This window comes from Panicum virgatum, chromosome 7N (assembly GCF_016808335.1).
Source record: "Panicum virgatum strain AP13 chromosome 7N, P.virgatum_v5, whole genome shotgun sequence".
Classification (NCBI taxonomy): domain Eukaryota; kingdom Viridiplantae; phylum Streptophyta; class Magnoliopsida; order Poales; family Poaceae; genus Panicum; species Panicum virgatum.
This window is the reverse complement of record NC_053151.1, coordinates 41289497-41341256: the sequence shown is the minus strand read 5'-3', so window position 1 is coordinate 41341256 and position 51760 is coordinate 41289497. Positions and strand designations below refer to the sequence as shown.

Below are 51760 nucleotides of genomic sequence, written 5' to 3'. Positions count from 1 at the left end.
GAGTGGTTCTCGGTAGAGGGGTTGTAAGATATTTATGGACAGTTATATCGGGGCGATCTTTAAGGGTCTATAGCCACACGATTGCTCATGGATGAAACTCATGAACCTAAAAATATATTTTCTGAGTTTATGGACCTAAGTGACACAAATTATAAGTTTATGGACCTAAAAATGTACTTTTCATAGTTTATGAATCTAAGTGACACGAATTACAAGTTGATGAATCTAAAATGCACTTTTAGAGTTTGTGGACCTAAATGTCACACCCTTACAAATTGGTGGACCTCTGGTGCATTTTACTTTTTAAAAAAAGATCGAGTCAGATTCTAAAAAAAAGTGTTACGTCAATTAAACCAAAATACGCATCTCGCAAACTTTGTTCGCTTGTCGGCCAACCAGCCAGCAGTGTTTCTCTCTCATCAAATCAGCATCAGCAACCAACCACCAATATTTTTCTCTTATAACAAAACAACTAGGGGTGTAAATGGGTGACCCTTAGGTGTACCTCTAACCCTTTTAGTTCAAAATTTTGTACTAGTTTTCCAAATTGAGATATGATTTTAGAAAATTAGTATAAAATTTTAAACTAGAGAGGATTAGAGAGGCACATAATATAATGATTAACACCCGCTAAAAACAACAACACCAGCTACACAGAGCTTTCCGCAGCGCATTAACCTTCGGGCTGCAGATATGGCGACTGGTGCCCAGTCATTTTCCCCTCCTGTTGTAAAGTTATTTAGAATACCGCTGTTGTCAAATTCGCTTCCACAAGTTCCACTACAGTCAAGCAGATTATTGTAAATAATGAATCTACCGCAGGAACAATACATTATAAGCTAATGAGGATAATACTGTACCAAATTTTTCCGTGTATAGAAGGTGCTCTCATGGGCAACGCCTCAAATGCAACTCCATCCTGTTTAGCTCATCAGCATGGCACGTATCAACGTTTCTTTGCTGTAATTCAGCCCTGAAAATCTGGGATGAACTTGTTTAAAACGAGAATGCATGAAGAATGTGAAATAGTAGATGGTCCGGGTAATCACAGTCGTATTAAAACATATCAAGAACGGAGTCTGAGGGGGCGTTTAGTTCCCAAAAATTTTCACCTCAAAATTTATGTCTCTCTTTAGACACATGCATGGAGCACTAAATATAATTAAATAATAAAGCTAATTACACAGTTTGGATGTACACGACGAGACGAATCTTTTGAGTCTAATTAGTGCATGATTAGTCATAAGTGCTACAGTAACCCACATGTGCTAATGATGCGGTCAAAGGCCTCAAAAGATTCGTCTCGCGATTTCTAAGTGAGTTCTAAAATTAGTTTTTTAATTAATGTCCGAAAAGCTCTCCCAACATCTGGTCAAATTATTGACGTGACACAAAAACTTTTTGTCTGGGAACTAAACGGCCCCTGAATGGATCACCAGACTGATCACGGACTGCACAACGAGACGGAATCAAAGAAGCGCGCACAAGAGGTACATCGTAAGAGCATCGCAAATAAACACATACAACCATCCAATGCACCAACTCAAGCATTGACTGTGACTAAAGGACAACAGAGAACATTAACGGCAAACCAACAGGTAGTCACCCAATCGGTCGATAAAACAAGCAAAACAACTGTTTACACATGCGGATGAGGCTGGCAACAGTATCCAGCTCTTTCCCTGCTAATAGTTAAACGGGTACTCCAGCATGTCATAGCCCTAGGGCACCTTCCGTCTACAAATTCTCCTTACAGCATATAACATCAAAAGGAACAGCGGCATAGGAAGCTAGGTACAAAAGAAGCAAACGCCCTATTGCATAGCTGCTGTTCCCCATCCTAATATTTACTCCTCATCTTCATCCTGCAAGGAACAAATTAAGCAGATGTTAGCAACAATAGGCAAATACCATCAGAACTATGACACATGGATTTTATATACCTCGTTGCCATCCTGCTCATCATCATCCTCAACCTCAGACTTAGACTTGTCAGAACCTTCCGCTTCCTCTCCCTCCCCACCATCAGTCTTGGCCTTCTTGGAGCTATTGCTCTCCTGATAAAAATAAAGCAACACATCATCATTAAAATAGAAGGATAAAATGCAGGAAGTACAACATCAATTTCATGGAATTCGAGACAACAGTAATATGGTAAGTGCCTATCATTGGATGTCTAAATTACTCAACCAGCAGAAGCAACTAAGCAAGCATTCCTATTCATACACCAGCAGAGATTTTCTCACTTCTAGAAAACATTTTAAGTAGGCAGCTTCCAATGTAATTGAAAGATGACTTTCAACAAGGCTGGATAATTTCGAATTAAAATCTGAAGAACATCCAAATAGGAAATTTTGAGGTTCAAACCAAAGATTCCAGAAAAGGAACAAGTTGCAAGATTGGGTTTCCAACAAGACGATTTTCTGCTGTGATAGTGTTAGGCGGGAAGGGGAGAAGCTAGGTTTAAGCGGTCAGCATCAGGTTACCATGCCATTAGAGTCGATTCAAAGTGAAGCAGCTCTGAAGCGCAGAGAATGGCTATGACAATCCAGACACATGTATTACAAGTTTGAGACGAGTCCAAATGGAAAGGAAGGGTAACGTGACAGGGTGGAACTAGTATAAAGCACGTGTCATCATGGGAGGATACGGTGAGGGTAACTGCCCACAAGAAAACCAACTGATGCACATTGATTAGTTCCAATGCTATAGGAACTTAAATCCAGGTGCAGCAGCACTTAATGGAGCGCGCAGTCAAGGCTATAAAACTCCTGTGATGGATTTGCAAGATTGGGAGGTGACAACCCAAATGGTAAGGAAGGGAAAAGTGACCTAGAATTGTAGCATATCGCAATTGACAGGGTGGAAAGTAGCATAGAACACGTGCATGACTTGTTGCTTCATCCAACAACTCAAATTCCATCATGGGAGGTTACAATGGTGTAGGAGGGTAACCGCTGACAAGAAACCGACAACGCACATTAATTACGTCCCATGTTATTGGAGCCGAAACCAGGTGCAGCAGCACTGACTAGACTTGCCAGATTGGGCGGTGAGAACCTAAATGGGATGGAGGGGAAGTGACTGTAAACCATAACATATGACGATGGACAAGGTGGCAAAAAAACAGACATCATTCGTGTAGTCCTTGATTCATCTAAGATTCCAGGAGAGAATGATGTGGAAGGTTAACCGCTCACAAGATAAATGACAGATACCCCTTAATTAGTTACCATGCCAGTGGAGCCAAATCAAGGTGCATCAGCAATAAATAGAGTGTGCAGTCATGGCTATAAACCCCCAGTGACAGAGTGATAGCCTAAAGGGAATCAACGCGCAATAGCACTGAGTAGAGCGCTCAGTCATTGCTATAAACCTCCAGTGACAGAGTGAGGGCCAAAAAGGAAAGTGGCTCCAAAGAGTCCTAACGTATCACGATGCGCATAGTCAAGCAGCAGAGGGCAAGTGCACGAGATACCAAAGTGGCTACAGTGATACTACTCATATTCCGTCATGAAATCTAACAGTACAGGAGGTATCCACTCGCAAAATACCAGATAACAAAAACGTAGTAATATTACCTTTTTCTTGTTTGCGGGCTTGCTTGCCTTGTCTTCCTGCTGCTTCTTGCCCCCGCCATACTTCGCCTTCTCCTACACAAGTAAACATTAAACAGTTAGCACGAGAATTATTTGTCTTTCCTTTTACTGAACAGAGACACACTAACTAATATCAGAAACTATATAAGCATTGCAAGCATTCGTATACCTCATCGGACATAGAGCGCCACTTCTCCCCAGCCGCCTTGGAAACCTGCAAGCAAAGCCACCAACCAGCACAGACACATATGAGTCCCCGAAGCGAAACCCTAGCAACGAACTACACGACTAGGGTTAGAAGAAGCAGCTGACCTCCTTTACGCCCTTGAGCTCAGGGTGCTTCTCCAGGTACTGCGGCCTGAACTCAGCCCTACAAACACCACCAAGCACAAAAACCCTGAAGTAGCGCGTAGATCTGGAGACGCGGGAGGATAAGGGAGAAAGGGTAGGGCTTACAGAAACGCGAAGAAGGGGGTGAGCCCGCGCTTGGGACCGCCGGCCTTCTTGCGCTTGGCGCCGGTGGCCTTGAACCTGCATCGACGCAACAAACCACACGCGCCGTGACGCGCAGGAATCAGCCTCTACCCGCTGCAAGCCACATACGAATCGCGCACGGGGCGAGAGAGAGAGAGAGGGAGCAGGAGGTAAGAGAACTTACGAGGTGTCGGTGCCAGCCTTGGCCTTCATGGCGGCGCGCAGTTAAGGTTTGCGGAGGGCTAGGGCGCCGGTGACGGTGAGGATGGGGTTGTGGGAGCGGGGAGGAAGAAGGCTTGGTCTGGTTGGGGAAATGCGGCGATGATGATGTGAGAGGAGAGGAGGTGACTGCGTGAGAACTGAGAATGGATGGGGACTTGGGCTCTGTTGGGGAAAGTGGATCACGAGGCCCCGGTACGGCCCACTTTTGCTGCCTGCACTCTCTGTCGGCCCAGCTGCATCGTGTTCGTGTCCCAGAAACACCAAACGCACCCAAAGAAAATCCATCCTCGTTGAGTTGAGTCGTGATGATCCATGTTTTTTTAAACTGAAATTTATTCCGGTCCGTCATAAAACGCTAGCAGGTTACCGCACACTGACAATTGGTTAATAAAAATAGTTAGGCTAATTTCTAGATTCTATCATTCTAACAATTTATTAAGTAGGCTTCACAGAAATTGAGCAGCACTAGGTGAATCTGTCGTGTGACAGGAACATTTTGGTTCTCGCCGTTTGGTGCCGGCCAGAAAAACTATAAAACCATAAAATGCTGACTTCCAATTAATTGTTGCCACGGCTTCCAAGGAAAAAAAGACTTAACCGTCCTCTATCACGGATTGTAACAGTCACTCAGATACAGTATATAAACAAATCAGTACGGTGACATTGTAATTTAGCAAATTTCGGAGCCAGCAAAGAATCGATGTCCTTCAGAACTATACAATGGCAGGGGGCCATAGCAAATGCACAGCTCAGTTCTTGTTGCATTCGTATAAACATCGCTATACATTTGGACAAAAAGGGCCATCAATAGGAGCCACCTTATACCTATGATCTTGTAGGCCTAGCTATACTCTTAAACAAGCAATAGCAAAAGAATAATCAACCAATCACTCTTTGCCGTTATTCTGAAGTTCCTCTCAACTCATGTTCTGCCTTCTCCATCTGAAACTGAATGATATTCTCCTTCCACGAGCTGTTCTCCAAATACCTCTCGAAAAATGTTATCTCACCATCCAATTTTGCTGCTAGCGCCACCATGCTTCTTGTTCCATATCGTGCCTGAAACCAAGCAGAAAAATGGATAGTCTGTTTCCTAAAAGAATTACAAAAAGACACCTACATAGCTATTCAAATACCGAATGTCATTCGTATTACCTGTCCTTTTGCAGTGTCAATGAAAATAGAGCTTAACTTGTACTCCCATTCAGGTTCAACGCCGGTATCAGGCACCATAGATCTATCAGGCTTGGTTGTATCCATCATCAACTCTTCTACCATTTGTTTTAAAGAGGCTTCCAAATCATCTTTTGTTTCCAGATATTTTTTGAAACTCTGTCCTAAACACAATGCCTGCAAGGTGGGAAATGAATTCTACAAGTATGTCCAAGAATTGTTTGCCTTTGAATTATTGGAAGAAATTTAGTCTGAAACTTACTTAGAAGAGCGAGAAAGAATGGTATCCTTACGTTAACAGCTAATAATAGTAAGGAGCAGAAGAAAGGGTATTCATTAGAGTGAAATTGTGAATTTTTTGTATTAGCTCATCTCTTCTTTTCGTAGCACAAATGAGATGAACACAATGAAACTAGCATAAGTCAGTAGACAGTACTTATGAACTCTACGGTTACTAAACCAACTTAGGAAATAAACCTCTGCAAATAAATTGACCAAACTATTTACTCAATCAGCTTCAGAGAAAGCGAAAGTAACACACATAGACCAATCACTCGGCTGCAATAGATATTTCAGGTAGCACAGGGTAGAATAAACTTGCCATATGCAAAAGTCAAAACAGCAAATAGGACATAACAGCATAATTAACTAGCAATATCTCATATATTCTTGTAATTGTAAATTAAGCAGATAATCATGCACTTGTAACATCACAAAATAGCTTATAGGACTTTGTTGATAAAATAACCAAACAATTAACAAAGGGAATTCTAGAAGGAAACAATTGAATGGCAAAAACAAACCCAGCCAGCTAGCATGTCACAGGAAATTGCAAGATAAATGAGCATCCTGTGTTTCACTGCAACACACAAAATTAAGGGGCAGTTTCCATAATAAACTGATGGGGGATCAAGAGACTTGTAGCTATTGAGATTACAACCGCACCCGGACAAGCATGACGGCAATAGCTTGTGCACAGAAGAATCTCATCTCTCAAATGTTTTATAACTTCAAAAAAATAATCACATTCCTAATCATAATATCTGCAGAGAATGAATGTACGTCTTACCTTTGGCCAAGGGGAATCAATTGCACCATTTGAAAGCACATGAAGTCCAGGAGCAACTGTTTGAATGACAGGATCACCTCCAGGTCTATTAGAGATGTAAACCATGGTTCCGGAGTTCACATCAGCCAATATAAGGTTAAAACCATTGTACTGATCTGCTTCCTTTGCAATTTCTGTTGCGTACTCCAGTGGGCTGTGGCTGCTCTACATACAACATAAAGCAACTATGACGCAAGGATTCACAAATATTAAATAGGGAGAGGGGGGATGTAAGCTGAATAAATAAGGTTTACACATAGAAGGCAGCACAAAGGGGCTAATTCTAGAAATCATTTTACAAAATCGAGACTAGTTTGTTTGAGTACCAAAAACGAATGCTGAAACTTAACTGCAAACCAATTAACATTCAAGATAGAGACAGACATGCCTCTACATTTTTCTTTTGCAGATGATCTTATCTACACAGATTGACACCATGGTCGCCTACCGGCGCATAGCATCTTAGGAAGAGTTCATTCCCTTGCAGAATATGCAGAGCATGTCTCACGGTAATCTATCTTAATCCTCCATCATCATGCTATCATTTGAAATAGAAAATAATCACAAAGGTTGTGTTTAGTTGGCAAAAAATTTTGCCTTAAGTGTCACATTACACGTTTGACCGGATGTCGGAAGGGATTTTCGAACACTAATTAAAAAATAATTTCATAACTCACCTGGAAACCGCGAGACGAATCTTTTGAGACCAATTAATCAGTCATTAGTAAAAGTGAGTTACTGCACTTATGGCTAATCATGTACTAATTAGCCTCAAAAGATTTGTTTCGTCATATACATCCAAACTATGCAATTAGTTTTTTGTTTCAACTACATTTAATACTCAATCCATGTGTCCAAAGGGTGGCCCAAAAATTTTGGCAAAAAATTTTGGGGACTAAACATGCCCTTGACAAGGTCGAACCTGGAGAAACCTGACGGGGAGCTGTCCTCTGGTCTTGGCGCCGATGATCGAGTCGGGCTCCCGCACGTTGGTAAGAAAGGCGAGCTTCCCGTCCCTCGTGCACCCCATCCACGTGCCCCCGCCGAGCTCGTCCCTGCCTCCGAGGATCTCCTTGCTGTCCTCCCCCGCCGCCCACCACTGCGCCGGCTGCGTCGGCCTGCGCCAGTTTGCAGGTACGTAGGCTTAGAGAGATAGATGCATCGGACATAAGAAGCGGCGGTAGAGCTGGACGGGGCGGAGCGAAGCGGGGCGCGCACCTGGAGAGATACTCGTCGCGGTTGAAGAGCAAGAGTAGGCGATGCGCCGGGTGGCACTCCCACGCCCACGCCGCGATGCACATGGCTGAGATTGACTAGGGCTCAGGGCGGTGGCAAGGAGGGCCGAGACGGATCAGTAGCTCGCCGGAGCTGCTGTCGCCCGGTGGAGGTGGTTAGGCTCGATCAGGCCCACCACTCACCAGGGCCGACGGGCGGAGACACCGAGCTGGCTTATTTGCATAAACCCCCCTGCAAACGTGCGTATGTACGTAGCAGCACTAATCCCTTCAACTTTTTTTAATGCCTCTCATCTTGCTACAGCTGTAATATCTGTTCATACACACGGATGTCTACTCCACACACGCACACCACACACACTATTCATGTACAAACAGCCCTACAACTACACACAGATCTAACACCGTGTCCTTCTTGAGATCACCAGAATTCTCTGACTCTGTAGGCGACGGGTGCGTCGCATTTCTTTTGTGGCTCTACGCGAAAGAGATAGATATCTAAAATTATTTAGAGAACTACTTCCGGATGGAAAAACCCTGCCCGAGCCGGCGCTCCAACCCGGGGCGGTGGGCGCTGCAGCCAGCCGCCCCACCAACCGAGCTTTGGATGGATGCTATTAAGGGCCCCTTTGAGAGGGCTCTGGACGGGCGGCTCCAGCTCCGTGCTACAGTGCCGTGGCACTGTGCTGCACTGTAGCACGGAGCCGAAACGCACCGGCTTTGCCTGAGGAACCGGTGAAGCTGCTGAAGCTAGGTTTCACTAGCTCCTCCGTCTTCGCGCTACAGTGATCTACAGTGATGAAGCCGGAGCCGGGGAGAGCCCTCCCAAAGAGGCCCCATCAGCTTTGGATGGACCTTGCACTCCAAATCATTGGCTCGAATTTTAGCGGGCTGTCGTAATCGTACTCTAGCAAGTGCACGGCTTAGATTGTGTCCGGCAGACTTGCACCCACCGCCGGTGCACCTCCACGCTCCAGCTAGCTCTCCCATGGCAGCACGAGACCGTGGGCCCGGCAAGGCCAAAACCGCCGCTGGCGCTGCTCGGTCTCGCCGGCCTGAGCATCGCAGCTGTACAAAAGCCTCTGGGAGACACCTAGTACCGGTTTTTGAATTGGGGAAGGATGGATTGTGCTACGTCGGTCTGGCTTGTGGCTCGGCGGGCCAGCTGGGAAGAGAGGCGTAGGCGTTATCCTGGCTGGAGCTAGGAGGTCTGAGGGCGTAGTGTAGTTTGCAGGCCGTTGCTTAATTATATGTTGGCCTTCTTTAGTTGCATAAGTAAAATTTTTGAAATGGAATCTTTACACATTTGAAATATTAAATATAAATTAATTATAAAATTAATTACAGAACTTGTCTGTAAACTACAGAGACGAATCTAATGAGTCTAATTAATCCATCATTAGAGTATGTGTACTGTAACAATTTAGTGTCTAATCATATCCTAATTAGGTTCATTAAATTCGTCTCGCAATTTACAAGTAAACTATGCAATTTATTTTTTATTTTGTCTAGATTTAATACTTCATGCATGTAAGATTCTCTTTTGATATGATAGATTTGAAATTTTGAATTTTGCATCTAAGGGTGTATTTAGTTCACTTTGCATTTTGCGTTTTTGCAATGGAATCTTCAATATTTGAAGTATTAAATGTAGATTAATCACAAAACTAATATCTTGTCTGTAAACAATGAGGCGAATCTAATGAGCCTAACTAGAGGATCATCAGAGCATGTTACTATAGCATTACTGTAGCAATTAAGTGTCTAATCATGCCATAATTAGCCTCATTAGATTCGTCTCGCGATTTACAGTCCATTTATGTAATGCAATTTATTTTTTGACTACATTTAGTACACCATGCAAGCGATTTACAAAAATTTTACGTTTTGCCTTTTGGGATTTAAACACGGCCTAAACAAGGGCGTTGTGTGTGCGCAGCAATGGGCTACAGCTCTGTGTTGACCGTCGAGATGGCGAGCTGGATGCCGAGTGTTGATTTGGACATAGAGCCCGGATCGTCGCCCACGCGCGCAGAGTGTTCGACAAAATGCCTTGGTGCGTGGTCAGCGGTAGTTCAAGGCTAAAAAGAGCACAAAATTTATTCAAGAAGGTGTCAGATTTGATTATTGGGGGTCATAATGATCCCGTATTACAAATGGAGGCCCTGCCATGGAACACAAGCAGTTCATAAAGGTACAAATCATAGATGTCTGGAAGTGCATACAAATCATCTTCTATTGTTAGGAGATGAGCAAATAGTTGCCCTCTTGTCAATTTGGTTTTTTTTTGTTGTCTTTTTGGCTTTGAACGGGTAGTTTGCTTTTCTGAATTTAACCAAGTTGTATGTTTTCAGGGTCTCAATGAAATAGTTTCCAAATGCAATGCTTTTGCTATTGATGATTGCAGTGAAGCAATACATATGAAAACTCCTATGGCCATCAAGGAAAGTAAGCTTGATTCAAGTTTTCAAGGAAATCTAACAAGTTACCTTTGGTAAGTTCACCCCATACAAACGTCTTTCTAGATTTATAGTATGAGCTACTTTTTCCTGCTGTACAAATCACAGTACTACAAGCATAGGTGTGCTGTTCATTTTCTGGTGTTCTCTGCCAGTACCGTATTAGCTAAAATAGAACACCTAGAATGATGCTCCGCGTTCTTGAGTGTCTCACTCTCCTGTTAGCTTGTAAAGAACTTCACATCTCTGACAATGCTACGTGAGGTATTTAACAGTTTTAGTCACATTCAACACAAAGCACTTGATTTCCATATCATGAATGGAATTAGGGTGGTTGCCATTTTTCATTTGAAAACACCAGCTGGCATAGCGGCATGTGATTTTCCAGAATTTATTGTAGAGCAAGAGCTATGGGTACAAACAGGGTACATTAGGGCCCAAAAATCAGACAAAATCCCACGAGGGGGAAAAGGAATCCTACTCTCCATTATGATTCGATCTACTGCTAAACTTTCTGCTCCTACTAGGCACCAGGTGCAGACTTCCTCCTAGATTTATTCCAGAAGCGTCGGTGTCAAGGATTTCTTGTGCTGAAAAGCCCATGGCCATGCATTGCACTCTTTTCATAACGAGGAGACTAGGATCAAAAGGAAAGGATCGCATCGTAAGGCAGTAAGATGTACCCACCGTCGTTTCCGTGTGTTGTCACCACTCCTGTAGCAACTAACAACTCATGGCTGCCCATTGTTCCATTAACACATGTTCACCACTCCACGACATCCCTGATGCTATGTCTATACAAAAAGCAAAATCTAACTCTAACCATGGCATCCGAACAGGGCCATTGTAGGGAGAGGTGAAGTGCCGCCTCAAGGGTAGCTCGACATAGTGGGCAATTTTTTGGGGTCAGCCATCCACGAGGTGCCAGTCTGTCAGACATCCAGAGGCATTTCTGAATGGGCAATCACGCAAAAAATTTCCATTTTGGTGAGGCCCAACTTTTCCAAACCAACGGTTCCATTGCACCTAGAGAATTGTGCTAGGGCGGTTCCAAATTTCAGTCTTCAACTCGCATACATGAGAGCATATAAAATGAAGGTGCTTAGAATAATGCTTAGATAAGAAAACCTATTTTCGCCATGTCATATGCACTAGGTGCTTATATGGTGGATAAGATGTTGTCAAGGTAGTTAAGCCTGTTTGAAGCATTTGCATTGGGATGATTAACTTAGATGCTTAATGATACAGTAGCATTATCTTTTTCTTAAGCACTCAATGCCTAAGCACCCTGCACTGTACATGCCCTGTTTCTCCTGTGTGTCTGTCGCTGGTGCTTATGATCCAACTACTCAAACACTAGGAATTTACTGTGACTCCTGGACAAGAGAACTTTGCAAGTGCGAATCTTGTAGTTCTATTCTTCTCTCCAGACCAGTGTAACTTATTGCTCTTGCTGTGTTCCATCATGGCAGCTGTTGTATTGCTTCGCTGATCACTTTCCCCTGAGATTGTAAATACACAATGCTCCCGGTTATCATGCTAAATGCTCACTTGTTACATATATTTTGTACTAGGCATCATGCAAACTTGAAGAAGCCGCAAAAGGGCCTCAGGCTCGTCCCGTTCCATCTATACCTTTTTGTTTGCGGTCTTTCGACGGGGTTGCGTCACTGCCGCAAGACTGCCCAGGCTGCCTGGCTGCAAGTTTGCTACTACTGCTCATCGCCCCCAGCAAAGACATGCAGAAGCTGTGAAGCAAGAGGACAAAGCCGATCCACCTCTCGCTCATCACGCCGTTTGGCCTCTCACCATGCCAGGCTTCGAGAGTCCAGTGGCCGGTGAGTGACATTTCATTTGTACTCTCTCCTCGGGCTCTCTTTCCCCACTACACAGATGACATGCGCATTGTCATGCTTGTGCAGGTGTACACCTCCAGGTTTTATGAAGAAATACGCCTCCAGGTTTTCGCGTGAGACTGAGCATGCATTCGTCCAGGCAGGCAGAAGAAAACAGGAGGCCCTCGAGTGGAGATTGGATTGTCTGGGAGTGAACAGTGAAAGTGGGCTCGAGAAGAACAAAGTAAGTAATAAAAAATGACTCTTTAGAGCGACTCCAAGAGATTCTCTATATTTTTCTTCATAGTTAGAAATAAAAATGTTAACTGAAAAATACCCTCAAACAGTTTCTCTAAATGGTTATCCAAATATAGCCATCCTCCATTTCACATTTCTTGCTAGCCAAAAATAGATAACGAATATAGCTTTTTAGATTGTACACAAAATATAGAAAATCTGTTGGAGAGTAAAAGCATATAAAAAGCGATGTTTATGGAGAAAGCTCTCCAAATGTTAATTTAGAGAATGAAATTTATAAAGACTCTTGGAGATGTTTTTATTGTCTTTTCTCTCTGATGATCTTGATCTACGAGGACCCTCTCCCTCTCTCTTTTATCTTAAACATCCATGAAAACCGCTGAGTTTGTTGCCGTGCCATCGTGGCAAATGGGAATGCGCCGAGATAACCCGGAAAAGGCACCAGAGCGCTGCGTGACCGCGTGAGTACTGCACGCCTATGAGTCTGCGGGGTTTGTTCTGACGTGCTCACGGTCGCGGCTGCTTGGCTGCTCGGCGCCTCGGCGGTGTGGCTGCGTGACCTGCAGGATCGATACACATCCTGCAGATGTGCTGCACATTTGTCGAGGGGGCACGACACCAGTTCATTGCCGTGTCGCAGGATTTGCATTTCGCAAGCCTCCAAATGCCAACTGGTGTGGAGGCATTACTGTTCCACGTCAAGCCCACCTCCCAATTTGTCCTTCCTCTCCCCGCCGGCCCTCAGAAACAACCCGACGCGATCGAATTCTGCCTCCTCCGCTCGCCGCCGCCGAACGCAATTGCAAGGCGGCGGCGTCCCCTTCCTTCCATTTTTGACAGCAGTAGCAATTAGCGATTCCTCAGTCAATCTCTCTCCAGTCTCCATCCTGCCCCCACGGGGCCCTCTCCCCATGGACATGGACGCCGCCGTCTCCACCCTCACCGCGCTCTCCGTCTTCGCCAGCACCGTCGAACACGGTCGGCGCCCGCCTCCGCCACCGCTCTTTCGATCCTTTCCCTCCCGGCGCACTGACTGACGCGTTTTTTTTCCCCTTTCCCTCTCCCCGCAGCTTCCTTCAGGAGCGTGCACGGGTACAGGGTGGTCGGGAGGAAAGATGGGAAGTGGTTGCGGTGGGTGGAGCGGCAGTTCGTCCTCTCCCTCTCCGTCCCGCCGTGCCGCGAGGTCGCCGTCCCCGCCGCCTCGCCGCGGATACTGCTGGCGGGGTGGCACGGCTGGCCGTTGTTCCGCGAGGGGCAGACCGTGGGTACCTGGCGTTGCATTGTGGCATTCGATTCTGTCGCCGCCGTCGCTCCGTCCTCCCCGCCGCCGCCCGTGCTCTCCCCCTTAGTGTATGGATTATCATATCACATGAGCTCGAAACTGATGGCCAAAAGCTTCGATTTTTTGGGTTTCCAAACCGGTTTTGTTTTCGAAGTTGAACTGATGATTGATTCTGAAATCCTCGATACCTTTTCCTTTCAGGAATCCACAGCTGGAGTGTCTACCCAATCTGTACAGAGATTTGCAAAAGGTATTTCGGTTTCAGAAGGTGGAAAAGGTTCCACTGATGGTTCGCCGTAATGCAAAAGAGCAACCAATTCGTGAGCAGGAGAAAACTTCTGATGAAGCTGATTCATCGGGGTCTGAATCTGATGGGGATCCTCAATCTGATAAAGGTGATTGTTTATATTCCTTTATTTGGAAATTTGTTTGTAACCAGTCCTAAATTTATCTAGAAAAAACGCTATCTAACTGTTGACAGTTTTCTTGGCAAATTCTGTCAGATTTGCAATATTCTAGCATCATGATAAAAATGATCCAGCAGTGAAATAGAATGTTCGAAGTAGGCGATATAAAAATCTGTCGTATTTACAATGCTCCAGTCTAAAAAAATGTTCAAGCTGTGAAATAAAATGTTCCAAGTAGGCAATATAAAATGTTCCAATCATTTACCTTTTCTATCGTTAGTGATGAATCCAAACTGTTGAAATTTAATCCGATGGTTAGAAAGGTGGCAGATTTTACTCATGGAACCTATCCGCAGATAAATAGATAGCCCCCTTTCTTTACTGTGTCAGACCCTGCACCCCACATCAGATTCTAAAGCCTTTGTGATTTCAAGCCGTGTGTTTATGACAATCGTCAGATTTCAAGTCAATTTTGTCAAATTCCAAGCCATATTTGGCATATATTAGACTCTGACAGTTCTGTTGTATTCCAATTCATATTTGGTGTATGCAATTTCTCTTTGCCATATTGGGCACTCGCACCAAGTCCACTGAAATGCTACTGATCAATTCATATTTGGTGTATGCAATTTCTCTTTCTAGCAACTGCAGTTTGTGCCAGTGTTTAATTTTTTTAAATGCTACTGATCAATTCACACATTCCTTTTGGGGTTACTTTTGTTCCTAGCATTTTCTTTTTTGAGGGAAACTTTTTGCTAACTTTGAATTTCCCACGTAGAATTAACAAAAATGAAGCATCTTGCATGTATTGATCTAGAATAGTTTGGATTACTAGCTGTGACAAATGGCATGATCAGTCAATGGATTTTCTGTTTATTGACCTGACTAGATTAGCAATTGCTAAAACAGCCACCCTGTGTTGTATAACTTGATAGTTTGGGGGAAGAGGTAGGTGGTGGGTTGACACTCACGGCCACTGGAGACTTGCCAGGTTAGCTGTCCTTCAGAGGAATTTAGCATTGTTGTTAGTTTGAAAGTGGTTTCAGTTTTTTTAGTCCGATGTATCCTCCTGATACGGACAGGAAAAAATCCTGACATGTAGAGGAGATTCAGGATTCCTAGTTGATTCATTTTATTTGATTGGCCTAACATTACAGTTAATTAACGAAGCATTGAATCGATAAAAAGGTCACCTTAATTGTAAATGTGCCCTCCCAAGTGGTATGGCAGTGAGTGGCAACACCTGTCAGTGAGAAAAAAACAATTTAGCTGGCTACATATACTAGTTGGAATCTATGTAAAGAGCAGAACAGCCAGGGTTTTTTTTATAAGCAAGAATTTAACCTGGTTAGGGGATCTTTTGTACAAGAATTTTCCTTCTCATTGAAAGTTGGTGCGCCTGTCAATTTGCTCAAAAACAAGAAAATGGACAAAGAGTTTTCTGGATGATTAAGAAGGACATCAATTTGTTGCAGCCTACGTTACCCCGATACTCCAGAGGAGGTGCGAATTACGTATCCGATACGTATCGGATACCGATACGCGGCGGATACGCGACGGATACGTATCGGAGAAGTATCCGTAAAAAAATAAATGAAACATAAATCGGATACTTATTTGGGTACGTATCGGATACTCTATTGAACGTATCGCAGAGAGAGAGCAGAGGATCTGCTTCCGATCGACCGATCCAGAGAAAGGGAAGGTTATATGGGCTGTTTGGTGGTCTCTTGGGCTGAGCTTTCTTAGTTTCTTCTTCTTTTCTTTATATTTTCCTTTTCCTACCATTAAAATGCATTAATATTTATTTATAAAAAAATACTAAAACGTATCCGCGTATCGGGTTTTTTTGGGAAAATGACGTATCCCCGTATCCGTATCGGCCCGATACCGATACGCGTATCCGTATCCGTGCTTGCAGCTAACTGTGGCTCCGTGATAGATAGGCAACTTTGGCTGGTTGCTTGACGTAGTATTGTACTAAATTCAGTTTTTCATGGTTCCTCTTTATTTAGAGTTAGAGCGCCCCACCTAGCCAACCCGACCATAAAACTCAGGTGTTATAGTGGGAGGGGTGAGAGCCTTTATCCTTGGTCCAACATTCCCCCTACGGCGTGCGAGCCCGGCGTAGCCCGCAGCAGGTTCTAGTGCCCGGCGTAGCCCGCAGCAGGTCTCAGCACACGAGAGACGCAGGGGAAATCGCGCAGCGGAAATGCGTGGCCGGGAGGGATCGAACCCAGGACCTCGGCTCTGGTACCAAGTTGGAGTATATTGAGTCCATGTGTGTAGAGGCCCATCTAGAGGCCCATGTATTGGATCTATATATACCCACCCATCTAGGGTTGGAGGAATAGAGCAATTATTCCCGTCATTATGGTATCACTAGCCTAGGTTAGGGTTTCACGCCTCCTCTGTTTCCAGCCTCCTCTGTTTCCAGCCGCCGTCGCCCCTGGTGCCCGCCGCCGCTGGCCATGGCTGGCTGGCCGCCGGCGCCGCCGGCCCCCTTCTTTCCCCCCTCCTCCTTCCCTCCCCTCCCTACCTCCCCCTCTGCTCCCACTCGCGCGGATCTGGGCGCCCCGCCCGGTTTCCCTGCAGCCGCCGCCGCCATGGACTCTGGATGCGCCGCCGTCGCCCCTGCGGTGGTCCTAGCCGCCGATCTCGGGCCGGACGCGGCTGCACCCGCCGCTGCAGGGGCCGGGGACGTCGCCCCCCTTGCTCCAGGCGCGCGCCCTGGCGCGGGTCCTCTGCAGCAGACCCTGGAGCCGCCTCCCGTGGTGTAGCAGCCCGTGGAGGCCGCCATGGCCGCCGCAGGTGCCGATCTGGCCGCCCTGCGGGCCGCAGCACAAATGCTGCAGGCCGCGGGCGCCGATCCGGCGGTCCTGCGGGCCGCAGCCCAGCTACTACACGCCGCGGGGGCTGCTCCTGAGGACGCGGCCGCCGGTCCCGCCATTGCTGCTGCCCACCACGCCTCCATCGCCGCAGGTAAGCAGCCCGTCGTCGACGCCGCGTCCGACACTGCGTGGACCGGGCTCGGGATGCCGCCCGCGGATGCGCCGCTCTCCGCCATCGCCATCCGCGGGCAGCCGGCCGACGCTGCACTCGCCGCGGCCCTCCTCGCCGCCAAGTCGGAGGCTTCGGCGGCTCAGGAGCGGGTCCGCGCAGCGTCCCTCGCCTGGGAGCGTGAGCGCGCCACGGCCGACGCCCTCGCTCTCCGGGTCGCCGAGGCGGAGCGCTTCCTCCGCGTCTCTTCCGGCCGGCCCGTCGACCCCGAGCCCGGCGCCTCTTCCTCACACCAGGCCCCGATCGCTGGAGCTGGAGCTCGGTACGACCCGACTGACCCCATGGTCGCCCAGCTCCACCTCCAGGCGGCCGGCGTCCAGAACATCAGGGCTCTGGTATCCGTCCTCCTCGACCCCGCGTCCTCCTCCTACAGCCGCTGGCGTGACCAGGTCCTCCTCACCCTTCGCCGCTACGCCCTCGACGACCACGTCCTCGTCGACTCGCCGATCGAGACGCGGGACGTGACGTGGCTGCGCCTCGACAGCGTCGCCCTGTCCTGGATCTTCGGGACCATCTCCCTGGATCTTCAGGACCTCGTCAGGACACACGGCGGCACCGCGCGGCAGGTCTGGGTGGCGCTCGAGGGGCAGTTCCTCGGCAACGCCGAGTACCGCGCCCTCCAGCTCGACGCCACCTTCCGCACCTTCGTGCAGGGGGACCTCTCCGTTGGTGAGTACTGCCGGCGGATGAAGAGCATGGCCGATGTTCTTCACGACCTCGGGGATCCAGTGTCCGATCGGGTCTTGGTGCTCAATGTCCTACGGGGACTGAGCAGCACCTACGACCACCTGAAGGGCTGGATCGCCCGCCAGAGGCCCTTCCCCACCTTCCTGCAGGTCCGGGACGACCTCGCCCTCGAGGAGATCACCAGGGGTCTCGCGCCCGGATCGTCCTCGCCTACCCCCGCCGCGCTCGTTGCTGCTCCACCGGCCTCCTCCACTGTTCCTGCCACCTCCCTCCTTGGTGCTACTCCCGCCGGACAGACCGGAGGAGGGGGGCCGTGGACGTCGCCGGCGATGGGGTGGTGGTGGTGGCACTAGTGGCCCTGCTTCTGGGAACACCGGTACCGGTGGGGCCGTCGGGGCGGCGCGCCGACACCGGCTCCCGCTCCCGGCCCTGCCGCTGGAGGTACGCCCTGGCCATCCTTCAGCAACCCATGGTCAGGGCGCATCTCGATGTGGTCATTCCAGGGTCCGGGAGGGGGGCCTCGTCCTCAGCTCCAGCCGGCGGCCATGTTCACTGGCGCTGCTCCACTCTTCGCGCCTTCCTAGACCCCGCCCGCTCAGCCCAGCCAGCAGCCGACCTGGCCTGGGGGGTGGGACCAGGCCGCTCTGGCGCAGTCCTTCAGCACCATGGGACTGACGCCGCCGACCAGCACCGAGTGGATCGCCGACTCGGGCGCCTCGTTCCACACCACTCCCAATGCTAGTATCCTCTCTTCTGTCTGACCCCCACACCCCTCTTGTCCTTCTTCTATCATGATTGGTGATGGGTCTTGCCTTCCTGTCACCGCCGTGGGTTCTGCTCCTCGACTTCCTACTATTCTTGTTGCTCCTCAAATAGTTCACAACCTTCTTTCTATTCGCCAGTTTACTGCTGACAACTCATGTTCTATCGAATTTGACTCCTCTGGTCTTACTGTGAAGGATTCAGCTTCCCGGCGTCCGCTCCTCCGATGTGACAGCCCGGGGCCCCTTTACACTCTTCGGCTTCCTGCTTCCGCTGCCTCACCTTCGGCTTCTTCGTCTTCTGCTTTTGCCGTGACGCCTTCTTCCACCACCTGCCACCGCCGGCTTGGTCACCCCGGCCGCGACGTTTTGGCTCAGCTCCGCCGTAGTACCAATGTTCCATGTACTAGGGCTCCTGCTGAGCCCCTCTGTCATGCGTGCCAGTTAGGTCGTCATGTTAGACTTCCGTTTTCTGTTTCTTCTTCGCATGCTGCGCATGCATTTGATCTCATTCACTGTGACCTGTGGACATCTCCTGTACTCAGCATGTCTGGCTATAGATATTATCTGGTCATTGTTGATGATTTCTCTCATTACTCTTGGACTTTCCCTTTGCGCGCCAAGTCTGAGACCTTCCCCACCCTCCTCCACTTCTTTGCCTGGGTGTCCACTCAGTTCGGCCTCACCGTTAAGGCCGTCCAGTGTGACAACGGGCGGGAGTTCGATAACTCAACCTCCCGGTCTTTCTTCCTGTCTCGAGGTGTTCAGCCGCGTATGTCTTGTCCGTATACCTCTCCTCAGAACGGCAAGGCTGAGCGGATGATTCGCACGACGAACGACGTCGTGCGCACCCTTCTGATCCAGGCTTCTCTTCCCTCGCGCTTCTGGGCTGAGAGCCTCCACACCGCCACCTACCTGCTCAACCGCCTTCCGTCCACTGCTTCTCCTGCTCCCACACCACATCACGCTCTTTTCGGTACCCCTCCTCGCTACGACCACCTTCGGGTCTTCGGGTGTGCGTGTTACCCTAACACCTCCGCCACCGCTTCTCACAAGCTGGCGCCCCGCTCGACTTGTTGTGTGTTTCTTGGGTACTCCCCTGACCACAAGGGGTACCGATGCTTTGACCTCACCTCTCGCCGCATTCTAATCTCCCGACACGTCGTCTTCGACGAGTCGGATTTCCCCTACTCCACTTCTTCCACATCTTCTCCTGATCCCGAGCTGGCGTCCCTATTTCCGACTGACCCGGTGGTCCAGCCACCGTTACCTGTCTGTCCTTTTCCTGCAGGTTTTCTCGGCGCACCGGCACCACTTCCGGTGATCCCTGCTGCGCCGAGCGCGGCCCCGGTGCCCACAGTCGCGCCATGCGCGGCCCCCGGACCTCCGGTCGTGCCGCGCACGGACCCGGTGTCTTCTGCTGCGCCTCGCGCGGCCCCGGTGCCTTCCCTTGCACCTGAGCGGTACGCTCAGCTGGTGCAGGTGTACCGGCGTCGTCCGGCGCCGAACCCGGCGCTGCAGCGGTACGCTGAGCCGGTGCAGGTGTACCGGCGCCGTTCCGCGTCAACACCGGCGCCGCCTCCTGCTCCGGAGGCTCCTGCGACGCCGACACCGGAGCCGTCGCCGCCGCCGCCTCCTCCGGCTCCCTCTCGAGCAGAGCTGGAGGTGTACCACCTGCCGGTCATCTATCGGGATCCTCGACATATACATCCCATGGTGACTCGGCGGATGGCGTCCCAGACCGCGACTCTCTCCGCCACCGAGGGAGAGCCGCGGGTCTCTCCGGTACCCTCCTCTGTCCGCGACACCTTGGCGGATCCTCACAGGCGTCGCGCGATGGAAGAGGAGTACGCGGCTCTTCTTGCCAACCAGATGTGGGACCTCGTGCCGTGTCCGTCTGGTTGCAATGTGGTGACTGGCAAATGGATCTGGACGCATAAGCGTCGTGCTGACGGCACACTGGAGCGCTACAAGGCTCGCTGGGTTCTCTGGGGGTTCACTCAGCGGCCTGGTGTGGATTATGATGAGACTTTCAGCCCGGTCGTGAAGCCCGCTACGCTGCGCACGGTCCTCTCACTTGCGCCCTCGCGCACTTGGCCTGTGCACCAGCTGGACGTGAAGAATGCATTTCTTCACGGCACCTTGTCAGAGACTGTTATCTGCTCTTAGCCAGCGGGATTTGTGGACTCGAGTCGTCCGGATATGGTCTGCCGGCTCAACAAGTCTCTCTATGGACTGAAGCATGCTCCACGGGCTTGGTACTCTCGGTTCGCCACGTTCTTGCTGACACTGGGGTTCACCGAGGCCAAGTCTGACACGTCTCTCTTCATCTACGGCCGTGGGGATGAGACGACATATCTGCTGCTATATGTCGATGACATTGTGCTCACAGCTTCCAGTCAGCAGTTGCTTCAGAGTGTCATCTCCTTTCTGCAGCAGGAGTTCACTATGAAGGATCTTGGTCAGCTCCACCACTTCTTGGGCGTCACTGTTGAGCCTCGCCCGTCTGGTCTCCTTCTGCACCAGCGGCAGTACGCCCTCGATATTCTGGAGCGGGCTGGGATGACTGATTGCAAGCCCTGCTCTACTCCAGTCAACACTCAGGCGAAGCTGTCTGCTGATCTGGGTGATCCGGTGGCTGACCCTACAGCCTACCGGAGTCTGGCCGGCGTTTTGCAGTACCTCACCTTCACCAGGCCGGACCTCACCTACGCTGTTCAGCAGGTTTGTCTCCACATGCATGATCCCCGGAAGTCACACCTTGCTGCGCTGAAGCGTCTCCTCCGGTACGTCCGTGGCACTGTGGACCTCGGCCTGTTACTTCACCGCTCGTCCTCTGCTGAGCTGGTGGTCTACACTGACGCTGACTGGGCTGGCTGCCCAGACACTCGTCGCTCCACCTCTGGCTACGCCGTCTTCCTGGGCGGCAACCTGGTCTCTTGGTCGTCCAAGCGGCAGCCGGTTGTCTCCCGCTCCAGTGCCGAGGTGGAGTACCGGGCTGTCGCTAACGGCGTGGCGGAGGCGTCCTGGCTACGACAGCTCTTGGCGGAGCTCCACAGCCCGCTCGCCAAGAGCACGCTCGTCTACTGCGACAACGTCGGCGCCGTGTATCTCTCCACCAACCCCGTCCAGCATCAGCGGACGAAGCACGTGGAGATCGACCTACACTTCGTGCGCGACAGAGCCGCCATCGGCGATGTTCGGGTACTCCATGTCCCGACTACCTCCCAGTTTGCTGACATCTTCACGAAGGGGCTGCCCTCGTCGACCTTCTCGGAGTTTCGATCCAGCCTCAACGTAGCCGGTGGCTAGTTGTGGCTGCGGGGGGGGGGGGGGGGTATTAGCCCTTTTGTGCTCTACTTGTACTCTCATCTTGTCCAGTCTTGAACACCGCTCGTCGGTTGTTCAGACTGCGGGGGGGTGTTAGTTTTCTTGTTGTCCAGTTTTGAACACCGCTGCGCCGGTAGTTCAGACTGCGGGGGGGGGGGGGGGGGGGTGTTGGAGTATATTGAGCTCATGTGTGTAGAGGCCCATGTATTGGATCTATATATACCCACCCATCTAGAGTTGGAGGAATAGAGCAATTATTCCCGTCATTATTTAGTTCTCCTTGTTGCATCTCCTCATCGTAACAACCTGTAATTACTCTTGTCCATCTTAACTGAGGAGGCAATGCACCTGTTCCTAGAAAATGGTTGTCTGCGACCATCGCTTTATGGTAGACATACATCTTGATGGAGAGAATAATGGCTTGTATTCCTCCAAACCCTAGAAGGGTGGGATATATAAATCCTATACATGAGCCTCTAGATGGGCCTTTATACATGGGCTCACATATACACCAACACATCTGTTTTGCAGCCTTCTCTTCATTTAAACCAAATAAAAAGAGTGCAAAGAGAACTCTATACCTATGTATGTAGCAGGATATCATACCACTGTGTCTCCAATTTGATTTAAGATGGCATTGTTGTAATAGAAGTTAAGGCTAAGGCTTTACATTAAGTCAACTGAAATTTTTTTCTGTCCCCAAGATTAGTTAGTTGTGGCACTTGCTTCTGTTGTTTTTATGTACTACTCATGGGTTCATCAAATCTGAATAATAGTAGTTGAAAAAGGAACTGTGGAATGGTTTCCTGTGGTTGTTCACAGAAGTTTGTGCTTTTTGTTCTTTTTTTTTTGGGACAAAACGTGGTTTACCTGAACTTATATTGAAAGCCCAGTCTTATTGATATTACCTGTTTGTTTTCCATAATTAGTTAATTACTTCTTACTTCTCTGCTGGTATCTAAAACTATAGGAACAAAATCATAATCTCAAGAAGTATACCGTTGTAAAGTGTCATGTTTGGGTTACTTCATGTCTTTTCATCTCATGTACCCTCTTTTCATACTTGAATGTTTAATAGTATCAATATGATGCATGCAGAACTTGCGCCATCAGTTCAGAAGCAGCCCAGAGCCAACCGGAAGCATATAGATAACATTACTTTGGCTGAGATAGCGCAGTACTTCCATCTTCCAATCAGAGAAGCGTCAAAGACTCTCAAAATTGGAGTAAGCATACTGAAGAGAAAATGCCGGAAATATGGGATACCTCGCTGGCCACACCGCAAAATCAAGTCTCTGGAGTCCCTCATTAGCGATCTTGAGGTAAATATGACAGAGCTCTCTATTTCTCTTCACTTGTGAATTTGCCAGTGAATGCCTGTCACCATTGTGATGCGCAAACTTGTTGACGCCTGCATAACTCATAGTCTTTCACTCGTGCAGTATGTGCTTGACGACGATCAAGGAGAGGATGCACAACAGGAGCTGCAAAAGATAGAGGAGGAGAAGCAGGCTGCTGCGATAAAGGCCCTGACAAAGCGGAAGAAGATGCTGGAGAACGAGAAGGAGATCATACAGCAGAAGCCAGCCTTGGACCTGATGACTGAAACCAAACTGTTCAGGGAAGATGTTTTCAAGAGGAGATACAGGGCTAGTAAGAGTGTAGCCAGTGAAGCGGAAGAAGATGCTGCAGAGCGAGAAGGAGATCATACAGCAGAAGCCAGCCTTGGACCTGATGACTGAAACCAAACTGTTCAGGGAAGATGTTTTCAAGAGGAGTACAGGGCTAGTAAGAGTGTAGCCAGTGAAGCGGAAGAAGATGCTGTAGAGCGAGAAGGTGAATGGGAGCCGATCTAAATTTCTTCGAAATTCGAATCGTCGGCCTATATTCCAAAATCGCCCAAGCCCTCAAGCGTTCTGACCAAAGTTTGGAGTAGCTATTGAAAAGCTAAACCAACACAAAAGGCCTCGAACAAGCGAGCGAAACCACGAAGCAAAACGGAAGCGAATTGGAAAACTGCAGAACTGATCTGCCAGGACCGGTCTGACCGGTGCACTGGACCGGTCTGACCGGTCACGCCTGTTCAAAAACTAGCAGACCGCTCTGACTGGTCTTGCCAACCGGTCTGACCGGTGGTACCCAGAAAACCCCCAAAATCCAACCTTCAAACCACGAATCTCGAGCAAATTGCATTCAAATTCAATGAAACTCGGAGGAAAGCTTCGTTCCTACCCCAAGAACGTATCCCCAAGAGATCTCACCCTAAAGATATCCATAGCACGAGAATTTCGGAATGAGATCAAAAGGGATGGGGTTTTCTCTAGAACTCAAGAAATCGAATTCGAACGAACTAGTGATTCCAGAGGGTTTAGGACAAGGCTAGAAGCACAGGAATCACAGCAAAGAACTCGTGGAACCATCGCAATCGTGTGCACCAAAAACGAAACCAAAATCCATCACAACCGGGCACAAAAACGATGAGATTGACTCGATTCAAAAGCCCAGAGCGCGCGATGAGGATAGGGTCTCATTTCCCAATCAAATCTCACACAAGTTCTCAACAATCCATCAACTAAATCTACCCTAAAGGGAAGAACGAGGGAGAGAGACACAGGGGCGGCGGCCTGGAGAAATAGAGAATTCACGGACAAGTTCTAAAAGCCGCACCTAACCTAACACAAGTGAAGGGGTATTTATACCCGCGGGACCGGTCAGACCGGTACGTTGGACCGGTCAGACCGGTTGGTTAGACCGGTCAGACCGGTGCCAGGGACCGGTCAGACCGGTTGGCCTGCAGCACCCCCTGTACACGATCTCATCCGACGGCCGAGGTTCTTTCTTTGAAACGAAGTCTTCTCCGCGATGCCGTCGTCTTGATGAAGATTCAGTCCGCGGTTTTGGAGGGTCCGCGAAACCCGGGTAGGTGGCCGGTTTTGAGAAAACCGCCAAAACCTCACGCGCGGGAAGATTCCCGCCTCCACGCCGTGGCCCTAGACGACGTTCCCGCCTCACTTCCTGACGGCCCTAGACGCCGCCCGACGCCCGTCAACTCCTCGCCCGCAGCGAGGCCCTAGACGCCGTCGACGCTCGTCGCCTCCGTCAGTCCCAAGACCGACGCCCGTGCCTTCACGACTTGGCGTCTTCGACCGCCGTCCGCCTCCTTGGTTTTGTGGCGCAAACCAAGAAACCCGCCTTCCGTCGCCGCTTGCGCCCTCGATCCAGGAGTGGACGCCACAGCTGCCGCCCGGTCCGAGCTCCGGTCCCGGCTGCCCTTCACCGCCGTCCACCGCACGGTCCATCGGCCACAGCACCTCCACGGCAGCTCCCCATCGACACTCGACGCCCGTGCACCTGCAATCCAAAGACCAAGCGCACGATCACACCGCACGGTTGATAATTCACTCATCAGATGCAGGATAGAGTACTCTCGTTCCTCAATCTCCCCCTTGATGAGTGCATTGTCAACACACCACAAACGAACCAAGAGAAGTGAAACCAGAGAAGAACAAAGAAGCACGAAAGAGAAGAACTCAAGCAAGTGACAAAAAGCTCAGAAAGATCGATCCCCTAAGACAAGGGCAAAAGCTCGACGCAATCGATCAAAAGCCAAAACATGACTCCTCAACGACAGAGGTAACGCTCGACGCAGTCATGCAGGAAAACCAGGAGCCAAGAACAAAGCATAAACTCCTCAAGCAAAGTTTTTCCCTCTCACAGGTGCAACTCTCCCAAAATGATGCACTCTCAAAGCCCTGTGCACAACAAGTTTTTCAAAAACCCCCTTGTTCGATTATTTCTCTCAAAATTCTCCCCCTTGTTGGCACATGCACACATCAAGCCTAAAAAGACCTAAAGCTCCCCCTGAAGCTGAAACTCCCTCTGAACAGATGCTATGCAACGAATGCAATGCAGGAGGTGTAAGTGAAAGCATTCAGGGATACAATGATATGAGCAACATCTAGTCACAAGCACGTGTGCATCCATAAACAAGACCTGCATCTTGCTCGACATGGTATATCAAATCAGTCTAGAGCTAGGCAAGTTCAGTTTAGGAGAAATAAAAGCATCACCCATGATCTAGCACTAACAAGTAGGAAATGGAAAGCAGTGCTACTCAAACTCATACAGGTGAGCCAAACCAGCCAAAAGCATATTGCGCACATTCATTTTTCAACCAAATTTATATGAAGCAATTTTTAATACCAGGGGTTGAAAGCTTGTCATGCTTTACTTAGCAACGAGGTCAAGCCTATGTCAAAGACAATCAGAAGCTTAAAGCCTATGTCAAAGACAATCAGAAGCTTAAAGCACTCATTTCAGTCATGCACAGCCTTGCCCGGGTTCTCACAAGTGCAAAGTGAGCCGTCCCGAAAACTCGATCAGTGCGACAAGCAATCCCACCTGGATCTTTTCTGTTAGAAATCAGAAGATTAGAGATAATCTCATCCATAGGTTAGGGCTAATCCTAGCCATTAGATTAGACCAATAACTGATTAGCAGTTAACCTTGTAAACCCAACGGGTGTATCCGTTGGTGTACGGATGCGTCCCTCCTCGTACGGACGCAACTCTCCAGTGTACGGTCGCGTCCTTTGGTGAAGGGACGCGTCCTCCCGGTTCTCCCTGTACATATATATATATATATATATTCAAAGATCAATGAAATCATTCAACTGTTGTTCCCAAATCTTGTTCATTTACTTTCACGCTTTAACACGTTATCAGCACTTTGCTCTTCTGAACAAGAGGCAAGAACAACGCAGAGGCACATGCCTCTGAACCCCACGGTAAGAACCATGACGCGAATCAACATCAACCTACCTTTGCATGTTGTTCGTCAACTGTTCTTCGCACTTCGCCGCGTCGGAGGAATGCGCCATGGCCCCATCCGTCACCATGGACAGCGCCGCAGCGTCTTCGAGCGCCTTGGGCCTCGTGTTCGCCGCAGCGCCGTAAATGGAAGTGGATGTGGCCGCATCTTTGCTTCTGCTGTTCGCAATCTCCGACAGATGCTCGTCGAGGACGCCGCTGGAGCCCAGTTCGTCGCGGCCGCCAGGCTTCTCCGCTCGCACCGCGTCTGCAGAGCCAGCCCCCGTCTCCTCGCCGAGGCATGGACGGTGCTGGCCCAAGCAATGTTGCGCCACAAGCGGTCGAGGCCCCGGCGCCCCCAATTGTCGAAGCACCGGCGCCGCCCGTTGATGAAGTGGTTGCCGTTCCCATGGAGGAACCGATGTCTCCGACACCAGCACCGCCACGCTACTGGTGTGATTTCTGCAAGGAATTCACGCTGATGCCGCACCGTCGCCCACACTCAGCCTCTCCGACTCCAGTGGTGACAAGGACGGGCGTTCCCCCGCTCGATCCATGGTTCCTGAACACTCAGGCTACACCCGCGCTCGACGCTGTGGAGATTGAAGAAGAGGATGCAGTCGTGTCCGGCCCTGGAAGCGGCATACTTATCAACCCTGGTGGCACGCGAGCGGCAAGGACCGGCGTACCACCGTACTACATCGCCGGCCCCTCGGTTCCTCCGGCGGCAGAGGCACCGGCTTCTCCGCCCAAGACACGCGCCGAGGCTGCAGCGCGCATGAAGGCTCAGGCCCTCCCGAGTCCTCCTCCGGCCGAGGCCCTGCCAACCTCGATGCTCCGGCGCCTCCTCGGTCGCAAGACGGCGGCAGTGGACCGGCGCCCCGGACTCCGCCGCACCGGCGCCTGGAACCCGACGGATCTTGGCCTCCCGAGCGCGGAAGTCCTCAACATGGCCGTCGGCGGCAGCGGCTTCTACTCTCCCGATGAGGGGGAGTCCTCCTCCAACTGAATCAGGCGAGCAGCGGCTGCACAGTGGTGAACGGCGGCGGGGTGGTCAAGTGGCGGCGGCTGTTTCCCGGTGTCCAGCGGCGTGGAGTAGGGTTGCAACCCTGCTGCCTGCCAGAGATGCCTCTAAAGAGGCCGTGAAGATGGCCCAATGGCCTACGCTCGGACCTCCCTTCCTGCTGTTCGTCCTGTGCACGCTTGATGGGCCAAGCTAATGAACGTGGATTCATTTCCAATCCACATGGCTGGCTGGCCTATTATCTTTATTATTTAGTTGATTTAATTTCAGCAATAATTCGCATAAGACTCTGTTAGTCTCCAGTAATTATGTGCTGTAAAATATTACTCTTATGTTTAGTCGCTGACTTTAAATGTATTTGTACCTATGATATTTTATCATTGTAAAATATCCATTTGTGATATTATTCAAAGTATTTGTCCCGGTATGTATGACAAATCCGATAGATAATATCCCTAGCGACCATGATCTTGCATATTTATTTATTAATTTATTTCTTTTGCAATCGATCATTTTAATTAAGACCCTTAATTTTACGTTTTTCCAATTTCAAAGCACTACGCGTTTAAATAATGGATGCAACAAGTTATGTGTATTTTTCTCATTAATCAATTGTATAACACGTCTATAATCGTTTTGTTGGCCACTCCACAAGGTAGCACCACAATTGCTACTGCGGGATCTACACTAAACAATATTTAGTGTCTATCCTCAACGTGCGTACCCAACATTACCACTTAGAACATTTGGTCTACATCTTTTTATAAAAGATAACTACCATTAATTCTGCATCCGTATTGGCCACTCTAGCACCATAGTTGCTACTGCGGGATCTACACTAAGCAATACTTAGTGACTATCCTCAACGTGCGTACCCAATACATTTGCGAATTAAACAAGGTCTACATCATTAATTGATGACTACCTTTAGACATGTTCATACAATTTACACTAACAATTTGGCATCTACTGTTAACACAGATTATGCCCAATTCGAGGTCTACACCTTCATGGTGATCGACTACCTCCATTATATTGTTATGTAAATAAGATACACCATCATTAATACAAGATTTATCTTGTCTTTATTTTGCATCTCATTACAACACACCTCAACATTTTAAGTTTTACTTAAAAATGTTTGATGGTTTGCCTCGTGTTGGATAAATGACCATCAAAGAAGTTTAATCGCTCTTGATGGTTTCCATTATCCAACATGGTCAATGGACGTAAGGTTAAACTTAATGCTCTATGGATTGATACCAATATTTGATGCTCCTCATAAGAGAGCATCACTTGCTCATGATCAATTTAAATATGGAGTTTTATTTAAATAAAGCACCATACACATCCAGATCACACATATGTGTATCTCAAAGGATGCAAATCAATGCACTGGCTAGCTCTCAATAAGTGATATGAACAACACAAGGCAATAATTTTGCCCAAATGCCAACTATGTTTGGCCATAATTTTATCTCTAGGACTTCATGTCCACTTGAGAATAAAAGTTATGTTGTTCCAAATATCCTCATTATTGCGTTTTTGCGATTAACCGCAACTTACCATATGAATTCTAGAAAATTCCTACAATACTTCAGGTCTAAATGTATGATAAACTCTAATGAGTAATCATCATTGGCATCATAGTGATGCTCCATTAGCACCTAAAGTACAGTTGAATTTTTAGGATCATAAAAAGCTTTGGTCATGCTACTATTATACTCCCTATTGGTACTCAATTAGTAATCACGAATCCAATATTACATTCTGATTCCATAATGTACCCAATTCGATTATAGAGATATCCATCAACGTGGTTTCCATATTGAAACCCCAAGATGACAACCAACGGAATATTTTCTCTTAAAAATGGATATGGCAAATCAGGTGCTCATACAAGGTGCCCTCTATTTGATTGGACTACACATACATAGTATACATATTCTATATGAGTGCAAATTCAAATTCGAATATTGCCTCACTCTATATAGAATTGTTTGGGATTCAACTAGATGGAAAGGGATCTTGATTACTGGACCATTGTCTTGCTAACACAACTATGAGAGATTATGCTCTTTCTATGGGCATTCAAGTAATCATGGATGCATCAATGTATCCCGATTCTATATATACCATATGTAGTTTTCATATTATCCAGTTACATGGTTTCCACTGAAACCCAATACTAAGGAGCGATGATGAAAATCTTCACTCTATTTAGTGCAACATATATGAAAGCTAATTAAATTCTGCATATTCTTTCCATATCATCTAGGGTGTATTATACATACATCAATCCCATATTTACATGTTGCGTACACAATAATTCTCTTTTGATGCCAACAAGACTTGGCATATTTTCCTAGGTTTTTCAATCATAGGAATAACATGAGAATTATTATCAATTCTATTTGTCATAGCATCAATATGAGCCACTCAATTTCTTGAAGAAATTCAAGTACATACTAGTGCTTCACTTAACCATTTATTGTGGACCATATGTACTCACTTTTGATGCATCTATAATATAGTCCCACATGTGTGTATTATCTTAGTCATAAGAACCACTGATATACCAAACTTATTTCTCTAAATCTTCAATTTAGAGCAAATTATCCTGGACGCGGGATAAATCCATTTTACATGGAATTGTTTGTATTTTGGGAACTATATATTTTGAGTACCTTATGTCCATACCAATAATGGTTTGTTTGAATCTCTTATTGAGAATCAACTTAATTGCATGACCCATTAAAATAGAATTGTAATTACCAACACTAAGTTGTTTTCATGTGGCCTTACACACCACATCCATAATTCAAATTCATCAAACTGCACTTATACAACTCCCTCCGTTGTAGTATGTACGTCGAGCTTTGGCCACAGCCAAACATTCCCTATCTGCGCATCGAGTATGTTTGCACATACCGATATCACCACCCCAACATACCAATGGGCATTAGGGGTCCCAATGAGGTATTATTATCCGTCATTCATACAATACCTCGGATCTCTATAGGGGATTTATATAGCCCGTATGTTGATCACAATTTGAGGAGAATTCCAGGCATTAGGGGGAGACTTATACCACACAAAGAATGCCAGGAATCAAAAGAGTATCACATATTGATATTCAATCCTCATATCCACGTACCAAAAAGAATCTAAACCAAATCGTTTATACCATCTTATATTTTTGCATCATATTGCAAAGAATCTGCCAAAAGCATTTACTGATAATAAGGGTGTCACAAAATCCTCTTATCCTACTCACAATGTGCCCGAAAGAATGGAGGTACCAATGAAAACCATTCATCTCCCACTTCCAAAGATGAGGGGGAGAAGTACGGCCGCTTGTAAGGATAATGCTCTAAGCAAGCATCTGAGGATACCGAGGACTGATCTATCCTCCAAGTCAGTAAATCCAAGCCAACCTCAAAGTTGGTAGACACCCAATGGACGAGCATCCAATACGAGGATCGAAGTCCACCCAAATCAATGGTGCATCCAAATTCTGATTTCGGGATATCGGAACACCCTGACTCTATAATAATGGGAATGACAAAGAGTCCAAAAGGGTTAAAATTTTCACATGCTATATTGATTCCAAGCAATGAATCAATCATTTAAAGGCTACAAAATGTCGCGACATATACTCCTCAAAGATTGTTGTATACCTTACTGGATCCAAACCAAAAGTCCTAGGCAGAGTTTCTTCACACTCAAATTGGGTCAAACTAAAAGGTGGCAATCAAGGAGAATTGTTCTTGTTCAATGATGAGAAGTATTAGTACAACTGATGTCTTCTCTCACATAGCTTCTTTTAAGAAGCAAGGTGGTGAACAACGAGAGCTTGTAGCATATGGTTTCACGCGGAGATCCAGCATAATGTTAACATACCTAAGGGTATGTGTGAAAATTATGTTCCTAAATTCAATCATTGGCAGGTCAAATGAATTTGATAGATTCGGACATATAAGTCCCAATGGACTTCACATTCTGAATCCAAATACAAATCGCAACATACATTATACATTGTGTATAATTCAGGTCATCATAGCATGACTTGAGATAGTTAAGTTGATTGTGGTACAACTTATTGATTGAGTTCCTTCCATAGAAGGATTACTCTACTCATGATTGCATATATGTGTAAAGAAATCCCTAATTGGATTCTTTATCATCTCAACACATATTGATTATTTCAATACCTTGAAATAAGAAAGCAATCATTCAAGGTACAATTTCCATTATGTGGAATTGGCTTCTAAAACGGAATTTGAGATGAGATATGCTTAAGTCTCAACTTAAGTACATATATCAGTATACCAATATCCAATTGATATTGTTTGTCAATATCCAAATTATATATTGGACTTCATATCCACATTCAATCCCTAAATATGGACTTATATCCATTCAGACCCTGGGATGACAACCATAATGCCATAAAGCGCTCATGTATCTTACAATTGCAACATGCCTGATATTGCATTTGTAGATACTTTGCTAGCACAAAATAGCGCAACTTCTACAACACTGAAGAGTGGGAGTCAAGGGATATCCATAGATATCCATATGGTAGTGGATATCACTGGCTATTTAATCCCCATGCCATATTACATACTGACTTGATTATAATGGAATCTCCACACAAACGAGTCATCAAATTTGACTCCAATGGCTACTTCCACTTATCATTCTGAAGTATCACATATGCATGGCTTCATAGAGTGATCAAATGTGATTCCATAGAATCACCAATCATTATCTGTAAAGATAAGGTTGCTTGTATTGCAAGATGGAAACAGGTCATATAAGACCATAAATTATTGTTCAAAATGTTTTATCTCCATATTGGGAAATAAACATCTTGCCAAAGTAGTCTTGCAATCATTTTGCAGATTTACTCACTAAGTCCATACCTACATCCATATTTCATGGAATTGGTATTCAATGACTTTGAGAGTTGCAAGGTTCAGGGGGAGTCTTTTCCTGGATTATAACCTGTTCAAACATCATATTGTACTCTTTTCCCTCTATGAGTTTTCCTCACAAAGGTTTCTCATAAAAGGTTTTTAACGAGGCAATATCAATACAAAAATGTGTCATATTTTCTATTTTCCCCATCGGGGTTTTTGTGGGAAATATCAAAGACACATATTGCCCTCACAACTCATTCATGATTTTTCCCTGAAAAGGTTTTTCATGTGAGTTATCCAAGAGGCAATACCAATAATATACCGTCATATTTTCTCCTAGTTTTCCCACTGGGTTTTTAAAGGAGTTTTAGCGACGTATCATTACATAATACTCTTCATATTTTTCCTGAAAAGGTTTTTTTGGGGGAGTTATCTATATGTCGTATCTCCAATACTTTTCCCCACAGGGGTTTTTAAATGGGATACCAAAGACATAGTGATTTGTTTAAATCACACAAATATACATATTCCTCATATTTTTCCCACAGGGTTTTTAGAGGAATCCAAGCTTACAACTACATTGATCTCAAGAAGATTCGATTAAGGGGGAGTGTTAGAAATCAGAAGATTAGAGATAATCTCATCCATAGGTTAGGGCTAATCCTAGCCATTAGATTAGACCAATAACTGATTAGCAGTTAACCTTGTAAACCCAACGGGTGTATCCGTTGGTGTACGGATGCGTCCCTCCTCGTACGGACGCAACTCTCCAGTGTACGGTCGCGTCCTTTGGTGAAGGGACGCGTCCTCCCGGTTCTCCCTGTACATATATATATATATATATATATATATATATATATATATATATATATATATATATATATATATATATATATATTCAAAGATCAATGAAATCATTCAACTGTTGTTCCCAAATCTTGTTCATTTACTTTCACGCTTTAACATTTTCAATCCATTTCAAGAACAGTTCAAGCAATTTTATCAGATTTAGATCATTTCAAGTATAAATTGCTGAACGAAAAGCCACACTAGCATGAATAAGATAGCAAAGCATATCAACACGCCCTAACATGCTAGTAGCCAAGACAGGGTGATCATGTTTTCAGATTTTCAAATCAAAATAGCTTACCTCAGATGTCATATACACAATGGAGCAAGCTATACATGATCAAATTTATCAACTCACACTAGCAGGTACTAGAAGATCATAGCAGTGTATACAAAAATGCTAGTGCAAGTGAGACAATGCAAAATGCAAACATGTACAATGCAACTACCAAACTAAAACTTCAGAGAAAGACAAAGAAAAGGCAAAAGCTAAGCAACTGAAGAAATCAGCACATACAACGGCTCAAAGACACACAGGGCTAGACCAAATGGATCCAACTGAGTACCATGGAAAAGGCAACAATCAGAAAACCACAAGTCCATCCTGAGAGGAAAACGTACAAGCCGAACGCTCACATACCTCGATGAAGATCCCGCTGGACCTAGAGCATAGCAAGCTCGAGGTCATATACACAATGGAGCAAGCTATACATGATCAAGTTTATCAACTCACATTAGCAGGCACTAGAAGATCATAGCAATGTATACAAGAATGCTAGTGCAAGTGAGACAATGCAAAATGCAGACATGTACAATGCATATGTACAATGCAACTACCAAACCTAGAAAACAAAGACAATCAAATAAAATCTACAAAGCTAATCAAAGAAAAGTCAGCAATCAAAAGGGGTAACAAACCCCAAGTTCCCCTCGCAAGCGAGCAAAGGTGTCCTACTCTAGCGGTTTGGTGAGAATATCTGCGGTTTGCCTCTCTGAAGGGACATGGATCAGGTCTATGTGTTCTCTCTCATGGTTATCTCGCAGGAAATGGAATCGGATATCTATGTGTTTGGTTCTGGAGTGTAGGACAGAGTTCTTTGCAATGCTAATGGCTGACATATTGTCTACAAAGATGGGAACCCTACCGAAACTCAAGCCATAATCCTACAAGGTTTGTTTCATCCAAAGTATCTGAGAACAGCAGCTAGCAGCGGCAACATACTCGGCTTCTGTGGAAGAAAGCGCTACGCTAGCCTGCTTGCGAGAGGACCAAGACACCAAAGATGTATCGAGAAATTGACAAGTGCCGGATGTTGACTTGCGATCCAACCGACACCCACCGAAATCGGCATCAGAAAAGCCCACCAAAACCAGAGAAGAATCCGCAGAATACCAAAGACCAAATTGAAGGGTGAATTTCAGATACCTGAAGATGCGTTTCACCACCTGCCTGTGGGAGGTGCGCGGCGAAGCCTAATACCGCGCACAGAGGCAAACGCCGAACTGGATGTCCGGTCGCGTCGCCGTCAGGTACAGGAGAGAGCCGATCATGCTCCTGTACTCCTTCTGGTCCACCGCCTCGCTGTCCAAGTCCTCATCAAGCGCTGTAGATGTGCTGATCGGAGTCGGCTGAGGAGACAAGTCACTCATGCCGAACTTCCGCAGCAAGTCTCTAGTGTACTTGGCTTGATGGACAAAAGTGCCCTGAGGAGTTTGCTTGATCTGCAGCCCGAGGAAGAACTACAACTCACCCATCATGCTCATATCGAACTCCCTGGACATCTGCTCAGAAAACTTGGATACAAGAGCGTGAGAAGAGCCACCAAAGATAATATCATCCACGTATATCTGAACTAATAGAAAATCAGTGCCAGATCGCATGAGGAACAAAGTTTTATCAACACATCCCATTTTAAAACCCTGAGCCAGCAAAAAGGTTTTCAATCTATCATACCAAGCTCTAGGTGCCTGTTTCAAACCGTAAAGAGCTTTCTGAAGTTTATAAACACGGTTTGAAAACTTGAGATTTTCGAAACCAGGGGGATGCTTCACATAAACCTCTTCTTCAATAAAACCATTCAAGAAGGCAGATTTAACATCCATTTGGAAAATCTTAAAACCCTTGGATGCAGCGAATGCAAGAAAGATTCGTATAGCTTCCAAACGAGCAATAGGGGCGAAAGTTTCCTCAAAATCAATACCCTCTTTTTGGCAACACCCCTGGTCAACAAGACGAGCCTTGTTCCGAACAACCAAACCATCCTCACCCTGCTTGTTTTTGAAAACCCACTTCGTTCCGATGGGATTACAAGCAGGTGGAGGCTCGACTAAGACCCAAACTTGGTTTCTTTCAAAATTTTCAAGTTCCTCATGCATGGCATTGACCCAATTAGAATCAGAAAGAGCGTGTCCAATATCTTTGGGCTCAAAAGAGGCAACAAACGCTGAATGAGCAAAGCCAGCGATACTTGTTACCTTGGATCTGGTGACTCGCTCGTTGAGATCACCTAGCATCTGTTGAGGTGGATGGCGACACTGAATGTGTCGCGGTGCTTCCCGTGTCGAAGTCGCCTCCTCCTCAACCAAAGCAGGTGTCTCCTCAAGTGCAGCTGGTGAAGCCTGAGTCACCTCCTCGAACAGCCCCCGTGAAGTAGATGTAGTCGGATCGGGGCCGTCGTCATCGTCCGAGCTCGTAGCAGAGATAGCTGGGTCAACAACACGCGTGGTAGCCTCAGCCTCGCCATCTGCAGCTTCTTCCTCCTCATCTTCAAAGATGGAGGTGCCGAGCTCATCATCTCCTGCAACTTCAAAGACAGAAGAATTGCACGGTGCAGTCTCGTCGAAAGTGACTTCACAAGTCTCTCTGACGATGTTAGTATCAATAATCAGCACACGGTACGCTCTAGAGTGAGAAGCATAACCGAGAAAAATACCGTCAGACGAGCGAGACTAAAACTTATCAAGATTTCCATCTTTCAGCACAAAGCACCGGCAACCGAAAACTCTGAGATGGTCAACACGGGGCTGGCGTCCAAACCGCAACTCATAAGAAGTCCTGTGCATGAAAGCACGCAAGAAAATGCGGTTGGACACATAACAAGCGGTGTTAACCGCCTCAGCCCAGTATTTACGAGGAGCCCTATGCTCATCGAGCATCGTCCTCGCCATCTCAACCAGCGTCCGATTCTTCTGCTCTACGACTCCATTCTGCTGTGGAGTGTAGGGAGAAGAATACTGGTGTTCGAGCCCTTGATCACTGCAAAAGGTGTCAAAACGAGCGTTTTTGAATTTGTGCCATTGTCACTGCGGATCGCTCTCATGGCCTGGGGTAACTCGTTTTTCAACCTCAAGATCAAGTCTCGAACAAACTCGAAAGCATCATCCTTGGTTCTCATGAAAAAGTCCCAAGAATAGCGAGAAAAGTCGTCCATTATCACAAGAACGTACAACTTCCCACCAACAGACATCACCCGAGAAGGACCGACAGTGTCCATGTGTAGCAACTCTCCAGGGTGAGAGGTCATCACCTGATTAACAGGCGGATGTGAAGTGGCAATCATCTCCCCGTGGCGACACGGATGGCAAACAAGGTCCTTTTCAAACTTCAATTTGGGCAATCCTCGGATTAGGCCAAGTGAGCTCAGTCTCGACAACAAGTCAAAGCTCAAATGTCCAAGTCTCCTATGCCACTTCCACAGATCAGAAGAAGGACCAGCCATCAAGCAATGAGAAGGGCCAAAAAGAGTTCCAGAGAAGTCAACCAAGAAAACCCGATCGCGAGGTGTAATCCGGCAAACCAAATCTCCCCTGGAATCCAAAACACGCGAACAACCCTCCTTGAAGCGAACCTCAAACCCCTCATCAAGAAGTTGCGAAACAGAGAGCAAATTAAAGCCAAGATTCGAAACCAAAGCAACTTCTCTCAGGGTAAAGCGATCAGAAACTCGAACAGCGCCAAGTCCACGTACCTTTCCTCTTCTATTATCCCCGAACACAATGTACTCCTTTGAGCGCATCGGGTGAGACTGGAGAACCATTTGTCATTTCCGGTCATGTGGCGCGAACAACCGGAGTCCATGATCCACCTGTTCTCCAAGCCTCCGACCTGCACATCAGTAGTGAGACAAAGAGTGAGCAAATGTCTCAACACATGGGTTAGCAAAGTGAGAAGCAAACCAGTGTCGAGCCATTTGCTCTACAGAAGGGTTAGCAAAATCAGATAAAGCGTATCCCCCGTCCCGTCTACCGCGTGACTGACGAACACCACCGCGAGGAAAGCGTGGAGCCTCAAAACCTCCTCCAAAGCCTCAGTCCCGTGGTCCATAACCGTACTGAAAACGACCAGGAGCACGACCGGCAAAGCGACCACCCACTGGAGCACGGTAAGCACCACCGTCTCCCTGACCTCCACCTACACGGCGCGCCCTAGCATCTCGCCTATCACCACGCCAAGAAGGATCATGTACCCGAGAAGAGTACATGTCCGCGTTCCGTCTCTCCTGCTCTCTCCTCACAGCCCGCTTCCTCCTGAAGCAAAACTCCTCCAGGTGACCTTCCCTGTCACAGAACTCGTAGTGGTACCTCACCTCACGCTTGGGAGGTGGAGGCCTAGCCTGCGGACGGGGAGGAGCAGCCCTCTTCTTCTGGGCAACCTGGGCTGTGGCAGCAGGGAGCGTGTCGAGGGGGTTCCTCAGCGCATTGGGCTTTGGAACCCAAATCTGCTTCTGCGGAGGTGCTTTTTGTGGTTCTTTAAGCACATTATCCGCGGGGTCAACAAGCGAAGGCTGTGTGCTCGTGCTAGCAGTGTTTCCAGCAGCCTTGCCAATCTTACCATACAACCTGTCAAAGTCTGACTTCGTGTATGTGTAACCAACCCCAAACCCATCACCACGCTTGAACTGTTTAATCATCATGCCCAACTGCGGCTCACTGCTAGAAACTCAACTCAGAATCGCCCTAAGGTATGTGTTCTCATTCTCCAAGTTGGCTTTCTCTACCGCAAGACTATCTAAATCAGCAATCAAATCAGGGCAAACAGAGCAGTCAATAGGTGGGCTAGACTCTATGACCTTAGTCTTTCCAAAAAACTTGATCAAAGTGTTCTTCTCCTCTAGCTCCGACCTAAGCGTGGGACAAAGCTTACAAGCGCCGAGCAAGGCAGGCTTAGATCTAAGCTCCTCTAGTTCACAAACAACAGTAGCAAACTTGGACTGCAAAGAAGCTAGATCAGACTTGAAGATGGGACACTCATCGCATTCAAGCACATCACTGACAATGGGAGCGTCCTTGACAAGTTCAAGCTCATGCTTGGCCTTGGCTAGCTCGTGAGACACGTCAGAAAGCGAGGTCTTAGCAACATCTAAGTTTGCGACGTTCTCATCATGCTTGGCACGGAGAGCAACAAGATCATTCATGTGGGATATGCAGCCAGCGCACTCATCCTCACTAGATTTCTCCCTAGCACAAGCCAGCTCAGCCCTAAGCTTTCTACGCTCTCTAGCTGCTTCCTTAAGTAGCCTCTTCTGGTTGTCGAGAGCGGCGTACAACTCCCTAACCTCTGTATCAAGCAGGTCGGTCGTGGAGTTTACCTCTGAATCGCTCTCGGATCCAGGAGAAGAGCCGGAGTGCGTCGGTGTAGCATGTCCACCTGAAGACGCACGAGCACCATCGGCTTCGCCCGCCATGGTGCAGAAGCTCTTGCGCCGACCGGCCGCCAAGCAAAGGCCGATGAAGCCAGTGGCTTCCCTGTCCCGCTTCTTCTTCTTCTTCTTCTTGTCGTCGTCGTCGGAGGTCGGTGAAGAAGAGCGGTCGGTGTCGGAGCTCTTGTCGAGGTCGCTGAGCTGCGCCAGGAAGGCCTTCTCCCGCTTCTTGGCCTTGTACTGGAAGCGCTTCTTGAGCTACTCCTTATCGAAGCATCCTCCCCGGTCACGACTGTGGTGCTTGTGGCGCCGACGCTCCTTGTTGGAGCCTCCCTCGTCGCGGTCGCGGTGGCGGTAGTAGTCGAAGGAGTTGTTCTGGCCACCGCCGGACTTCTTGGGGCAATCAGCGATGAAGTGGTTCAGATCGCCGCAGTTGTAGCACTCGGGGTTCTTCTTCCTCTGCCTGTTGTGGTAGACGCGCTGGAACTTGCTGATGAGGAGGCACAAGTCGTCGTCGCCCAGCATCTCCAGCTGCTCATCTGAAACAGAAGGCAAAGAGGAAGAGAAAAGCCAAGAGCAGAGTTAGCGTTAGAGCTCGATCCACCTGGGCCAGTCACAAGAGCGACGCTCTTGGAAGGAGGGGCACCATTGAGCTTGGCTCGTGTCTGGTTATCCACCTCTGTGGCCTTGAGCTTGCTGAAAAACTCGTTCACGGTCAGAGTCTCATAGCCTGCAGACTCAATGATCGTGTTCACCTTGAGATCCCACACAGAGCGGTCAAGTGCGTAGAGCAACTTGAGAGCCTTCTCGTGCTCTGTGTACTCAAGGGCACCAGCAGATCTGTTCGCATTGACCTTGTTCACAATCGACTGAAAACGACTGAACATCAGGTCAATGCTCTCACCCGGCTCTTGTGTGAAGTTCTCGTACTCACGCAGGTGAGTCTCGAACAGTCTGGCCTTCACCTGAGGTGTACCCTCGTGGTAGTTCTCAAGGCACGTCCAAATTTTGTGGGCTTCCTGAAAACCCTGGACGCGTGAGAACTCCGCACGAGAAACGCCAGCGAACAAGGCATTGACGGCATTGGCGTTAGCCTCGTGCTGGGTCACCTGGAGAGGTGTCGTCCGAACAGCAGGCACCTCGTAAAGCTAGTTCTTGGTTATTTCCCAGACATCGGCTCCCATGCTCTGCAAGAAGGCTCTCATGCGAATCTTCCAGTAGGCATACTCCTCGCCGGAAAACACCGGGATCTTACCAAGACTCGCCATGGTCGCCAAGTGATTTTCGAACCGGTTAAGGTATTGAAAACCTCAACCAAGCTCTGATACCAATTGAAGGACCGAAGTCGGCGACCAGAGGGGGATGAATGGGAGCCGATCTAAATTTCTTCAAAATTCGAATCGTCGGCCTATGTCCCAAAATCGCCCAAGCCCTCAAGCATTCTGACCAAAGTTTGGAGTAGCTATTGAAAAGCTAAACCAATACAAAAGGCCTCAAACGAGCGAGCGAAACCGCGAAGCAAAACGGAAGTGAATTGGAAAACTGCAGAACTGATCTGCCAGGACTGGTCTGACCGGTGCACTGGACCGGTCTGACCGATCACGCCTGTTCAAAAACTAGCAGACCGGTCTGACCGGTCTTGCCTACCGGTCTAACCGGTGGTACCTAGAAAACCCCCGAAATCCAACCTTCAAACCACGAATTTCGAGCAAATTGCGTTCAAATTCAATGAAACTCAGAGGAAAGCTTCGTTCCTACCCCAAGAACGTATCCCCAAGAGATCTCACCCTAAAGATATCCATAGCACGAGAATTTCGTGATGAAATCAAAAGGGATGGGGTTTTCTCTAGAAGTCAAGAAATCGAATTCGAACGAACTAGTGATTCCAGAGGGTTTAGGACAAGGCTAGAAGCACGGGAATCACAACAAAGAACTCGTGGAACCATCGCAATCATGTGCACCAAAAACGAAACCAAAATCCATCACAACCGGGCACAAAAATGATGAGATTGACTCGATTCAAAAGCCCAGAGGGCACGAGGAGGATAGGGCCTCCTTTCCCAATCAAATCTCACACAAGGTCTCAACAATCCATCAACTAAATCTACCCTAAAGGGAAGAACGGGGGGAGAGAGACACAGGGGCGGCGAGCTGGAGAAACAGAGAATTCACGGACAAGTTCTAAAAGCCGCACCTAACCTAACACAAGTGAAGGGGTATTTATACCCGCGGGACCGGTCAGACCGGTACGCTGGACCGGTCAGACCGGTTAGTTAGACCGGTTAGACCGGTACGCTGGACCGGTCAGACCGGTTGGTTAGACCGGTCAGACCGGTGCCAGGGACCGGTCAGACCGGTTGGCCTGCAGCACCCCCTGTACACGATCTCATCCGACGGCCGAGGTTCTTTCTTCGAAACGAAGTCTTCTCCGCGATGCCATCGTCTTGATGAAGATCCAGTCCGCGGTTTTGGAGGGTCCGCGAAACCCGGGTAGGTGGCCGGTTTTGAGAAAACCGCCAAAAACCTCACGCGCGGGCAGATTCCCGCCTCCACGCCGTGGCCCTAGACGCCGTTCCCGCCTCACTTCCTGACGGCCCTAGACGCCGCCCGACGCCCGTCAACTCCTCGCCCGCAGCGAGGCCCTAGACGCCGTCGACGCCCGTCGCCTCCGTCAGTCCCAAGACCGACGCCCGTGCCTCCACGACTTGGCGTCTTCGACCGCCGTCCGCCTCCTTGGTTTTGTGGCGCAAACCAAGAAATCCGCCTTCCGTCGCCGCGTGCGCCCTCGATCCAGGAGTGGACGCCACAGCTGCCGCCCAGTCCGAGCTCCGGTCCCGGCTGCCCTTCACCGCCGTCCACCGCACGGTCCATCGGCCACAGCACCTCCACGGCAGCTCCCCGTCGACACTCGATGCCCGTGCACCTGCAATCCAAAGACCAAGCGCCCGATCACACCTGACGGTTGACAATTCACTCATCACAAGCAGAATAGAGTACTCTCGTTCCTCAGATCATACAGCAGAGGCCAGCCTTGGACCTGATGACTGAAACCAAGCAGTTCAGGGAAGTTTTTTTCAAGAGGAGATACAGGGCTAGTAAGAGTGTAGCCAGGGAGTAGCATCTCCCTTTAGCTGATAACAGCTGCTGTAAAAATATATGACTGACTCAACCTGGTGCGCAAAGATAATAGCTGCTGACCTCTGCGTGCCACCAGTTTATCAGACTATACTAGCTTTAGCTGCTCTTCATAAACTTAGTTGAGTTCTGCTGTGACCGAAGTGAACTACGTGAAGAATCGAACGATATAGCATGGTTGGATGCTTAAAATTTCAAAAAAAAATGCTTGGATGCCGGTGTGAGCATAAGCTATACAGATCAAGTGATTTTTTTAGCAAAATTTTATACTACAAGCGAATCATATAGTGCGTGTAACTTTCTGGGATTTCTAATCAGATCGATAAATGAAACTCTTACAACTTTTTGAGCGTCCTTTCAAGGAAAAAAAATATCACGTGTCTGATGGCCTGAAGCCACGGAAGTTGGTCAGTGGGTGTCAGTTCGTTTGACAGACACCACGCTGCAGGAAATTTGTTTGCAAATTCACGCGGCGACGCAACGCCGTTCCACGACATGTGTCCGAATGGCAAAAGTCAATTTACGCTTTTGGCCGGACAAACGATGTGTACCAGCAAGACTCGTGCCAAAGGTGAAAGGTCAGATGTCGCTTTCATGAATCAGGGCCATCATCAGCGCTAATGTGGGTAGACTATAGGGGAAGAGAGGGAGTCATCAGGGAGAGCATTTCACTAATAAAACACATAAAGCCATCAGGTGCAGGTGCGATCAGCCGATCAGGGATCAGGACGACGCATAGCATGTGGTAATGAGTACTAATGAGCTAGCAGATGTTCCGGGCCTTTCCATGTTGTAATATATATTATTTCCCTACACTACAATAGCATCATGTAAATGCCATACTACTAATTTTCTTACACAAGCAACACAAAGCCAAGCTCGACTGCTCGAGCTGATGATCGTTAGCGTAATTGAAGCAGCACGAGTGGTTGACTACTACGTGTTTAGCTGTTGGGCTTTTTTTTTCTCCTGGCAGAAACGTGTGTCAGGCCTGACGTGCACAATCAACTGAACCGCGTCGAAGCTAATTAATTTTTATATGGTCCTAGCATTAGTTATCACCCTCCAACGGCCGTCGCCGCAATAAACTATCAACACGGGACATTTCGTTACCTGAGGTCTGAACGCGACTAGTATAATTAACTTATTAGCAAGTCAAACCACCGCAGTTAAGGACTGCTTTTGAAAGGGCCTCCAGGTCAATGCATATGAAATGATTATTCTCAGATCGACTCGATCTCGATACTACCTTATTACTAGTGCTGCTGCTTCTGTAATTCTGTTAGACATGGATCGACTGGAAGAAGATGGCACGATCCATCAAATCTTGAGGCCTTTTTACCAAACAAGTCAGCTTGACTTGCCGACTGCAACTATAAAATCTGCACAGCCACACTGATGCGCTTTAAGTACCTTAAAACTTCTGCGAAGAAAGCCACAAACTTCACTACATGAAATCCAGTGAGATGGAGGTTAATGTTCAAAGCTGGGCCCCGCCTGCATACAAAAGACGGTAACTTTGCCACACTACTAGTGGTGGTAGGCTCTGCGTCCCGAGGCGGTCGGAGGCGTAGCTGCGCGCAAATCTTCCGAGAAAAGTCCGACCTGTGCCGTGCTGCCCTGTGAGCTCATCGACCGGTCGAAGACGGGTTCGTTCTGAGATTTTGTTCATACAAGGCCCAGAGGGCAAAGCGAAAAGATACCGTATCCGGTTGCTGGGATAAAGTAAAAAAGTTGCGATGTGCTCGCTCCAGCGGGCAGCAGCCGGGCATGGGTAGAAAACGGTGGCACGTGGAGTTCAGGGCCGCCGCGTCATGCTGCGCCGCAACAGAAGGTCGCGTTGCGCTGTTTTTTTTTTCTTTTTTCTTTTTCTTCAGCGTGTGAAATCGCTGGTGGGAACAAAAGATTTTCCCTTTCCTTTCTACCTAACCAAATGGATCGGAGCAAGCCGTCCCCTTTTCCGTTTTGGATAGGATGGACGCGTATCGTTAAACTGACTGTTTGAAGCAGAGAGATCTTTCAGCACAAAACCCGCCGTTTCTGTCCATGGAAGAGAGCCCACCCTGCACAGCACAGCAGGAGGCTTAAAATGAAAATCAAGTCCAGCACGTGCGATAATAATTGCGTCCTCATCGCCTCATCATCCTGCAACTTGCCTCGAAAATCCACCGGAGCCGTGCCTGTGCGGGGCCGGGGCGGCGAGCCGGCGACATGGGTGGAGAGCTCGCAAGTTGCGGGAGCATTTGACTTGCCGGAAGTAAGCGCGCAAGCCTGTTCCCTTTCCGACCCCTCGCGCCCGCGCTTTATTAGGCCGGACTGGGTGTTGACACTGCCCGGCCGGCTCGCTGCTCGCGCCCCCCACGACGGCAGCACAGCGCCAAACCAAACCGGCAGACCCCTTCGGAAAGGTCTCCCATAACGCGTGGGCCTCGGCGAGGCGATCGCACGGGCACGGGCCGCCGGCCGCGGCGTGGCCTCCCCCCCTTTTATATCACGGCGCCAGCGCCACAGGAAAAGGGAGGAATCCAGAGGCGCCAGAAGCAGAGGAGGAATCCAGAGGCGGCAGAGAGGCAGGGAGGCGTCGACCGACCGGGCTCCCCGCTGCTGCTCCTCCCATGGGGAACTGCCTCGGCTCAGAGGAAGCCGAATTGGAGCCCGTGAAGAGCGCCGGGCGCCCTGGCCAGCCCCAAGGTACCACCACTTCCTGATCCGTCTTGCATTTCCTGCCTACTTCTTGCTAGCTAGTAGTTCGTAGCAGTCTTGGCACGGGCATCCGTTTATCTCGCGCTGATTTTCCCAGCTGGTTCTTGACGCGGTTCCGTTCAACCGAAGCACTCTTCGGATTCAGTTTTGCTCACGATCACCGATCAATTTCCTCCTTGTCTCTCCAGCGGCACCTGCGCGGGCGCTCCCCATGGCGCCACCGGAGCCGGACCCTTCCATGAGCACGAGCTCGTCGGGGCACCCCAGCAGCAGGTCCCCTGGCTCGTCCATGAGCAGCGCCGCGACCACCCGGAGCGGCGGCAGCGGCAGCAGCAGCAGCAGCCTGGCGGCGGCGTACCCGGAGGGCCGGATCCTGGAGGGTCCCAACCTCCGCGTGTTCACCTTCGCGGAGCTGCGGTCCGCGACGCGCAACTTCAAGCCGGACACGGTGCTCGGCGAGGGCGGGTTCGGGCGCGTGTACAAGGGCTGGGTCGACGAGAAGACCATGAACCCCACGCGCTCCGGCATCGGCATGGTCGTCGCCGTCAAGAAGCTCAACCCCGAGAGCGTGCAGGGCCTCCAGGAGTGGCAGGTGCGTACACGCCGCCGCGCGCCCATCGGGAAACTAACCGCTGCCCCTTTCCAATACTCGTAACAACTAAAAAAAACGAAGTCCCCTTGCTAGCTCACCGGCCGGCCACCGGCCGGCGAGATGGACAGCGTCGTGAGCGGTTCAGCAACCGGAGCTCACTTTCTAACAGTATACTAGTCGTCCGTCAGGGTCAGGGCCAGCCGGCCATCCGTCGCTCGCGAGCCGCGACCAGATTCCAATCCCATTCTCATCCACGGCAGCGGCACACCGCACGCCCCCGTGTGTTCACGGGGCCGGTGCCCGGCATCGTTTTCAAATGCTCGTACGCGATCCAAACGCTGCCCTGCGCTGGCGCCGACCTGGGCGTGGGATGGGATGGGTGCCCGTTTTGACGCCGCGGTGCCGGTCGCCGCCCGGCTTGTCGCGCTGCTGTTTTTTTTCTCTCCTGCAATTCTGCTCTGGTGCTGAGCTAACCCCTGACGTTGTCGCGCCGGCGGAATCGCTTGCAGTCGGAGGTGAACTTTCTCGGGAGGCTGTCGCATCCGAACCTGGTGAGGCTGCTGGGCTACTGCGTGGAGGATCGGGAGCTGCTGCTCGTGTACGAGTTCATGCCCAAGGGCAGCCTGGAGAATCATCTCTTCAGAAGTGAGTCCTCCCTTGGAATTTTCTCGTTCCGTCTTCTTCGTCGCAACTCGCAAGTACAGTTATTGATTTGACAAAGACTGGGCTGACTTTGTGGAAAGGGGGATTCTTTTTGGCAGCTTCTTTTTTTGGTTTCTTTTCCATGTTCTTCGGTTGCGGAGATGCACGTCGCAATCAGTTGATCTTTTGAAGCTAGGGTTTAGCTTGGGCATGCGTATCCTAAAGTAGAACTTGTTTAAAAAAGTGATGAAAAATGAAATAACAAAAGTGTTCTTTGCAGAGGGTGGATCCTTCGAACCGATTCCCTGGAACCTCAGGCTCCGGATAGCCATCGGCGCGGCCCGTGGCCTCGCCTTCCTCCACACGTCGGAGAAGCAAATCATCTACCGGGACTTCAAGGCCTCAAACATCCTCCTCGACACGGTACCTTCACCCTCACGCCCCCAAACTAAGTACAAAACGTGCTTCTCTGTACGTGCAATCCCGACCTGAAACCCCCGTGGCATCCTCTTGGCTGCAGCACTACAACGCCAAGCTCTCGGATTTCGGCCTCGCCAAGAACGGCCCCACCGGCGGCGACAGCCACGTCACCACGCGCGTGATGGGCACCTACGGCTACGCTGCCCCGGAGTACGTCGCCACAGGTACATTCTTACTTCTCCATCGACTGAACGTGCCTCCGTATATATTCAGTATATGTAGCCGAAGCTTATACGCACGTGGCTCGCCGGCGTATGTCTGAGCAGGGCACCTGTACGTGAAGAGCGACGTGTACGGCTTCGGCGTGGTGCTGCTGGAGATGCTGACGGGCCTGCGCGCGCTGGACACGGGCCGGCCCGCGCAACAGCACAACCTGGTGGACTGGGCCAAGCCGTACCTGGCGGACCGGCGTAAGCTGGCCCGCCTGGTCGACCCGCGGCTCGAGGGCCAGTACCCGTCCAAGGCCGCGCTGCAGGCGGCCCAGCTCACGCTGCGCTGCCTCGAGGGGGACCCCAGGAGCCGGCCCTCCATGGCCGAGGTCGTCGCGGCGCTCGAGGAGATCCAGCAGATCAGGATGCGGCCGCCGCGGGAGGAGCGGCGGCGGGAGCGGGACGACGCGGCGGCGGCGCACGGGCACCACCACTCGTCGCGCCCCAGGTCCGGGTCCGACCGGACGGCGAGCAGCCACCACCAGTCTCCGAGTACGGCGAGGTAGCATGGGGTTGGCGCGGTGCTTCGGCCGCCGCGTTTGGTGCGGATTTTTTTTTGAAGCCTTTCATCTGGGTACAGTATCTGTTCCTAGTTTGGTGCGGATCTTGGTCGTTTCTGCAGCGAGCGGATTGACCATGAAGGCCAGATGGGCCTTGTATGACAGTTTGATCGTAGATGGCCCAAATGTTGGCTAGTACAGATCCATCAGGAATCAGGAGGATGTTTTTTCCCCCTTTCAATCTTCTTCTCTTCTCTGGTTTTGTCAGATTTTTGTTGTAAACGAGGCCGAGGCCGGCGCAGGTATGTGCGTTACACGACAGGCGGCGGCGGCGGCGGCAGCAGCAGTACAGTTTCTGGAACAAACCTCATTTCATCGTGCGGCTTAACCCAAGCTACGGCGAGTTTATTAGCTTAACCGCAGACGATCGACCTCGAGACGAGCAATAATGTAGTGGGCACCACGTATAAGCTAGAGCTGATGTATTTCGATGTGTCCAAGGAAGTGCGTCCAATTATCCTCATCTCCTGCGATTTCTGCTTCACGACAAACGGCTAGTTAGGATCATCCATGGTTTGGGCCAGTGTTGCGGCATGGGCCAAGCGGCGGACTGGATTAGGCAGCCCATGAAAATTACTCTGGAAGCATACAAAAGAATAACAAGAGCGAGCCTATTCATCTTGCTTCTCGGTCCTCTCTCCTCTATGGGGTGGTAAAGGGTCCAACATTTTTGAACTAGAAAATCTAAGAATCGGCTCTAAAAGGGCCGGGCTCTAATCTTATGTAATTTTGAACTAAAAATTTTAAGAGTCTTATTGGGCTGTGAAGAGGCCACTAGGGCCATGGCCCATTACCACCCCTACTCTCCTCATCTACTGTTCTTCCTTAGATTACCTTCTACCTCCCGATGGATCTCTAATCCTTTTTCCGATCTCTTGCTTTGCTGTCCTATCCCAACTCCAATCCCTCATATTTTTATCCTAAACTCATATATATTGTATCAAACCAACTGCATGTACTCTTCTGCTGGATTAGTAAGGGGATTGCTAGCATGGCTACTGCTGCAATAACTGACAAAGACACCGTAAATGTGATGTTGCGCTACATGACTACTACACCAGCAGTTCTCTCCATGTGCCCTTGGATTACGGGCATCGCTCGTCTTCCAGCTCGGATCCTCTGAACTGAACGCCCCTCGCCGCTCCCGAGTCCCATGGGAACATGCAGATGCATGAACGTATGAGATCGGATACGATCCGCGTGGCCCCTGCAGATCCCTGGACCAGAAGTGAACACGCGACGTAGACGCTGACAGCTGAACATTCCCGGGCGGGCTGGCTCATATCATGCTCTTCCACTGTTCCTGATGGGTTCGGTGACGGAAGACAGACGGAGGGCACCGAATACATCAATCTCGCCACGGAATTGCCAGCAGCAATGTTGCATCAGCTTCAATCGGCCGCGTCGTGGTTGCCCCCACCCATCCCACAACAAAAATAATGCATCACGTCGCCTGGTCAGCTGCCCACGGCACACCATTATCGGCAGCGTCCTCCGGGGCCAAGCATTATGCATGCGCATACAAGTTTGGAGCCGGCAGGCGCGGGTCTCGCTAATTTACGGTTGACCGTAGGAGCGGCTCCATACGGCCCGATCATTTTTTTTCTATTTTTAGTAATTTTTTGTCGTTTTTCGATTTTGGAAAAAAAATTGTAAGAGAAATTTTGGAGAGAGAAAATTTTTTGACGAAAAAAAAGTTAGAAACAAAAATTTGAGAGGCAAAAATTGAGAAAAATTGAAAAAAAATTTACATTCAGAAAAAAAATTAGTAAAAAATTTTTGCATCCGAAAAAAATACTTATAGAAAAAAAAGTGCATCAAAATCAAAAAGAAAAAAAGTTTTGGGTAAAAAAAGAAAAAACAAAAAAAATCACCTCGGCACCGCCGCCGCCGGCCGAGCACTCCTGGCGGCGGGGAGCCCACTGTGGTGCCCCGCGCACCGCCGGCGGGGGATCTCACCTCGAGCCCACAACGGCACACGCACGCCGCCGGCGGGGGTTGCGCTCGCCCGACGACGGAGCATGCCCGGGGAGGCCGCGGGCCGCCCTGCTCCCAGCTGGTGAGGTCGCCCTGGGGTTGCAGCGAACGTCACCTCTCCCGGTCGGGCTGGAGCTCGCCCCGGAGGTGCGCGCGCTGCCGCTCCCCGTGGCCCATGCGCCGCCTCTCAGCGGGGAGCTGAAACTCGGCGAATCCACAGCGGTGCTGGAGCATGGGAGAGGAGGAAGCCTCAACAAGAAGGGGACGGAGCATGGATTTGGAGGAGGACGCGGTGCTGGAGCATGGGAGAGAAAGAAGCCTCAATGGGAAGGGGACAGAGCATGGATTTGGAGGAGGACGCGGTGATGGATTTGGATCGAGAGCTCCCGTCGCTGCGAATGGGGGAACGGAGGAAAGAGAAGAGGGAAGGGCGCCGGGAATGGATCTGATGGGGGCGGAGGAAGGAGAAAGGTGTGGGGGAAAGCCAGAAAGGGGTGGGAGAGGCTGTGGGATCTAGTGGTGGTGGGTTCACTTGGCTACGGGGGATGGGAACTTCATTATTGGGGCGCCGCGCGCGTCGACCGTGAGTTTGGAGACTCACGGTCAACCGCATATTCAGCATCCGGGGCAGGCGCCGCGGTTGGCACAGAACTTGCGTGGCCCAGCCCGGTAGCTGGCGCCGTTCAGGACAGCAAGGTGATGTGCGTGCCCGAGAGGACGTACGATAATGGATAGAGACGTTCTCTCTTTGATCTCTTCCCCCTTGGGCTGGGCTGATGACGCCCTGCCGGCTTCCTCTGGGACTCTGGGCTCGGGCACCTCACCTGTTGCCCATCCCAAGGTTGATCACTGATCAGTGCGCAATCTACTGGCCCCTGAGCGCCGGAGAGCTCAGGGCGTGGCTCCACCACCGTACGCGGACGACGTGGCGTTCTCGGCCTCCATACCTGCCGTACCCGTTCGGCAGTGCCACTGTAAGGGCGTATGGGCAGCCACGCACGGTTAAAAAGATAGCAGAGAGAATTGATCAATTGCTCCAGCGCCATAACCGTCGACAAGGAGCAGGGGCGTAGCTAGGATTTTGGGTTAGCGTAGTACATACATAATACAAGTTTAGAATTGCTTAAACAACTAATATTGTATTAATAACATGTTTTACAACTTCAAACATCTTAAAATCAATAATTAAGTCTGAATTTTGCATACATGTCGGATTGTTTTAAATAATTACTATACTTACTTATACCTTGAGCTACTAATTTTAGGGGGTCCATGCCCACCTGTACCTAGCTAGCTACGCCAACGCCACTGACCAGGAGTCCAGGACCGTACCACGGTGCGAGTGTGCGACCATACAAATGAGAGTACCATACCGCTGGGGGCTGTCGTCGGTTGGGGCAGTGGACACGAGTCGAGCTCAAGGCCGCGGGCGCTTTACTGCTGGCACTGTGTCGCCACCCAAACGTCCTCAGTACTCGAAGACCGGCCATGGTGGCGCGATAGCGACGGTCGACGGCTACGGCCACTGTTCGGCGACGAGCTCTGCAGTTGTTGGTGGCGGAATCGCGCCGCTCGCGACCCATTTGGTCTCAGACCGATGAAAACCACGTGGGATCAAGGACTCGTAAATTATGGGACCCGCCTTGCAAGTGGTGAGCCTGGTGTTAAGCCGAGAGAACGACGGGTGATTCGATGCGATAGCTTGAGCTTTATGAAACAGGATTCTAGATAGCTGGATAGACAGCCGAAGTCAGCCTGACAGGAACGTGTGGCCCAGGCGTGGAGGCGTGGAGCGTTCTCGGGTGGCCGTCCGTAGCTCTAGCATAGACCTCCTTCAAGGCTGCCGTTATCGGCGCCGGTGGATAAGATTGATTCCCAACCGAAAGAGGAAGACCCGTCACCCGTGGCTGGCGTGATCGGGATCGGCGTCACTTGCCGCGACGAGACTGCAGTGATGTGAGAGAGATAGTAGGACTCAACAGTAGAGGACGTCCGAATCGGTCCTTAATGCACAGGTCAATTGCTTGCATAATACAAGTACAATGGAGTGAGCATCTCAATATATCGCTCCCGGCCCTTCGCCGTTGGTAACGAGCCTGTCACAGGCTTAGAGCAATCCGCTCGCTGCCGCCCTCCCGCCCGCTGGACTTCCTCGCTTTCATTGATGCAAGTCACTGTTCCCGGGCCTTCGGCACCAGGCCACCAAAGGCATTCGTCGCCTATACTCGCCTTGGCACTTGAGAACGCGTGCTTCAAGAGCAAGGGGGCCTCACAGGACCTGCCCTGCTGTCCATGGTCAATGGTCGTCAATATGAGAGCGTTGGGGT

General features: G+C 49.2%; 4 protein-coding genes across 5 annotated transcripts; 2 read left to right on the top strand and 2 right to left on the bottom strand.

The window, feature by feature from the left end:
• Nucleotides 1–1561: 1561 nt before the first annotated feature.
• LOC120682545 (DNA-binding protein MNB1B-like) lies at nucleotides 1562–4515 on the bottom strand. The gene is made up of 7 exons (XM_039964501.1): nucleotides 4258–4515; nucleotides 4056–4130; nucleotides 3912–3969; nucleotides 3769–3813; nucleotides 3582–3653; nucleotides 1944–2057; nucleotides 1562–1865 (listed from the first exon to the last, which is right to left on the bottom strand). Exons 1-7 carry the CDS (start codon nucleotides 4284–4286, stop codon nucleotides 1848–1850), a joined length of 411 nt encoding a protein of 136 aa, XP_039820435.1. The 5' UTR covers nucleotides 4287–4515; the 3' UTR covers nucleotides 1562–1847.
• A 394-nt stretch (nucleotides 4516–4909) lies between these two features.
• On the bottom strand, nucleotides 4910–8027 carry LOC120683065 (transport and Golgi organization 2 homolog). Its single transcript, XM_039965082.1, has 5 exons — nucleotides 7795–8027; nucleotides 7499–7694; nucleotides 6538–6741; nucleotides 5451–5645; nucleotides 4910–5354 (listed from the first exon to the last, which is right to left on the bottom strand). The coding sequence occupies exons 1-5, from the start codon at nucleotides 7875–7877 to the stop codon at nucleotides 5196–5198; spliced, it is 837 nt and encodes a 278-aa protein (XP_039821016.1). The 5' UTR covers nucleotides 7878–8027; the 3' UTR covers nucleotides 4910–5195.
• Nucleotides 8028–12984: 4957 nt separating this feature from the next.
• LOC120683040 (protein RKD5-like) lies at nucleotides 12985–42503 on the top strand. Of its 2 annotated transcripts, XM_039965052.1 has the most exons (6): nucleotides 12985–13341; nucleotides 13434–13713; nucleotides 13847–14040; nucleotides 22989–23212; nucleotides 23333–23608; nucleotides 42160–42503. In XM_039965052.1, exons 1-6 carry the CDS (start codon nucleotides 13275–13277, stop codon nucleotides 42181–42183), a joined length of 1065 nt encoding a protein of 354 aa, XP_039820986.1. In that variant the 5' UTR covers nucleotides 12985–13274; the 3' UTR covers nucleotides 42184–42503. The 2 variants fall into 2 exon arrangements, with proteins under 2 accessions (XP_039820986.1, XP_039820984.1); XM_039965050.1 differs by lacking the exon at nucleotides 42160–42503 and having other exon boundaries at nucleotides 12987–13341; nucleotides 23333–23737.
• A 2226-nt stretch (nucleotides 42504–44729) lies between these two features.
• On the top strand, nucleotides 44730–47637 carry LOC120683914 (probable serine/threonine-protein kinase PIX13). The gene is made up of 6 exons (XM_039966012.1): nucleotides 44730–44961; nucleotides 45162–45565; nucleotides 46075–46210; nucleotides 46488–46630; nucleotides 46728–46851; nucleotides 46954–47637. Exons 1-6 carry the CDS (start codon nucleotides 44886–44888, stop codon nucleotides 47400–47402), a joined length of 1332 nt encoding a protein of 443 aa, XP_039821946.1. The 5' UTR covers nucleotides 44730–44885; the 3' UTR covers nucleotides 47403–47637.
• Nucleotides 47638–51760: the final 4123 nt, after the last annotated feature.

What these genes read in the sequence shown, in the direction of transcription:
- LOC120682545 (XM_039964501.1), bottom strand. Translation starts at nt 4,286, where the DNA reads ATGAAGGCCAAGGCTGGCACCGACACCTC. An exon ending in AAGGCTGGCACCGACACCTC is followed by an intron (nt 4,131 to 4,257) that starts GTAAGTTCTCTT and finishes GCGTCGATGCAG; the next exon opens with GTTCAAGGCCACCGGCGCCA. An exon ending in GGCGCTCTATGTCCGATGAG is followed by an intron (nt 3,654 to 3,768) that starts GTATACGAATGC and finishes TTACTTGTGTAG; the next exon opens with GAGAAGGCGAAGTATGGCGG.
- LOC120683065 (XM_039965082.1), bottom strand. Translation starts at nt 7,877, where the DNA reads ATGTGCATCGCGGCGTGGGCGTGGGAGTGCCACCCGGCGCATCGCCTA. An exon ending in CGCGACGAGTATCTCTCCAG is followed by an intron (nt 7,695 to 7,794) that starts GTGCGCGCCCCG and finishes AAACTGGCGCAG; the next exon opens with GCCGACGCAGCCGGCGCAGT. An exon ending in TTGACACTGCAAAAGGACAG is followed by an intron (nt 5,355 to 5,450) that starts GTAATACGAATG and finishes GCTTGGTTTCAG; the next exon opens with GCACGATATGGAACAAGAAG.
- LOC120683040 (XM_039965052.1), top strand. Translation starts at nt 13,275, where the DNA reads ATGGACATGGACGCCGCCGTCTCCACCCTCACCGCGCTCTCCGTCTTC. An exon ending in CCCGTGCTCTCCCCCTTAGT is followed by an intron (nt 13,714 to 13,846) that starts GTATGGATTATC and finishes TTTTCCTTTCAG; the next exon opens with GAATCCACAGCTGGAGTGTC. An exon ending in GGATCCTCAATCTGATAAAG is followed by an intron (nt 14,041 to 22,988) that starts GTGATTGTTTAT and finishes TGATGCATGCAG; the next exon opens with AACTTGCGCCATCAGTTCAG.
- LOC120683914 (XM_039966012.1), top strand. Translation starts at nt 44,886, where the DNA reads ATGGGGAACTGCCTCGGCTCAGAGGAAGCCGAATTGGAGCCCGTGAAG. An exon ending in GCGCCCTGGCCAGCCCCAAG is followed by an intron (nt 44,962 to 45,161) that starts GTACCACCACTT and finishes TTGTCTCTCCAG; the next exon opens with CGGCACCTGCGCGGGCGCTC. An exon ending in AGGGCCTCCAGGAGTGGCAG is followed by an intron (nt 45,566 to 46,074) that starts GTGCGTACACGC and finishes AATCGCTTGCAG; the next exon opens with TCGGAGGTGAACTTTCTCGG.